At 39.0% G+C, this 72,089-nt stretch overlaps 1 protein-coding gene across 1 annotated transcript; it reads right to left on the bottom strand.

Moving 5' to 3' along the window:
• Nucleotides 1-22,738: 22,738 nt before the first annotated feature.
• lrrc4cb (leucine rich repeat containing 4C, genome duplicate b) lies at nt 22,739-64,858 on the bottom strand. The gene is made up of 2 exons (XM_029428467.1): nt 63,966-64,858; nt 22,739-29,526 (listed from the first exon to the last, which is right to left on the bottom strand). The coding sequence occupies exon 2, from the start codon at nt 29,497-29,499 to the stop codon at nt 27,604-27,606; it is 1,896 nt and encodes a 631-aa protein (XP_029284327.1). The 5' UTR covers nt 29,500-29,526; nt 63,966-64,858; the 3' UTR covers nt 22,739-27,603.
• Nucleotides 64,859-72,089: the final 7,231 nt, after the last annotated feature.

Genomic DNA, 72,089 nt, shown 5'->3' with positions numbered 1-72,089 from the left:
AGCATGACGTTCACTGACAACCATGAGTGATGGGTATATCAGGCGCCAAGAGATGGTATATATCTCCAGATTTTAAAGGTGCATTTAATATAAAAAGTGTTCATTGTAGAATGTACCTAAACAACAATGAATATACAAATATTCAAAAATCTGGGTCCAGCCTTACACTACACTTTGAAAATATTAAAACATATAAGAAACTTGTTAATAAACTATTACAACACATTTTTAAAGAGTAACACAGTTTTACTGTGCTGTTCTCAAGATGCAAGGAATCAGGCAAGCATTTGTTTTTAAAATAATGCTATATTTTATTCGTCCTTATGTTCCTGCGATGATTCCTGTAATATTATAATACTTCTTATACAGAAAAAAAGGAATTCAAAACAAAAAGCACTATTTAAACCTAATTAAAATAGCCATTCCCATACTGGATTTTTGAGGCTGATACTAATATCGATAATTGGAAGTTAAACAAATGTGATAACAGTATATGGGCCACATATACTATATATAGTATAGCAATCTTTAATAGACAAAACACTTATATCCACAATATTATGACCTGGCCAATTTAACGATCAGCTGTACTAATTGAATATCATCATTATGTATTATTTGAAACTAAATCCATATAAAGTATGTTTCATTATATGCTTGGTTGTAGACACATTTTTACATTTCTGCATGTTCAGGTGACTTGCTGTTTACTTGCTAAAAGACTAATTTGAATTAGTTTTTTGTACCAATTGAAAATCATCTCTATTTCTCTAAAACAATTGACAAATAACTTTTTTCCCCCACGAAACTTCTTGAAAATAATTAGGTAATTATGCTTTATGAGCATCATAAGTGTACACTCATAAACCTCAATACCTATTTGGTACAAGCTGTAGTGAAGTGAATGTTGGTATTAAATGTGATCAGATTCCTTGTCTTGTTAACTTATTCTTTGATCAGATAATTATGCCAATTTCACATTTATTTAAATACATTTAAACACAATTAAATTCTAGTGTGATTCCCTTGTCAAGACAACACCTAACATTTGAGAACGTTGTCTTCTCCTGTAAAATAAAACAAGATAGGAAAGGCATGAAGGCAGTAATGCATGAATTAAAACTAAAATGTCACAATGGCAACAGTATTATCAAATCATTTCAAACTATATCCAGCCCTTCTCATTATGATATTAACTGTCATCTGTCAAGTACAAGCTGGCATTGTCATACAGTTTGTCCCCCTCATAGCTGCATCTCTACTGGCTCTGCAGCTATGAGTCAGCATGCTCAAACGGCTGCTAGGCAGGCAGTCATATGGTGATTTGGTTTGCTTGCTCTTATTGCAGATTTAGAAGAGCAGCTGTGTGTTAGACACTGCAGTTGACTCACTCTTTCCCAGGGGTGTAGGTGGACATAGATGGCAAGTTTTGGTTGGTTCCAAAGATTTCAGACCCAAACCCAAATGTACTGATGTGGATTCTGTTTAGACTGAGTCTAGTATTTACCTGTTTATGTGAGTCAGATCTGGATGTAGATTTTTCACACATTTTACTGTCATACCTCAGCAATACCGTAAGCAGGATTTTGCACTGTCACCGTTTAACAAAAGCAATAGATATTTTGTCACTGCTGATAACGTTGAATGTGTCATACATACCTCAAGGCACTATCACACATATCCGTATGACAGAAACGTATGCCGGCGCATACGAAATATCGGCAATAGGTTGATATAAATTAAGGGTAAGTTGTGATCGTTTGAAGGACGCAGACGTTACGCCGAACACGCCAGACATACGGCCCTGTCACACTGTTGCGTATGGCGGTGTTGTAGCTGACGTATACATAACGAATAAATAACAAATTATTATACGTATGTCAAACATTGATAGCGTATCACCTATTTAAAACGTTTCAGAACGTCTGGCCAACGGAGCTGGAAAAGTGCCACCTGGTTCACGTCATGCTGATGCTGGAGAACGGCTAGAGTGCTGAACGCTAGCCATACTGTAGAAACACGTTTAATAAGTTACTCCGTCGTCAGGCGTAATCTTAACATAGGGTAGGAATAGGGTATCCACTTGTTATCAATACATTGGCTGTAGGATTCACCGTCAGCTGACGTAGCCTATATCTGACGTACTATATTTATGTAGGTAAGTATTTACGTACGTATTCCGTATTCACGTATCTTATGAAGCACACGTCGGGTACATCCGATCATTTTGAACATGCTCAAAACATCAGCGTTCAACAACGCACCCCAGCGTAACACAGTGAGCTCTTAACGAATACTTCTTATACCTTACCTTATATCAACGTATACCAGCGTGTTGACGATATTTCGTATACGCCATATTTTTGTGTAAGTTATGCATTTGTTGGGCATTCGTCTGATACACTGATATGTTATATAAGTAAGTGATGCGCTATCAATAGGTTAGACATATGTATCTGTATATGTTCACTTTTCCGATCTGATGAAAAGTTGGACGTATTTGGACTCTGACAAATGTTCGTATGCGTCGGCATACGTTTCTGTCATACGGATATGTGTGACAGGGCCTTAAGATCTTCTTGTCCGTGAGGACAAAGTAAATTCTTCCTGGTGCTAATTTTAGCTTCACTTTGTCTGTTTTCCAGTGCTCATAACCAAGTGTCTGAGAAGCACCTAAATGTCACAGAACATGGTTGGAGGGCTGGTGGTTGGAGGACAGTTGTGTTCATCACCTTGTTTCACACTCAATGATTTAATAAAAAAACATGTAATCAATGCTGAGAAAAACTCAGAGCGCCTGACCTGGCATGAACCCGCCGGGTCAGGTCGTGTGCAGCAGAAAGGCTGAAAAACCTTTTGAAGGGATTCAAAAGAAAAACACAAACTGTTGGAGGGAAGCAGCTCACTGGTCAGAGGAAAAGGCTTTGCCTGTGCTGGCGCAACTCGGTTTAGACTCAGCATGTCTTCCTTGTATATAAAAAATGCTCCAAATGTCCCTGTACACAGAGATTGTGCGTACAGAGAAACGGCAAATATTTTATAAAAGAAGAAATCTGCCTCTTCTTTTATAAAAGATGTTTTCAATCTGTCAAAGGTGTTTCAAGTATTAAACATGTAGGTGTCCACTATTTCATGTTTACTCTTTTGAACAATTTCAAGCCTGAATGTGATTAAATCTGATCTTTTAGAGTCTTTGACGGTAACTTCAGCGGGTGGCCACCACTTTAATGTTTGCATACACATTATAAAAATATCCTGACAGTTTTAAAGCGGCATGTTGGCAACTCAAGTAATTTTTGCCTAATTTCTGATTGTTTATATCTTTCCTATTAAGTAAAATGCATGTTGTTTATACAGTCAATTCATTTGTTAGTCATTTGCTGGGTTTCTTACCTCCTGGCTGTCCTTGACATCTTTCAAAAGGACATTATCTACATGTAAAACCCTACTGGCAGTTTGCGCGCTGTGTGCTTTGGTAATTGCTCATTGCAAAACTCTGGGTTCAACATTTTAACCAAGAAAATGTTGTGCATGACAGAGAGCTGAGGTTGCCAGCAGTTAAATCCTACTGTGTTAAGTCTTGCAGTTTGGCAGCTCCTCTCGTTGTGGCATGTAACTCTTCAGTAGTTTCTGCCTACAATTTCTAGAAAATCTTCCTCTGTCACTCAAGGGATCATGGTGATCTTTTTTATATGTACATTAATGCTACTGAGGCCACAGACATCCTCTGCAATGCACCAAACCTACATGCCAACATGTGCATGGTGTATGTATTTTTCCAATGTTGGCATGACACATTATATTAGTTCTAATTCATGAAACACATAACATGACAAGAACATTTCCTTCTATGGTTGTTCCCAAGCTTCCAAAACATTTTAAGAGATAAAATGAGAGTGAATATTGTACTTAAATTCATCCAATGATTTGGAACATGACTGTAAATAAATCTTTATGTTGCTCTTTGTCCGCTGAATGTGTAAATAAATCATTGTTTGCTTTAAAGTTCGCCCTATCAACTATCAGGTGAAAGATAATATGTCCATGTATCTTTACAGCTTGTTTTTGCTGCCCCCAAGTGGCGAATAAATCATTTTATTGGAGATTTCAGAAATACCTTTTTTGACAAAATCTAACTGCTATGGGAATGATCAGATTGAAGCTGAAAGAGATGATTCAAATGTGTTTATTAATCATCGGGCTCCTCAATCAATTCAGGAATACTACTTATGTATGGTGACAAAGATAACAGTTTAACAGCTTTGTCTGGCCACAATTCTTTATTTTCTAGTTTTGTGTTTGATTTAACAATTCAGAACTGTTTTTACTTAAAATTCAAACCACAATCAAATAAATATTTGCTAGTGTGCCACAATTTCCATGTGAAATAGAACTGTCTTATACAATTAATTATTTTCAAAAATGATAATGTTACTTGAATCTCTCATGGTTTGCAATTAGGTGAAAAAATGTAAATAAATCAAAAACATTACCAGTGTTGTTTGTTGAAGAATTATGTGAAGAGGAAACCTCTGTACATACAGTTAAACAGCCCTAATGAGGTTATAGAACAACTGAGGAAACAGAGGGCAACCTATCTTGGTGATATGAAACATAAACCAATTAACAGCTGTGTCTGCAATTTCCACAAAATCTCTAAGACAATTAAGAATTAGCGATAACATTGCCAAAGGCAACACTTCTGGTGGGACTTTAACACATACTCACCAGACTCCTCTTCTAAAAGGTCATTTCTGACTAAATGAAAATCAAAAATTGAATACTGTTCTTCTACACACACTCTAGAGTTTAGAGTGTGTGTAGAAGAACAGTATTCAGAAGAATTAGGAGCTGTCATTTGTTGTTCAAGGACTAGTACCTGGCAGTAAATGAGCCTGGCATTGATACTTCTTGTCGGATGTATCGAGTGTACTGTTCAGCATTTCATTCAAATAGCTTGTTTTTTTTATTTAATTTAGCTTTAGGAGGGACTTGATATTATAGACTGTAAAAGAAGTGGACGTAGTCAGCGTGAAGTAACCAGTTGGTTTGTGGACTACGGTTTCGATGCCTCGAGTTTGCTGTTTGACACGAGAGCGTAGAGCAAAGTATAGCAGGATGACCAACATGTTCCGATTATCTTTCATGATCTGGAAACACACTGTGAAAGGGTTAAAGTTGTAAGACAATGTAAAACACAAAGAGCACCCAGATCGGACAACGCCGTGGTAGTGACCTGTCAATCACGAGGTAGACACACCCTAAAGAATACCCTTTATTGTTTATTGTATTTTAAATTTACAGAATGAACATTATGCTCTATTTGAGAAGACTTGAAAATACCAAATATACTCATATTTACAATTTTAACTGATGTAATAAATCAAGTTAGAAGTACGGCCATTTTCTCATAGACTTCTATACAGTCAGACTTCTTTTTGCAACCAGTAGAGTCGCCCCCTGCTGGATATTAGAGGGAATGAAAGTTTAAGGCACTTCTGCATTGACCCCGAGGTTTCCGTCTGCTTCATATTCATAAATCTGTACGGCTTTGTCCAAGACCGTAATAGTTTGTGAAATCTGCTGTTCATTTTCTCTTTGAAACGGCCGCTCTGCTGAGTATTCTTATGAAAATAATTCCATGTATTATGCAACAATTCAATGTGTCTGACACAGAAATAACTGTTTGTCCCATAACGTCCTAGTTGAACTGCAGCACATCCAGTAAAACTGACGTTGAAATGTTGTATAGCCATTTGCTAAATGTGTGTATGCAAATGATACTGCCGGTTTGAGTTTATTAAGAATTGTGCACAATTTGTTTAACCAGTAGCTGGGTATATGGTCCTTTCTGATCCACAAGAAACATAAACATGCTGCCTGCAGTGAAAATATTTCCCTCAAGCTCCAGGATGCCACAGCTAGAAATCATACAGAATATCATGTAATCATCCGCCCAAATTAGGTGTCAGTATAAATACATATAGGCCCCATTTCAATCAGAAGCGCATTAATCTACACAAGCTCAAAGAGATGAAACCTGAACAGTGCATGACTGCATGAGAATGAATCATGATGACAGTAAATACTGAAATGACTAACAACACTGCGGACACATTCATCATGACATGTCACATCGTGCACTATGTTGCATCTTTATTACTTCTTTCCTATTTAAATGCATATGTACAATGTGTGTGCAGTGAGTGAGTGAGAGAGAGACAGAGAGAGAGAAAGCAGTATAGAGAAAATAGGGTATCCCCAGGGACAGTGCTTACTCCCGGTGGAGCGACCTGTCTTAAATAAATCATTCCATTTCCATGCCCAACTTCCCTATCTTCCTTTTAATCCAGTGTGGGAGAGAGTGGAGAAAAGATAGGGGAGTAAGCTGTATGCCTTCCTCCTCTGCCTGTGTGTCGCTTTAAGCCTTTGGTAACTTGAGTTCCCAAACTTTTTTCATTTTTTTTGTTGACCCACTTAAATGTAACTGTAAACCAACAAACTGGGTTGTACAGTAGGGGGGGGGGAACAATTTTGAATTCATTTTCTGTCAGTAAACAAGGTTGTTTTCATTGCTGCATGTATTCCAGCTGCATAAACTGAGCGGGTTGACCACACATACTCTAGTAATGAGATTAATTTCTATGCACTTTGAAACACAAGACTGAATTTCAACCAAGGTTCATTTCTAAAATACTAAATTAAAGTTTAAAAACAGATTAAATGTCAAGTATTAACATGGCAGTAAGTACTGCCCCTGAAATGTCCTTGTCAGTAATCTGCTGCTTGATGAATGACTGTAATATTATTGTTTTTCATCCAAAAACAACTTGTTTTTGCTGACTTTAGGTACAAACTAAACGCCCACCTAGCTGTGTGTACTGTATTTATAATATATATTGAGTCCTATAGGTACACCAAATGAGATTTGGAGGTCATTGGTAGTCCTGCGAACAGCAGTGCTCTTCCTAAGCTACACTTGGCACATCCCGTGGGTCTGCCTGCAAAGTGCACATACTGCATAACAGATCAGTTGACCCTGTCAGCTGTGCCTCACAATGATTGACACCGCTCTCTTGAAGAAGCTGCAGACTTTCACCAGTGCTGACAAGACAAGGTTTTCCCCTCACACAAGTCTCTCTACCTCGCTGAGCCCAGAGAGCCTTCAGTCATTCATGTTGTGATCAAGTGCAGGAGATATTCGTGAACCCTGATGGATAAGCCCTTCATTCCTCTGTGAGCACCGGGCCGGGAAACTGAGGCACTCGCAGGAAACAAAGCAAACACGAACCATGAAATAAACAACCATTTTGATTTGTAGATAATAGAAACTTGACGTGCATTTCACCGCCCACATTTAAAAACCCTGTGGCCTTGTAGCAGCCACTTTAAAGACTCAATTTGAGGCGAGCACTGAAACAATAGATAATATTAGGCTTCTTCTTTACAGTGCAGATACAAAAAGTCTAATGCACACTCTGTTGAACAGAAGCAAATTGTCATGTTGGTATTGACAATTGATTGCTGAAGTTTCTTTCACAGCCCATGTAAATGAACTAAATTCTTATAGAAAATGAAATCTAATATCTGCTCCCTACTATGTGTTTACAGGAGAAGATTTTGGTGGAGTGGCATGTCTGTGCGTGGTGATGATGATTACTATTAATCAGCACAAGTGACTCTTCTGCTTAATTTAAAGCCACCTGCTTGCGATCCCTTTTCCATCTGACAATCCTGACAAGTGCGCAGAGCAAAGCTTTGGCGAGCAAATTGCTCGCCAAAGCTTTGCTCTGCGCTTCAATGTCCACAGCATCACGTTTCAGCTCAGTCATGGCTGCCGTTCACCGGTGCGTGTTGACAGCTCCATTTTATTTGTCACAGACTTTGTCTTTGTATTAGCATACATAATCAACTAAATAATAGTTTTACCTGTGGCCGAGAGATGGAGGGAGACAGTCTCCTTTGAAACCCCCTTAGCTATTGTAATATAATCATTTATATATTGTTCTGTTTCTGTTGTCAAACAAATAAAGAAGCATTTAAGTTGAAGTTGAAGTTGAAAACCCCCTGATACAGAATTCAGGGTTTGTATGGGTTCTGGAAACCCTTGATTTTAAATGTGATTTTTTTTAAGGTTTGAAAAGTGTTTGGTTTTATAAATTGAAATTGTAATCGATTACTTTCATAATAAATCTAGCAATGTCTACTTTACAAACAGGTGTCACATTTTGAAACATGAAACTTTGTTGTGTTTTCCTTGTGATTTGTCCCTCTACTGTGGAATGCTGTCTCAAAACATAAATGTGTTCGTGTTTGTTGTTTAAAGCACAATAACATCTGACTTAATGTGATGAAGAAGCGAAATAATAAGTATATGTGTGTACTGTATGCTATTTACCAGAGCTGGAAGGTGCTGGAAGATCTTGGAAAATGCACCTTGAAAATGCTTAAAAGCTGCTTGAATCCTGAAACCCTGAAAATATACAAATGATACATACAACATTTCCCAAACCTAATACAGCCACAGCATGTTAGGCTAATTTAGTATGATTTACTGTGTTTTGGGGATTCATACCTATGAGCCTCTTTGTCTCTCCAGTCCTTTGTAATATTTCCGCAACATAGCTTTACAAAAAAAACACTGCTCGCGGCTAAATATCTAATTATGACAATGCCCAAAGTTTCGCAGCATCAAGACACAAAATGGAACATGATACATGAACAGCTTTGTACAGCAACATGCAGCTGCTTTGCCAAAATCAAATCTGTTTTCCCCCAAAACTTTTAATGCCATGCAAATGGTCAAAGTGCATCTGCACCCCATTGCATGACAAAAAACATTATTTCCAGTTTCCCTTGCTGTTCTCTGAGTGCAACAGTATGAGGCAGCCTTGTGAGTAAGTGACTCCCCGAGTTTCACACTTACCCGTTAAATCACATCTTCTGGCTTAGAGCTTACTCCACTTATCTCTTGGAAGTTTGCCATTTTAAACATTATATCCTTATCTTAGTTAGTGGAGGCCACCAGGACAAGCTAGAACATCTTTTAGCTCTAAAAAGTTTTAGCATTTTATTTTATTTGGCAACGCTTTACAAAATACTTTTTTTTTCTTTCAATTTAGGCCTCATGTCTCTTCTGCTCTTTGTTTCCTCAGCTCTTATAAGTTCAGTAATAAGCTGCTCCACTATGTTGTCAGCATGTCTCCCTGCAGTGGATGAAAGGCACAAAAATACTGAATTTGACTGACAAAATGACTTTGAGTAGAGAGTCTCAATTCAGGGAAGTTACAGACTTTATATCATTAATAAATGGCAATGTCATAATTGTTTCACTTGCAGCAGCCTTTGCTTTATCCCTGATGGAACGTCACATGGAAGATTCTCTGTGTTGTCATCACAAATATTACAATAATTGTCCTCTAACCATTGTGGATGGTGCTGCAAGTGCAGTGTGTTGGTGGGACAGACATTAATATCTTCATAAATGGACTCAAAGACCACACAAAATCCAAATGTTACATTTCTACCTACCATGCAGCAGTGAGATGTATCTTCAAAGGTATTTTTGTTATCCCACATCATGTCTATTGTCTGCCCTGGAAGATAAGATGTTTGCCTGGGAAAGAACCATCATTCAAATTCAATTTTTCCACAGACTGGGCCAGTCACTGCTGTGGCCTGCGTAGAAACTTTATCATATATAAGAAGGATGGCACACCGGACGAGTGCAGTCTGTGGAGATTTTGCATTTAAACATTGGTTTCACTGAATAAGTAACTATTTTAATGTTTGCATACAACGAGAAAGTATACAAAGCTTAACATAAAGGTGAAGCTGCTGTTTTTATATTTCAGACCCATAAGACCAGCTGAGAATATGAGAGAATTAGATTTTGGAAACATTAAGTTTATCCTAGATGATTAATCATTCTGTAAATCCATTCTAAACAGATGTTTGTCAGATGACCTCTGGAGGCTTTTAATGGCGAAGCATTAAGAAAGGAACATAGGAAAACTGGCACAGAAATGACACAGTGTTTGTAGAGAAGAGATTCTGATGGCAGTAATGCCAGCATTACTGTAATTAGTCTGCCGCAGCACAGCAGGTATGTCTACCTATTCAAACCACAGCTGTCCCCTCTGCTGGCCTTACATAACACAGCTACCGTGTCTCCTCTACTTGTGGGGCATTTGGAACTGTTAACAACAGATAAATGTGTTTTCTTTTTCTAAACCTGAAAGGACTCTTAACCACACTTAGTCTTTATTGTGTTATCTCCAACAGGTTTAATTAAAGAACAGATGGATGTTTCAGCAATTCATTTATAATTATATATAACATTACTTTAATCAGGTAATCTCATTGAGATCAAAGTCTCCTTTGCAAGAGAGTACACTAGAGGAAACACGTACAAAGAGAAGACAATCATACAAACAGTCACACACAAGCACATACAATCACAATTGCACAGACATAAGTCAACAGTTAAGTTCAGTATTTACCCAGTGTGTATTTCGAGTTAACCAGTCTTGACGGCTACTCTGGCGAATAGTAGCTTTAAAAGATATGGCTGGCAATGCTCTGTGTTTTTCTTATAGCCAACAAATCACAGAATACAGTATCGCCTATTCCTCTGTGCCATAGACCTCCATTTACTACAGAACCATAAATGAGCCACACCGTTGCACTGGATGACATTTTTCTTCATTACGAACTGTAGTTTTTTTTGGGTCAATGCTACAGTGCCATCCTGTTGCTCTAAATACAACAAATGCAGTAGTTTACCCGTACACAGTATGAGTTACATTTGCTAAAAGCTTAAGTGCCCAGCTGTTATTTACATCTTAAGTAGGAAAGAGTGGGCGTAAGGCTATGCTCGGCACAGAGAGCAGAAAGGTCTGTTAGCATTGTGAGATGGAATAACACATAGTTGGTTTTAGACTTTATGGTTTCTTTGTTGACAAAGAGAGAAATATCCCCAGCCTCATTCTTTAAATATGAGAGGAGATGTAGAACAAGCAGGCATCTTCACGAGGAGACCTTAAAAATGATAGTATGCACTGTAGTTCTCTTTTTGTTACTTGAGAGGACCACCTTACCTTCTCTTATATAATACAGTAATGATTATAATAAGTATCTCCACTAGTACTTAGACTTAGTAGTAGACTGAGCATTATGTAAGTACAAGAAAACCAATGTGAAGTTGGTCATCACTTCTGAGAGAGAAACATACTTTATTACAACGGTAGAAACAAATATATATCTAGTATTTTGGTTTGATGTCATCTTTTCACTATCAAGTGTTACTTTGATCAGATTATGTTTTTTCTTGTAGAATAACGCATGTTTTTTATATTCAGGATGGCTCCAACAGAAATGTGTATTATAAAACGTTACGGCTAATTCATACTTTCAACATCCACGAGGGTCTATATGATATAAATGTCGTCATCTGCACATGTCCGCGAGGATGCGCACGGACCCCTGTTTGGACGTGGACGTGGACTGTACACATAGGAACCGCGCCTACTTCGCATGCTCCAACTGATCTTCCACACGCCAGTTGGTGGCGTAAGCAGCTCTAGCTGGTTTGTCAAGAAGAATAAAAAGAATGACGAAATGAATGCTTCTTTCGAAGAGAGGTTGTGCAAGGAGATCTTTAAAGGACTACAAAGACAGCTCTGTATTCTCAATTCATTCACAACTCTGTAGGCCACAAGAAAGTAGAGCTTTAAAAAGAAAATACAGGACAAAAGATCCTCAAAAAGCATTTTGAGAGGTCACACTGTTAGGTCCATGGTCATCTGCCCACCCTGCTTCAAACTCTTCTATTATGCTGAATCGCAGAATACCATTTTGCAGATCTCCTGGTTTTACCTTGAAGATCTGAACGTGACAGGGTGTTTCAGTTTAGAGCAACATGTGTGTGTGTGTGAGCGTGTGCGTGTGCGTGTGCGTGTGCGTGTGCGTGTGCGTGTGCGTGTGCGTGTGTGTTTGTGGCTCTGTTCACAGCGGTGTCCTCAATTTAGTTATCACCTTCAGTCTGAGTCTGGCCTTGGGAGGACATTGTTCATCTCTAACAAGTAATACATTATTTTTCATCCTCTCTTCAAGGTGCCCATTAGACATACAGTCGGCACACACTGCTCACTTTTGCATCTTTAATGAACAATCTTCTTTAAAATTCTCCCCATTTCTGACTTATCTTTTTGAAACCATGGGGTGTTTTTTCTTCTGAGCAACCAGCTTATTAATCATTCGAAAACAACTTTTCTCACCCGCACTCCATGTTCTCATCCTCCTACGTAAATGTCAACATCCACAGCCTGCACTTCTGCTCAGTGAATGAGGAACAGAGCAAAGGTGCATTTGCCATCTGTAAATGATGTTTTAGATTGTTCTTTTCATTATAATTTGTGTTGATCTTATGTTTTGTAATTGATTTATAGGCTGCAAAACTATAATAAATTTGATAACAGAAATACACTTGAAAAGATATGAATTATCACTTGTTGGAGGTTTCCAGAGCAAGTTGAAGAGATCAGTGAAGATTTCCTCCATGTGCTCTGAAGTATTGTTTATTTTCAGTGGAGAGAGAAGTCACAGTTTTCCTTCACACTGTGATGCACTGCAGTTTGCTCTCGGGTTTGGCAGGAGCAGTGGGGATACCAGGCAGTTATGAAGGAGGTTGTGATTGATTGTATTATATTGGCTGTGTAAAATTACACCGCTATAATATCCCTGAGGAGGGTGGACCTCAGCTTCTGTACAGTATATCCACTGCAGGATCTCTCTGCTTGTGGAGGTGATGGTAACACTCTGGGAGGCTATTGCAGAGGCCATTAATGTGTATTGTGACTACGTAATCTAAACTGTATCATTGGTAAATAGCAGGTGTGTAACTGAAGGATTTTTAGAAACTCTGTGAGGGAACAGTGTTGCAAGATAAGTTAGATGCCCATGCTGTGGGACCACACAGGCTTTCTCTTCCTTGATTTTTTATATTTTGAGTATAACTCAGGCTGTTAAACAGTGAAAACACTGCTTTCTGAATGTTGCATCATAAAACTGTTGACTCTAAATACCAATATTCAGTGGATCTACTGCAAATTGAGAATATAGTTAAGATAGTTGGTTAGCAAGGCACCCATAACCTAATTTGTTTTATACTGCCTCTGATGACCTTTACTGCACCATCCCACAGCGCAACAACAGTGTGGTTTGGCAAGGCTACTTTATTTGTGTAGCTTATTCATAGAGAGATAATTTGAACACGAGACATGGAGACAAAACAAAAACAGACTCTAAGAAAATACAAAAAAGTCAACAAAATAAAATGTTTATGTCAGTTATCAGTTAATGTTTCATGTGAAAAAATATATTTAATCTGTTTTTCAAATCTAAAATATAGACTGAAGTTTAAAGAAAGCGATGACAAACAGGAGCGTAGAAGGGGTACGACATGCAACAAAGGTCCCAGGCCGAAATAGAACTGATGATGTTGCAGTTACATGTCATGGGTCTGGACCACCAGGAGGATATGGCAATTTGTTTTATGTTCAATGTCTTGAAGTTATAATTGTTGAAGAAAGTTTTGTCTGTTTGTTCAGATCTGCGCAGCATAGCTTAAAGCGGCCGCCGCCTATTTCCATGTAATTGTGCCAACAATCAGCACACCGGTATCATGGTGGCTGAAACTCAAGAACTCATGACTTTCAGCATCCACATTATCTCACTGCACCAAGAAAGATGTGGTGCAGTACGCAGGCCCTTCCAGCTTTAATATAATATACAGTAAATAATACCAAATAGCTATTGATGTATTTTATAAATGGAGAAATCATTTATGACCTTTATGAAATTCAAAGCTGAAGTATTAACTGTAATATTCCACAACCTTTAGGAAGGAGAAACGATTGTCTCTATTCTGAAACTGTTCATTTGAGAAGCTAATATCTTGAGGTATATGTTACCACTTAAAAGACTGCGTGACAGCATACTAATGATCAGCTCAGGTATTGTCTGCACACGTGTTTCAAGTAGACTGTACTTGTTAGTGTCATGCAGGTGTTGCCACTTGAGTATTGCATCCAACAGCAACAGGAGTATCCTTAATATACAAAGTCAGTTTGTGTAATACACTAAATTGTCTTGTATTTTAAAACCAAGCTTGTGGAGGTTCATTGTTGAAGCTTTTATCACACAAGGTATGTTAAACATTGTTGCACCCCTTGTCAGATGTTAATTATGTTCTTGCCTCAGGCACAAATTGTTAGTTGTAGCACTTCCAAGAGAAAACTAGGGTACTAGAGAACCGGAGGTGGTGAAGACCTTTATGGTCACTCGTGGCAGTGTCACAGATGTTGCTCCTGCTACAGTGCAGGCTGCATATTCAGCAGCGTGTCAAGTGAAATGAAGTGCTTGTTAACTGGTTCAAACTGGCTGTATTATTTGCATATGAGCTCTTTGGAAACTGCAACATGACATTTAATTAATTCTATAGAGAAATCTTTCATATCCTGCACTTCAAGCATGTAACTGTCATGTACTCACACACATGAGAGAAAAAAGAGAAAGAATCAGTTATGCTGGGAAACTAAGTAGTGGTCACATACAGTAATAAGGAAATGGAAGAGTTGTCTTGACGGGAAAGCATTATTACTTTTTGATTAAATTTATTACGCAACACTAAACAAACTGCGTCAAAATATGAAAGAAATGCATGACTGCCAGCCAATTAACCGGTCTGGCGGCCAACATTAAAAATGCAAAACATAATAATTATTGTCTGCAGTTAAATCATCTCATTGCTTAGCACATCAGTAGTAAAATCAGCATGTCAGCTTGTTTTAGTTACGCTAACTGTGTGCCCTCTGATGTGTTCACCATGCGATGACAGTCAACAACTGGTGAAAGATAATTATCTCACCAGCAATGGCTCTCAACCCCAGGAAAAATAGACAAAGCACTTAAGAAATAGCTTCAGGAGATAACTAGACTGTCTAATCTGTCTCTGATACAGATATGGATAAGAGCTCCATCAAGAACAGCAGAAACTAACATTTCAAACCATTGAGGAATTATATATGAAGTCAGTTCTTACTGCAGAAACCTGCATGTAACCCATTCTGGTTTCTCACAGGCCGCATTTCTCCCCTCTGCATGTGACACAGATGATGAAAATTGTTTTTCACAAAGATCTGCAGCAGTTGGGGGGGAACTCAAAAATCATACTAGCTGTTTCAGAAAGTGATCGAGCATTCTCCCCCATTTACTATGCTGCACTACAGGCCTGACAAATATTTCCTCCATTTTGCTTTTCTATTAAGATTATCCAGAATCTTTTATATACATAGAGTACTTCCTCAACAGTATAGCGTAGCTTTATTTACACCACAACTCTTACATGATGCCCCTCCAGTGACAATTGCTTTTAATTACAGTATTCTTCCTTTTTTTGTGTTCTTGTTGTAACCCTTTCATCCTATTCATTTGAAATGAACTTAACCTAAAAAAAATGGACTCTGATTATTATCACTTGATCCTGGCCTGATGCATGTGATCCCATCTGCATTGACCCAGTCTCAGCTCTGTTTAATGGTTTAACATTGTCCTAAAATAATTAACTGGTGGACTACCAAGCATCCGTCATGGTCCAGCTCTATCCTTCCAAAATGTAACGAGGAACACGCAAACCCATACAAGTGCACACAAGGACACACACAGGCGCACAGCAAAGGTCCCATAAATTACAATGCTTGTGTGTGTGTGGGGACCAGTGGGGATGAACAAGGCACGCCTTTCAATTATGCTTCCTCCTCCTCCCCCACCCGGCACACAGACACACTTACTCCTCCAGAAGAAGGGCCAACAATGAGGGACTCCCACAGCCAGGAGATGATCTCTGCACGCCACTCACCTGACTTTCCCTCAGTTCTGCCTTATGGTCATATATTTACTGTATATTTGATATGAAAGAAAAGTATTTTTGTCGGTCAATGATTATTTCATTTAGATGTTCTTTTACCTGAATTGGAAAAATGGCCATGGAATCTGGTTACAATACATACTATTGAAATACTTCTACTAATCGGCACAATTGCATTCATTTTGATAGATATAATTGTTGCAATTGCAAAAGTTGCATAAAGCCCAAAAAACAACTCATTAGGAAATGTCATATAAAAAAATAACTCCCATCAATTCCTGTTTCTGGTCTCATTCAAATATATTATGCATCAAATTTCTGGGAGGAATTGTGAAAATGATTTAGAATCCACACAGATGTGTCAGAAGAAATCCCAAATTATTATTATTATTTATTTATTGTTTGGCAGTTTTAACATAATGCAAAGGGCTCTGTTAATAAACACATGCACATGCACACACACACACACACGCACACGCACACACACACACACACACACACACACACACACACACACACACACACACACACACACACACACAGAAACTCCTGTTCTTTAGCCCATAGCCTACCGTTCCACCAAATTTCATTAGGAGTTCAATTGAGTAAAGAACAAATAGACAAACTAGTGGAACTGCATACTTCTTTAGACCAAATATTCCAGCTGTTACTGTCACACACCAGCTAAAAACAGGTGTGGGCCCTTAGTAAGAAGGTACAGGGATGCATTGCAGTACAGCTTTTCTCAAGGTGATCACTGAAGCTCTGTTGTGCATGTGCACTTGGCAGGAAACAAAACCACTAAGAAAGAAAGGGAGATGTAATTTGTATGTATACAAATGTCAAAATGTCAAGGCATGTAATCCTTTCAAGAGGTGACAAGGTCTTTGATTAGAACTTGGCGCCACTCCAGACTTAAACACAAGAAAAGTGCTTACTCCAAGTTCTGTAGGTGAACCACCAGTTCTGATCCCACTCTCCTCTTCTCACACTCCCACTCGGCGGTGCACTCACTTCTCTCCCTGGCTTTAAAGGGATTATTTTGGTATTGGTACCTATGGATTTACAGTAGCAGTGTACAGTACATCCTGAGTGGCATGTTCCATTTTTATTTAAAGCCAGCATACTTTGAATCATGTTTTCCAAGGATGCATGTGGGCTAAGATGGTGCCTGGAAAACTAGTATGTTATTAAACCATTCAGTTAAAGTCATATCACTACAAATCCTCACCCCATTTACCAGATGATGCATTTCCTACTTGATAAGAGCCGCATCATTCACATTGATAGTGTCAAAACATTTTTAAAGCGCTGAGCTGTCAGAGGAAGACACATCTGGATAGATAACCCAGTTAAATACGAGCGAGTGCTTGCAATGTGATCTGAAACAGTGCTTGTACAGAATAAAGTACATGTAACATTTATTCTGAAAACCTAATTAATTAGTAATTATTTGTTCTGAGTTATAATGGAATTATTTTTCCCATTGAAAAACTCACTCATTGAAATAACTCACTCAAGTAGAACAGTTATTAATTAATTGACATGAGTCTAAGGAAACACAAGGAAAAATACTTTGATTTATTAACACTAGCACAAAGGTGGGTGATGTCCATGTATGTGTTTTTATATTAACATGCGTCTAAAAAACATACGATTCTATTCCTTTATATTTTAGGACATGTATTCCGCTATGAAGTCCCTAGTGCCTTTTCCAAAGTTCATATTCATCTCCCTACGCCAAATATTTGTAAAGAAAGTGAAAATGTTCATATCCCATGTCATTTTGGCTTAGTGGTGTTTTCTGGCATTTTCCTTATGACATCCACTCTAATCAGGTCCTTTGCAAAACATTCATAATAAAAACTGCACACTTTATTTGATATTCCACGTATCCCTCCACTACTTTTTAGAAATTCTGTCCGACGTCTGTCCTCCCACCACTCGTCTGTCTTCTTCCACTTACACCAGCTGTTGCTAAGCAACAGCTCATGGCTGCATTAGAATATTACTATTTACATAAAAACAATAGTCATTGAATAGAATATATCAGATAAAACTTATGTAAGTTGCATCACAAGGTAATTCAGTTGGATTTCCATGTTTAGTGCAGGCAAGAACATTTCCACCAGTTCATAACTGTAATGTGATAACAGTAATCTGTTACACTACTATCACTGGGAAATGTAGTGTGATTATAGTGACATATTTGTAGGTACTGTGTTACTCTGTTACTCTGAGTACTGGTCATAGAAAAGCGATTGCTGTGCAAGATTAAGCCCCAGTTATGCTTTCTGCAATAACAGTCGCATGGACGTTTGAACGTTTTATCTTTTATACTTCGTGCGGGTTTCTCCTCGCTGCAAACAAATATTCTCAAAGCTCCTAAAATTTCTCCCATTTTCTCTGCCCATCTGCGTTGTTAGAAAATGTTGGATGTGCACAGAAAAAACCCATCGCACTGGACACTCGCGTCTCTCGAATGACGAATGAGTCAAACAAATCAGGCATTGCAGCACTCATAATGTCATGTCTTCATTATAGAAATACTATACACTGCTGAAGAGTGAGAATACCTCCACATCACAAATGTTCTTCTAAAAATAAATACAAATAATATGAAATAAAACATTTCTCTAGGCCCTTTTATTGCAATACCCAGAGCCTGTGGTTAAATTGAACTTCAGTCAGTGAAGTTTATTATGTAAAGCCAGATTAAACTGTTATTACAAGGCTGATTCAACCATGTTTATTTTAACAACCCAGGAACACTGCAAAGACATTTTTATCTTTGCAATGTTTGACATCCAATGTGCCTTTATGTCACCTTGTCTTAGCCTGTGTAATCCTCTGTTCTCCACCCCACCTGCTGTTGCATAGCAGCAGATTGCGCAGCAAGCACCATCTCATCACTATCCTACGACTGAACACTAGACGGCTGTCAGGTTTTGAATTGATTTTCTTTAGATTGTACAGAAGTTTCGACCAGGTTGGGCCATTTCTCAAATGTTTTAATTAAAAGACATAATGTGTTCTGAGATCGTTCAGCAGGGCCCTCCTGGACATATTTCTTGGCATAAGTCCATTACAGTATATGTGATTGCCATCAGGACCAAAGAGCTCTGGAATGTCCTGCTGGCACTTTCAAATCAGCACTCACACTCATTTATTTTCTTTTTTAACTATCCTGCATTTCTAATTTTAATCTTAATAGTTTTTATGTGGAAATGTATTTTGTCTTACACAATTGTGCAATCTTTCATGTTCTAATGCCATCCACGACCAGTCAAATTTGAGTCATACAAATAATGTCAGTAATATTAATATTAATATATCTTTAACAAGTGCACTCCTGCGTTAAATGCTGAAGCTACTGTAGAGCATGTCTTTGGTTGGGCAGGTCTGTAAGTCAGGTTCTATCATTCTGTTGCTAACCTTGCATGTGACCTATTGGTGGACAGTTTACTGAACCAATAGTCTGACATTTATCAGGTATGTAAGAGCAGGAGTGCTGATCGATAATTCATATTTGACTATGCCACCATAACGACAGTCCGGAGGGATCTGGTGGTCGTTTCTGCTAGATTAGAGCTCTTACATTTGAGGCAGCAGAGCTAAGCAGCAGCCTGTCATTTGAACGGCTGAACAGTCATGAAGTCGGCTGCCAGCTCATCAAAGCACGGAAAAGGGCAGAGAATATTGCTATCACTTCCAACCGTGTCAGCCAACGCAGGTAACTACATGTTTAGCATAAGACACTTCTGGTGCATCTGAGCTCACAGCAGCCCGCCACTGCAGCAGCTTGTCACACTCCCCTAATGAATGTGTAAGACTCTTAAAACCCCAACTATATACAGTCCCAAGCATTTGCCCAAACACACGCCTAAGGCTACAAATAACATGTACAGTTTATGTGTCAATTAATCATTTTAATCTCCAAAAATGACTTAAACTTATAAAACAGACAAAAAGTCCACGATATTTTGACTTTTTTTCTTTTAGTTGATAAAAGGTAACTAACCTACACCTACATAAACAATTGTTATATTTGCTGGGAGCTCTCTTCTGCACTGCAGCTTTTCCGATGTGTCAACCTAAATGCTCAGTGCAGTTTTGTGACTATGTCAGCACTGCTTGAAATGCCAGAGCTGCAATACCGGCGCGACAACACTCACTTCAGTCTTAAATGTATATGTTTCTTGATGTGCTTATGTTTAACCTTCTACTTGACAGTCTGGCTTGCATGCACAGCATGTGAGGTCCTGTTACAGTTTGTCCTCCACTGAATGTGTCAATCTTGTCTTGTGTCGCACGCTTCCAATGTGTCAGCACAAATTAGCCAGGCGGCATTCCTTGTGCTCCCTTGCACTCTGTCAAATAAAGCAATTCTAATTTCGATACAAGGCTGGGAAATAATTGCCATAGTGTGCTCTATAGGCCATTTGTGCATTACTTGTGTTGGTTTGCATATAGATACATCTGAGGAGTAGCTTAGATATGGAGAAAACAAGTGTAGCACAATATGTCTAATATGAAATATTGGAATGCAAGTTTGGACCTACTTTTATCTTTATTTCCCTTCCTTTGGAATTCACTTTGTGCTTATTCTTTAAAAAGCCCTAAATAAATGAAACACTTACTTTATTTATCAGATGATACTCATCATGTCATATTTTGCCTGCTAGTGCTTTTTGTAGTAACAACCGCACAGTCTACTTCAGATTAAGGAAAGCAGATGTCTTCCTCCACCCCAAAGGGCAACATTGGCTGACATCAACATGTTGTTTTTAAGCTCTCTCTTTCAAGGAGAGCGGATTTCTGGAGCTGCAACACGTATTTAAGATTTTCAGCCCACATGAGTCGAACAGGCATGTTGAGCGTGTACCACTATCAGGCAGCAATGCCTCTGCTGCTTCTGCCAGTTTTCTCAAATCTACATTTGGATCATTTGTTGCTGCACCAGATGTCTTGTAGTAGGTGTATCTTGGATTGGCTGCTGCCAAGGAAACATGCAGTCCTTCCTTATGCCTCCTAATTGCACTTTCATACAGACAACCTGTATATGTGCCATTATAGAGCACATACAGTATGTTCCAATATTGAAGTGTCTCCTTTGTTTTTACTCAGAGTGTATCTGATGACAGAAAACACTGTACCTTCTCTTCAGCTGTAACTAAACAAAAGTTTTAAACGTAGCATAAAAGCATCTGGTACCTTACACACCCAAACTACACACCACACACATACACAGAGTGAGCAGTGAGGCCACACCAATGATTTCCTCTTCTCTTCCCCATAAAATCATAATACGCTTGGCTCCTTTGCTTATCCAGTCTGTGCAGACAAATGTCTGTTGCTACTTTGGGCAAAACTGTGAGAGACGCCAAACTATATCGAGAGGAAACTATCAGCGCTTGGAAACACAATTTTAGGCTTTGGCCTACATCCGTTTCACATTGACTCTTACTGATAGAATGGTGGCAACCTATGTTTCTGAAGACAAAACTAGATTTCTGCAGTTTATCAACTTCTTATTTCATTTTCTTTTGTATCTTTTTATTTATTTATAGGATTATATATTAATCCCAGTGAAAGGTCATGTAACTTGTATTTCACCAATAAAACAGGATGCACTTGTCATTGTAATAAATAAACCGAAAAACTGAGCTTTATAAACCATTCAATAAAATATATTACAGGGCCAGCCTCATGACCCGTAATTCCATAGTATTTATTTTCAACACTATTTATTGATGTTTCTATTTCATTGGATCATTTTATTATAAAAAAAAGGATGCAACCAAGCTTCCAATCCTTATTACAACCAAAATGATGTTGCATGGTTTGTGCCTTGAGTAATCTCTATGTACAGATTATGTGAATGTATGCAACAGGAAGCATTCTGCAGGCTGTACGCAGGCAACTTCAATTCCAATCTAATTCCAGTCTCAAGTTTCTAATTGGACTGTAAACAATGAGCACATGAGAACACAACATAAAAGGAAGTCTTCCGCTACCAATATACGCTGGCGACCCTGGAAGCCGCTTGCCCCCACCGGCTTATCATTGTCAGTCCGATTGCTGATGGGTTCTGAGATTGTGCCTTAAACAACTGAATCACGTGCACAGTCCAGACTCAGACTTTACCATTTCTTCTCTAGCACTGACCCAACGCTATGTCTATGACTGCTACTGGTTGGCAAGCTCACCTTCTCTCTCTCTCTGTCTGACTGTCTTATGTGTAACAGGTTTTATTAGAGTGTTGATTATAGATTACATCAGTCAAGAGGGACACCATCTGTTTCAAAGCGTGCTGGTGGTCCATTTAACCTGATGCTTTTCTCTTAGAACTAGACTCCCTCAACACATATTTTCTTAAAGGGGGCATTTGCACTAAACAGGCCTGAAGATCAGAGTATCTGGTTTGGATATCATGTCTGTTTTAATCACAATAGAGCATGTGGCATGTGGCTGGTGTTGAGAACGCCTGCCTACAGAATGACACATTCTCCCTTTCTTCTAAATGGAACCTTTGAAGCAATGTTCAAGCAACGTAACCGTGTTTGCTGCTTTAAGGGGCTTAACAACCTGACACGGTACTGTATGTGGAAATTTGTATTTAATACTCTTTACTATATAGCAACACGGCCACAATAATGCAGCGGTTGTTCTGTTGACAGCAGTCTGTTTGACAGTGACCTTACGACAAATTCCCTTAAGCATCGTGGTCAGGAATAACGCAGTGAAGTGCTTTGCACAATGCTGTGTTCACACCACACTCAGAGTTACTTGTTACTTGCAGAGTTTGACCCCGGGATCATTTGTGTTTATTTGTGTGGCTTAATAAATCTAGTTTACTACAGTGGCATGAACACAGGCATTACACAGGAATAAATGCAATACAGAAAATAATGAATAAATATATCAAACTACCACAACTAAAAGATAAACATTAGATATTGTATGGACCCAGTTTAGAGAGGAAATTCTGCTCGCTATTTCTTTGGAGCAGGTGGCTCGGAATTACGCATTGAACTTTTTACGATGTTTTATTATTGATGACAGTTGCCCACAGACGGCTACAATGATTTTGTCCTCAATTTCTTATTCAACGACGTCAGGACGTCAGCAGAATCTCAGCGCTTTCACAAATCTCTCACTCGAATTTCTTGCTTCAAGTATTCATTCATATTTCAAATTTGCGCCTTTTGGCGTGGACGTACATTTGCATTTGGTGTGAACACACCATAACACTGATGCAAATTGTAAGGAAGTATAAACTGGCCTTAGTCATGATGAAAATACCCTATTACCCTAAACACGTTGAGTATTAACCATTAGTAAATAGTAAAATAAGTCATTAACAATGTGCACACAAGGTAAGACAGCATGCACACTGACTCTGCAGCAGAAAAGGTGCCTGCCTTTTCTGCTGCAGAGTCAGGGAGCCTTCCCTTTCAATGAGAAATGCTGGTAATGTTGCTGATGGCTCTTTTTTTCCCAGGCTCAGTGTAAACCACCATGCAGTATCTTGGTATTTAATAAGCCTTAAGTGGACTTGCTTTCTCGTATTTCAGATTAGTTTGTTTACCTGTTCCCCGTAGCAAGACGGTCACACTAACGCAACCTCTTTTGTTGTTTTGTCTTTGTCTGAATGCCTTTTTTTTGTATCTGGTTAAAAAAGGTCACTGCAGGCTTTTCTAAATACAGAGCTGGATCTGTGTATGACATCTTAACACTGAAATAAATACTGACAAATAAAGGAAAGTGAAAAAACGTTAACATCCAATACTAAAGCAAACATCTGATTCACTGCATGTAAAAATACTTCCATCTCCCACATACACTGACATACTATAACTGCCTGGAAATAAATGAGATCACTGTTCAGTTTCTGAATTGGATCCGGCATCATTTCATTGAGGCTGAGTGTGTCATCTCTTGAATAAATTGTCATCGGTTAGCGAATTAATTAATGATCCCTTTGTTGGAATAGACATCCTAGCATTCGACACTGACCATACATATCATTAAGTGTCTGAATGAAGCCTGCACCAACTGCCACAGCATTTCGCTGGGCAGCCATCGAGTACTTTGTGAATGAAATGGAGCAAACCCAAAGGCAATTGTGACTGTGTGCCATTTTGTGCTATTTGGGTAGTGGAGATAATGAAAAGCAGTCTCTTCACTGAAGTGTTGCCATTTTTTTACACAAATCATGATTGTTTCAAGCAGATATTCATTTTAATTGAAGGGATATTAAATTAATTTGAAATGCCAGTGTACGCTGACTGACAACGTTCTCCAAGGTTCTGTGAGCTTCTTTGTTCTTTGAGTCAGCGGAGAGAGCAGGAATAGCCTATTGTGCTATTGGTAATGAAATTCTCAGATTTGCCAGCATGAATCAAATAATTCTGTCAGACAGATGGAGTGATTCAAATTAGATAAAAGAATCCGACTTTCCATGCATAATATGGAAAGATCGCTTCCTTTTCCTCTCAGAGAGATCCACTTCCCTCCTCTGACCTCATAAAATAAGCTACAGTTCATTTTCTTAACAGCAAATTCTTCTCAGTTCAGCATTCTGGGAGCTGCTTAGTAATCCTTTTTGTTTGAATATTTCTATACAAGTCTTCATGTGCAAATGGAACAAAGGCGGCAAAATGGCGACAACGTCTCTGAATAATACATTCTATGAAATCTATTGAAAAAAAAGAATTGCAATTTTTATTTGTATTCATGTACAGTATGAACTACAATCTCAGGTATCAATAATTGAACATCATCCTCAGAGAAATTAGTTGGACTCCTTACAAGCACAGTCTCTTGTTTTTTTTTTCTTGTTTTTGTTTTGCTTTTTTGTCTTTTTTTTAACAATTGAAGCACATGTAAAATTATGATCTGAAGATCTTTTTTTTTTTTGCATTATGTTTTTGAAAATATTTTTTTTTTGTAGAAATTTAACCTTTTGATGATTATTCTCTCCAAAAATGAGAGAGAATATTCGCACATACAGTAACCCTCCCTATACATAGACAGTAGGCAGAATAACACACAAGAATCGGATCACCTTGGCTTGGGGTTTTGCACAAAAATCAAGCTCACTCTGCTGGTATTTCAAGTCCAACATTCTGTAAGTCAGTCCTAATTTCATTCTGGCATTCAAATATCTCTCCACATAAAGCCATCCTGCTCAAGCAAATACCAATACAGAGATATTCCATTCACTCAGAATAACTCACAACCCTCTTCCCCAAATATATATATAAAAAATCTCAACCTTTTTTTTCACTGTAGCCAGCGTCAACATTGAATCATTAAGCCACCAAAAGCATTGAAAAGGTATTGAGCATTGAAAAAGAAAACAGTTTAAAGGGAAAGAATGGTTCACTCTATGACGTTGCCATTGACTGTACTATTCTCGTCATTCATAACACTCAATGAAAGGCTGACGATGAATAGGTTTCTGTTTCAATTGTTCTTCTTCCACTTACAGCCTTTCTCTACTTTACTCGACATCAACAGTAATTAAATCTATATTTTGCTTTTGCTTTTGATTAAAATGAGACAATACATTTAGGGGACTGACTGACGCATATGATGTCATGTAAGTGACAGTGCTTTATTATGCTCATACTATGAGCTATTGCAGGTTTTTTTATTCAGATGAAAATCAATAAGACGAGTAGAGCTGCCGGACAGTTATGTTACATTTTCCACATAATGCGGTGATATTTCATTTAATAAACTGAAACTCGTTGCAAATCTCATCGAAACCATTTGTAAATGCACATTTCATTATGTTAGTTCTGTTGATAATTTGTGAAATCATCAGTAGGAAATTAAAATATGCTTGTTGCACAGAGACCAAAGAAAAAGGCAAATATACCTCTTCTCTCTTTCTGCACAAGGTCATTGTTTCCATGGCGACAGTCTGATGGCTAGTTTTGCCTCCTTGTTCCTTATCTTTTTTCACTCCTCTCGCTTCATATCTGCAATATATCTGTTTGAAGACCCCTCATGACCGTTGTGGGTCTGGCTCCCCCCCTCCCGACACACTGTTCTTCACTTTGCATCCCTACCGCCCTCTTCCTTAAGCCTTCCTCTTTGAAAGACTAAATGAAAAAGCAAAGCGCAAACAGGCTACAGGAGAGACGATGTTTTGATGGTCTATAAATGATGCAACATTAAAGTGTGTGTTTTTCTCTGACAAAAATGAGACTGCGCAGAGGTTGCTTCAATATCAAAGGCCTCTACCCCATGTTAGATGTTGGATGCAGGGAGAGTGGAAAAGTCTCATGCTGTTTTGTTATCAGCTTTCCTCTGTTAGTCTGCAAATGAACTGCTGATACAGATTAATGAGCTACAACCCATCTCCCCTTATTTTGTTGCAGGTTCCTAGCTGCTTCACTGACTATGTTAGCCCCGTCTGCGTTAGTCTGACAGGGTCACACTACATTACAAAGCAGCCTCATTTGCCTCTTTATCTGTAGAACAGATGGACTATCAGCGCCCAAGCTCGTGTGACCCTGGGGTGATGGCAAGGTAACGCGACACTGAGTGGACGTAGATCATTACTGGGTTAACAGGGAGGCTACAGACTGCAGCCTTATGCTCCCCTTAATTTTTCCCAAGCAATATTCTGCCGTCGTGTGGCACATGCCGGTGGATAAAGCGAGACAAATGAGACATGGTGAGGGGTGAGGAACGTGCCTGAGCTAAATGACAGAGAGACAATCAAAGAAGCAAGAGGACATGGAGGAACGGAGAGTGGGAAGAGAGCAGAGACAGAGGGTAGACAGGGAAGATGGAGAACACAAAATAAGAAGATGAGAGGAGGAGTAGAAGGAGATAAATTGTTAAGGTTGAAGTATAAAGAAAAGGTAGAAGGGAGAGTGGAGCAAGAACTTAATCTTAATTAAAGTGAAGGATGTATGGTTGTTTAGGAGCCACAGGGGAAATGCACAGTTACTAATTTGGCTGCCTTGCTCTTCAGGCATGCTGGCTTCACTGTGATATCATCCAGAGCTGTGTCATTAAAATATCTCGTTTTGTGTTGAGTGACAGTTAGCTAGAATATGATAGCAATGGAAATAAACCCATTTTATGTTTTGTTTCTCGTACACTTTCACTGAGTTGGACACCATATGCTGAACAAATGACTGCTTTATGAAATACTTATAAATACTAAAGCAATGCCCTACTAATTAATAATAACTAATAATTAAACTAATTATATTATTCAGGTAATCAGGTAAAATCAAAGTTTTGCAATTAATGGCATTGCATAACTTTTAGTTTAAGGCCAATTTATTCACATTTCATATACACTCTTTGTAAACCATTCTTTCCCTTGTGCAGTATTACACACAGAGAGAGATAGAGAGAGAGAGAGAGAGAGAGAGAGAGAGAGAGAAATAAAATGAGCTAAAAAGCTATCACAAATTGTTTTTCTTCATTTAGCCACTAGACATACTTTAATAAATTATTTTTGTTTTTGTAAAGACACTTGTTAAAGCATCACATGTCGTCCCTTTGCCAAATGCTGATTTATCGCCATTATTGACATCAACTCTGTCAAGTCAATGTCATTTTGACTTCTTTTATCTTCACGTTTGGTCCATTGTACTCCAGGTATGAAACTGCTGATACTGGATGTTTAGTCAAATTCAAGATCAGATTTGGGTCTCTTGTACATTGTCTTTTGAGCAGGATTGAATCAGTAAAGGTTCATGTGTGGCTGAGCTGTGTATGGTACTCAGCATAGGAGCATGGTGGTAAGTGTTCTTGTAGGTATTGTAGTGGTTGTAGTGCTCCAGAGGGGGCAGCGATAGGTGTCTCTCCATGGCAGCCACACCTGCAAGCTCTTCTTCAACTGTGATGACCTCCATGGAAGAGGCAGGGCCATCAGGATCCTGTTGGTTATGCTGCTTCCTCATCTTGTAGAAAATAACCAGCAGAACAGCAGCCATAAGCGTGATGGCCACGAAGCAGCCAATGATGATCTTGGTGGTTTTCATCACCTCATCCAGGCCGTTTAGGGCTCCCTCTCCATCCAGATCAAGAACTGGAATTGTGTAAGTCCGGTCTGTGGTCCTTGTTGAAACAGGAGTACCTTTTGTTGTAGAGGATGACACCCAGCCAAATGGGGGAAGTGGCGTTTGGCTATCATCCCCCGGGGTCTCAATGGTCTCCACAGTGACTGTGGTAAAATAGGTCACCCCGCTGTTTTCCACAGAAGTGACATTAAGCACAGCAGAGGCAGAAATGTTTCCTGCCGTGTTGCTTACCATACAGGTGTAAGTCCCAGTGTCCTGCATTGTGACGGTAGTAAAGTTCAGTGTCCCATCATTGAGTACTGACAAACGTACCTTATAAGCCCCATGTGTCACCAGCGAACCATTTGGTGTAAGCCAGCTGATGGATGTCAGCGAGCTTGTACGACATTTAAGCTCTGCAGCCATGCCTTCTGTCACATTCAAATCACTGGGTGGCTCCACAATGACAGGAACATCACACTGGAAGTAGCTGTGGTCCAATTCCCCAATGTAGCGACCTTTAAAGACTGCAGGAGAATGACAACGGGCGCAGCAGCTGGTATTGGCAGGTACTGTCTCTTTCAGCCACCAGCTGAGCCACAAGATATCACAGTTGCAGTTCCAAGGGTTATGATGGAGGTGGACACGCTCCAGGCGATGCAACGGTGTGAAGAGGTCATGTGGTAGAAAGGTAAGGTTGTTGTGAGCCAGGTTGAGCTCCACCAGGGACTGAAGGTCATCAAAGGAATTCCTCTCTATAGTTTGGATCTGGGCATGCATCATCCACAGCTTCTGGAGGTTCACTAATCCTAAAAATGCACTGGGCTTGACAACAGCGAGCTGGTTTCCTGACATTTCTAGCTCTTCAAGCCTGATCAAAGGTAATATGTTGGGGATCTCCTTGAGGTTGCACATTCCTAGATTCAGGTAGCGCAGGTTGCTCAAGTCCTTGAAGGCTCCTTCAGAAATGTAGGAGAGACGTTTGAGCTCGCCTAGATCCAGCCTTCGAAGCGAGGGGACCCGGTTGAAGGCATAAGATGGTATACTTTCGATGGGGTTGTTCCGTAGCCACAATTCCTTCAGCTTGGACAAGTACTCGAATGCTCCATTGGGGATTGTCGTGAGCCGATTATCAAAGAGCTCCAAAGTGTTGAGACTGGCCAGTCCATTAAAGGCGCCAATTTCAATGCTGCGGATGTGGTTTTTGCTTAGCTGCAGGATCTCCAGATGGCGGAGATGTTTGAAACTGTCCACCTTGATGACTTGGATGAGATTGTCCTGGAGGTTCAGGTAGCGAGTGTTTGTGGAAATGCCATCTGGGACGTCCCGTAGACTGCGGCGAGTGCATATTACTTTGCTGAACTGGTTGCTGCATGAGCAGACAGAAGGACAGGTCTGAGCGCGAACCAGCCCAGCCACCACCAGGATCTGAAGAGCCAAAAGCAGCACAAAGAGGGGGTTGGACAGCGCCCCCTTCAGCCTACGACCTCTCATTGTCTGCCGCTGGAGGGAGGAGATCATTGTGTTCAGCATTCATAGTTCATCTGCTGTTTGTGTTCTCTGCAACAAGAAGAAGAAAAAAAAAGAGAGAAACATATTTAGTAACCACATCAAGTAGCGAGGAGTACATTGTTTACAGTGAATTATAGCAATGGCTCAATAAAATATATTTTCTTTAGTGCTGCAACTCGGAGCTCTGGGAAATTATAATATGATATGTTATGATAGTCAGAATGATTCATAAAGAAAATCTTAAACATATTAATAGATAATGGAAAAAATCGTTACTTGCAGCCCTAATGTACTTATACAGTACAGTGTGTTTAAAATGTTGAAAGAATGAGAGCAAGATTAATTAACAGCTTCAGTTAATTGTCACATACAGCCTATACATGGAATATAACAAGCTTTTTGTTAGCTCTCTAAACATGCATTGTCCCAGATTTCCAGACTGGAGACAAAACATAAAAAACGAGATCTCTTCAGACTGTCCAACTCTTTCTAATACTGATATTACTTGTAAGGCACTGTCACAAACAAAGAGAATTTTAGTGTCAATGAGAAATATGTACAGAATGTGTCCAAGCTAAAAGCAATGTAACCTTTGAAATGCATGCTTACACTGGCAAAAAAAATAGGAAGTTCCTCTTTTATTGCTTGAAATTGTGCTATGGATCATATTGTGATATAAAACACAGTAATATATTAAAATAATTGATAAATGTTTTCAAGTGACAAAATGATGAAGCTTATGTGTTACTATCTATATTTTTTATTTTATTATTTTTTATCGCCTTTGAAATGTTTCTGTGATTTCCTGGGTTTTCATAAATAGCCTTTTCATTGATTCATGATTAATGTTGTTTTAATAGATTTTTGTATTCCTCATTCACACGAAAATCCCTCACAAAGAGTGTGAATAGGACTGATATTGCCCTTGTATAACTATAGCATCATTTATTATCTCCCTTAAATCAAGTGACTAACAAGAAACTCGTTACTCCGTTATCTTGGATTAGATTGAATTAAATTAGATTAGTCCATTGAGCCAAAGTGTCTAAGTATATGCCTGAGTGTGCTCAAGATAAAAATAGACCAAGACATTTATACACATACGTACAGCGCAGTCTGTAGCTCCCACTTCCACGCAGCAGTGTTAATGTCTTGCTATCACACCTTATTATCTCATGCCCACAAAGATGGTAACCTACATATAAATCAATACATGTATTCTTAACATATCATATATGCTGTGAAATTATAAAAAATGACAGCATTGTGTCAAGCTGTGTTATTAAGTGATCCAGGCACCATTCTTCAGTACTGTTAGTGTCTTTGCCAAGAACAAAGCACTCTTGACTGCAAGAAACATAAACCTTGCCTACTGAGTCCTTACGTTTAAGTATTCTCTTTGTCTCTTTCCAACTCTTCCAACTCTGTTAATCATCTCTTTTCATCAACCCACTCGCAGGAAGAAACGAGTATATTATGACAGGTGTTTTCTAAACTGTAAAAATTGTTAACTGAGACGGAAATGTTCTCCAGTGAAGATGAGTGGCTGGCTTAATCAGTAGAAATGAGCCTGGCTTGGTTTTGCACAGGCCAGTCTGCTACGCCAGCCGTGGTGTAGGGAGACTGTGGAGAGACGAGCCTCTACTGGGGAATCGTATCGAATGAGGCCTCCCACTGGCAGGAGCTCATTTTGTCTGGCTGGAATTACAACAACCCTGCGTTACCACCTAAGAGAAGCAAATGTCAGACATAGCTAACACACTGATGGAGGATATTGGCTGTCAAAAAAAGCATGATGATCTACCACTCATAGAGTAATTATAGCTCTGGCCACATGCCTTCTTCATAATACATATCATTTGAATGCATTTTATCAGCACAGAATGCCTCTTTAAATAAAAGGATTGCAGAAGAAAATAAAATGCTTCAAACATACTTTCTCTCTTTGTTGGTGCAACACTGAGTGGATTAATTCAATCTATGCACGCTCAACATGTATTCATAGCCACTGAAAGCAGTAGCTGCTTATATCTAAAAATCCTGCCAGCAACATAAAACCTTACGTGTCTGCTCCTGCACCAGCAGCCACTGGCATTATGTCTGACACAACTGTGATTTGCCAAATTTGTTTGTTCTAATGATTTTGTTGGAAAAGTGCAGGGCTAACTTATGTCTCAATCAGAACGTGCATAGCAAAGATACTATTATATAAAGTAAGTATTTTAGAGCACTTAGACCACAATGTCCGATGATTACAGTCTTGTCAGTGCTGTGCACTGCAAGCAACAACATTTAACTCAAACTAGCCAACTGTGTTCACTTGGTCATTCTCAAACACCAGGGAAGCAAGCTTGGCAGTCTATGATGAAAATAACTACACAACAATTAAGGGTAACGCCACCAAAAACAAGAAACTCTGTGTCATAGTCTCATGGTATGAATACGAGAAGAAATGTGTTAACACTGCTCCACACAATTCAGGAAGATAATACATCTATGAGGATGAATCGTAACAAGAAATGTTGCATTATTGAACATTTGCTTTGCAGTCACATTTTGATTTTGATGTTTGTCTTAGCTTGTTGGCATATTAAACATTTCCCCTCGGAGTTCATAGAGGGGATTTGGACTGTTTTGTCAACAATAAGATTATTCTAACAAACAGACAAAGTGACAAACATCTCAATTTGCACTTTTACAATCAGATAATTAAAGTCACATGTTAGCATGCAGTAAGCATGCTTATCTCATGTATGGCACATCATTATAATACTGATATTATCACAGTTAATGCCCAATGCCATTGACACTTCACATCCTGGAAAAATTGCTTTTAACACTCTGGCTTAATATTCCCTCAGGAATCACAAATCCTTTTCACCTCCTACATCTCAGAAAATAAATAGTTCTTCATATTCCTATAATACATGTAACAATATATTATAATGACTCAGTCACTAGAAAGAGTGTGGACATGATAGAGTGGGTAAAATATGAAGGTATATGAAAGCAATTCTCTCATCAGGATGGAGAAAGAAGCCTGTGGCCACTTGGAGGGCTGTCTGTTGAACTGAATGTCGTCTTGCTAATTCATTCAGCAGACTACTGATTCATCACATTTGCATACGTTTGTTGCGTGTCTTGTTTTAACCTTGTGCTGATGTTGTAACCTCACAAGCCATCTGGGTTTTTACAAGACCTGTCTACAGACATTTTCTGGTTTCTGCTTCTGCTTCTCAAAAGTTAGGATTTTCTTTTTTTGGTTGAATGACTGTTGGTCAGATAAAAGACACAATACACGTCACCCATGGCTCTATAATGACATGTTATAGACTTTGCTTCAGGTCTGACTTTTTGAGGTTGGCGGTTTGAAAATCTTGCACTACGGCCCACCATTACAAGCTGCTGTCTCATCCTGACATTCAGAGTGAGAGTGCTTCACTCCCCGGCTCGTCCACCTGGAAAAAAAGGCAATTCCCCTCCCCCATCTCTGCCTCAGCACGCAGAGTGCTGATGTTAAGGCCCTGGCACACCAATGTCTGGTGGGTGCCACAAGATATCAGTTTGGTGTGTCTGGGCATTTAGGGAAATACATCTAGCAGGCTGTTGGGTGCTGCTGACTTATCAGCCAAACTTTTTTATTTTAACAGGAACAATCATGATGGCCCTTTCATTGTCAGGCCAAGTTTAGAACGGCAGAAATTGTGTATTTTCTTGAACATTTCTTATTCTTTTGGGAAGGTGTTATGCAACATATATTGTTTTAGCAATCTTCACTGGCTTTCTTGCTGCAGCCATTTCTAAAGTATACTTGTAACTAGGGTACGTTGAGGCTATTTAGACCAGGGGTTCTAAACCTTTTGTAACTTAAGACCCCCTTCTGATTGTTAAAAAATGTCAACTTCCCAAATACATGGAGAAAAAAACAAACATAACATGAGAAAAAATGATCTGGGCTGTAAATATGTGTTATGCCTCTGTCAGCTGTAATGACCAAAATAAATATTCTGCTTATTAAGACCCATTAAGAATCCACATTTTATGTACTCAGGTTTTACTGGCTCTCTCCCAAATCACTTTTCCTTTTGAAAAACAATCAATTTTGTGTCACAGCATCGGAGGGAACGTTTGCGGCAAAACACATTTTTCTCTACCTAATGATGTGATGTAATTAGCGAGGTGATATTTTAATTATGCATTCACATTTGACGTTTTTCCTTTATGTGAATTCTTGAGCAGATTTAGACATACAATGAACTAGCTTTGTATATTACCACAAAATATATTTCTTTATTTAATCTACCCATTTGGCAGTACCACTGCGGCCATCTAGATGGTGATCTCATGCCCACCAGTGGTCCACGATTTAGGCTACAGGCCCTACTGCAGCTGTCATTTGCATCATAAGGCTTGGTATAACGTCATGTTAGTGGTTATGGTATGATTATATCTGTAATTTCCTCCAGCTGTTACTATATGGATATGCCGGATATATATTTTTTAATTGGCCTTTTCTTTATCATCTGCTTTGGTTCGCAGTTGTAGGATTGATGCTTTGAAACAAAAGATTTTTGATGTCACATGTCACAAAATATGTCACATTTAGTGGCAATGCATCTTTCTTTGCTCTGGTGAAAAGATATAAAGGGCCTACGAAATGATAAACATGAATTTCTACTGATGATAATAAATGCTATTTGTGGTGTAAGATGATGTGTTATTTATGACACAATGATCGCAGTATTTAATAAATCACGATTTAGTATGTCGACCACCGATGTTTACATTGCCGCTACCGGAAACACCTGACGCCGTGTTCTGACGTCACAAGTAGAACACAGTCCACCAGTTGAAGACACAGACAGCACGGAAGAAGTGTCAGACTCTGACTCGGATATTTCCACAGAATCGAGTGACAGTGAGTCGTCAATAGACTCGTTGCACCTTCAAGAAGAGTAGTTTATTATACATATATATATATATATATATATATATATACATATATATATATACATATATACATACATATACATATACATATATATATACATATATATATATACATATATATACATATATATACATATATATATATACATATATATACATATACATATACATATATATACATATACATATATATATATATATACATATACATACATATACATATATATATATATATATATATATATATATATATATATACATATATATACATACATACATACATACATACATACATACATACATACATATATATATATATATATATATATATATATATATATATATATACATATATGTATATATATATATATATATATATATATATATATATATATATGTATACATATATGTATATACATATATGTATATAGACGTCACTATAGCCTATAGTAGCCGGAACACTTCATGGATGTTCATGGAAGTTACGATGTCGTAACTTTACGAGAATTACGTGAAACGGATAAAAAGTTGCTACTAGATAGATCCGACCTCCGTACGACCATAACAGGTTTAAGAGCTGCTTATGAGCCTGTCGTCAAACATATATGAATAGATATGAAATTAAGATGACGTTAATATTGGTCTTTATTCTGGATATTGCATATTGTGTACATGTCCTTACCACTCTTCTTTTGTACATTTAGGTGTACATGTGAAAACTGTACAATTATTGAAGCAATTGAAGAGCTGCTGCCAAGAAAAGGATGTCATGGAGGAACTCAATGAATATGAGGGACATGGTGCAAACATAACCTGCATAACAGATCGCCCAGGATTCAAATCAAAGTGTCTGGATGTTTGGGTGTTGCAGACAGCCTACCAAAGGTATTCGAATAGGGACAGACAACAAGCAGGTGATCAGCCACGTAATGAGGAAGTTACTTGTGTAATGTGTAGAGCTCAGAAACGTTGATGTATTTTTGGGAAGTTGAATGATCACTCTGGCAAAGTTACAGAATACATAGATAAATAAGCAAATAAGGTTGAAGTGATTACCATTGACATGTATTATCTTGTATTTTACAGAATGTATCACTATATGGCATACCGCCAGCTGGTGAGATTCTGCTGGGGAATACTTGGTAAGAACCACAGACTGCCATCATGTGCCATTCAAAAGATCTGTGCTACGTTTCCATCTGACAACTACACGTCGTTCAAGTATCAGCACTTTATTAGAGTCAATAACAAAACACAATGTCAGTTTAATGATCGAATCTACTTCTATACAGCACAACAGCATCCCTCTTGTTTGGTTCTTCCACCGACTGCTGAGTGGAGCTGGGACTTCGAAAGGTTCCTCATCAACATTGTCTTGGCACAAAGCGTAGAGTCTCGGTCAAGAGTTCAGTAACATACTCTGCAAAAAATATGTTTTACAATCAAGCATTATATATAATATATATGTATGCATGTATGTATATATATATATATATATATATATATATATATATATATATATATTATGATGCTGACCTTTGGAACAAACAACATGGATTAGAACTTGCAGTCCAGCTGACCTGACACGTGGTCGCGCCTGCATGGACTTGTGGTGTGTTCGTGGAGGGGGATCCGTCTGCACAGCAATTTCATTTTGACATGTCTGAAATGTACAAAACACAACTTTACTAATACATCCATCAAACCAGCTTGATATTGTATTGCATGTTTATACATGTCTGCGTAAGGAAAATATCTAATAACATTCATAATAAAAGATGTGGTTGAATTGATTGAGAGAGCAATGAATTCAACAAATTAAACAAATATATGAATTATGTACATGCATGTGGTGATGCTATACATTGTATTTTTAACACGTCATGTGCAGGTCTACTGGTACTACAACTGTAATGTGCAGATGACGTACAGTCTGTATACTTACTGCTGTACACACAGCTTCCTCCACAGTGTGGATGTCCAATAGATGGTCGCTGATCATACAGGTATCCTCAGTTCTGTCAGTGGCTTCATTCACCAATGTTTCAACACCTCTGTAATAATAGTGTGATAATTAAAAGTTAAATAGACTCAAGCTTTTGCTCAAACTACAGAATAAAATGGGGAAGCCTGTTGAAACATTGAATATATACTTAATTAAGCTAATGAAGTGTAATTAGCTAAAGTTATTAATACTACAAACAATAATACACATCGGCTAGGGCCTGGTGTAAACTCGTTACATACAGTAGGCCTAGACCGATAATGGCTTTATGCTTGAAACAATAAATACATTAAACAATACCTTTGCTCTCTCCCTTTTGGCAAATGCATTTCGTCGTCTCTTTGGTGGAGGACTCTGCACCGGCGGACGTGTTTGAGTCGGCGTGCTGGCTTGTGCTGGCTGGGGTCTCGGCAGTATTGTAGGCACAGCATCTGCGTTCAGTTTTAAATTCTGTTTGAATCTCATTTCCTTGGCGAGCATAGTTTGTTCGAAACACGATCTCTCAAAGTGCTGCCCACAAATCGTCGGTTTCATTGACGCACTTGTCTTGTCCATAAACACGACATTTTATCATCTTTTGGCGACAGAAAGCTAGATTTGGAGACGGCCCCACATCCCCATACAACACATCGCTTCACAATTATCCTTGACGAGCGATTGTTGTCCGTTCTTTCTCGTAATAATTGACAGCAGTCTTTGCTGGACGCTTCAACGCAGACAAACACTGGTGGCAGCTGTGTTCTACTTGTGACATCATCGCCCGAACATTGCCGAAGTGCATGCTCTCGGCGCAGCGATCGATTGTTGTTAGCGGAAGTCATTTTTATGCTGTTATGATCGTGATTTATTAAGAATACATCAATATTAAAAAAATATATATGACACATTTCACAATAGAAATGCAACCTCTATCATATACCAAGGCCAATAACACTGACACAATATAATTTCGTAGGCCCTTTAAAGGCCACTGCTGCAGTGCACTTTATTATAGGTCACAAAAAAGGACGTTGCCAACCACATTTTGGTGTTTTTTAGCTACACCCTGTGTGGAATATTACTTTACTGAGTGGGATGAGTCAATTATTTCAGCTCTGAATAGAACCAAATTGAAACCATTTCTGTGGCTTCAATCTGATCATTCAAAGTACAACTGACAGCAGCCACAACATTTCATCTTTCAAGGTAATGAAAGTAACTCGAACATCCTTACAAAATTACTGAAGTACAACTGTCTGGAGACACAATGTTTTATTTTCAGTGGATTCCAGGTATCATCATCCTGATTGCACGGGGAATGCATCCTATAACTTCTTGTTGAAAGACGGCTGCAGACATGAAGTGGAAAATAACCCAACATATAAGGAAGGTCATACTAGTAGGATAAGCTGAATTGTGTTTTTTCTCATGTGTGTGGAAATAAAGTGCTTCATGAATGGATGGCTGCCAACGGGGTCAGGCAAAGGTGGAATGGGACTCTAAGCTATAGGGAACAGGATGCTATGATGACTGCAGGGACACTCCAGATTTAATAAAGCTGACCAAACCAAAAGTGTTTAATGAGTTGCTCTCACTTGATCCCAGAGCCAGAATGGGTTTGAATTCCAAATACCTTTTTAAACAATTCTTAGTACTTTTGGAGGGTTCAATAAAACATTGTAAAAGAACAACAGAATACCGCACAATGCAATTCTGTCTTCTGAATGCTTTCGCATACAAGCTCTATTGGCTCCTTTCATTTTAAACCTGCATTAATCGATTTTTGGGGGAACAAAAACATGAATACAAGCTGACTGATACATTGACTCAACCTGGCAACACATACTGTATGCAGGCCATAAAATAATAAACAATGAGCCAAAAGAGACTTAAAAAGCTTTACACAACTTGCAGGGTTGGCTTACACTACACAGTGATATCTGCACTATTTCATTTTACATCATTTTACTTAATATTACTTTAAATAGAAAGTATTAATTAAGCTTTAGGATGACATGTGGGTTTATGCTCAGAAAGTTCAAAGCCCAATAAAGGTAGTGGATCAGTAATAAACAGTAGTGTGTATATATAGAAAACCCATCCAGCCATCAATTCTTCACACCCACTTATCCTTTGAAGGTTTATAGGGGTCCACCCAGTTCACTGAAAGTACTCCTGCTGATTCATTACCTAAATTGTTGCCATTGCTGAACTGATGTGAGATAAAAATATATCTAGCAATAAAAAATTATTTTCCCTGACCAACAAAAGAGAGCAGCCCAAAATCTAGGTCTCTTCATCATGAACTATGAGAAAAAAGGTGGTGCAGTCGACCTTTGGACCTGAGCTTAACCTCCTACGTCCTCTCAGGGCAGCAGCGCTTCCAGATGGCCCGATCGTATTATAAAAAATCGTCACAATTTTTGATGACCAGGCTCATTTTGTCCCGTCTGTGATGGAACGAGTTTAAATGAAAAGAAAAGGCGAAATGGAGAGCAATCAAACTGCCATCTGGAATTATGTTCAGACAGACAAGCACCATGAGAACAAAAACCTATAGACACATTTTAATTTCCTATCAGACATAACTTTGAAGAAGAAGGAGAAAAGCTAAGTAGTCAGTGGAAAACTTTGCAGAATTTTTACAGAATGTTAAAATAATTTCTGATATCAAACTACTGTGTAAAAGGTTCTGTAATGATTCAAATAAAATACATGACTAACTCAAAACTAAATAAAAAACAATGCAACTTTAAATCGTGACAAGGGTAAGAGAAAGGGAAGACATTACACATCTGTCAATTCTAGAAGTAACCTTAAACCATGTTGAGTTGGTAGAGAGCTGCATAAAGTGCACTTGTATTACGTTTTGTCTAATGGTGTTAAACAGTTTCACATTGTAGAACGTTTTGAGTTCTTGTATTTTCTTTCATGTGCTCTAAAGTGAGGCAAGTATAGGAAGGTTGCTTAGCTTGTGTCAATACTGGAAAGAGGGAGAGCGAGAGAGTAAAGAGACACCTTTCAAGTGATAATTCAATTTCTATTCATGTATTACCGTATGCTGCCTCCATTATGATAATTGCATGGGCTAAATAATCTGCAGGGACCTCCATGTTCAAATACACTCTGCCAAGGCTCTGTCTGGTCTCTGCAAAGGGATTAAGACAGGGTGGCAGACTGACTGAATGCGAGGGCGCTCTTAGTATTCGTGTCACTTGTCTAGCCCACCAATCTGCTTCCCATGACTGCGTTCCTAAAAAAGAGATCTGCAAGATCGGCCGATAGGTGGAAGGGCATCGTCGCAGAATTGAGGGTGACTGATACCAAATGAAAAGATGGCACAGTGAAGTATGTTAGCTTGAGTCATGGCACAGGGGACAACGTTGGTGATTGGTTGCACAGATATAAACTAATGTTCTCACTGCATAGCGTTTTGGCTTTCATGATCAGAAAACTGTGGAGACACATGCAGTGCAAAAAAAGCAGATGGCAGCCCAGGTTTAGGTAGGTGAGTACACACACCCAGCAGCAGTAGCAGAATAATGAGCTGCACAGACCCCATGAGCTGCCTTCTTACAGTAGTTAAACAAATCACTGCTCTAGCAGAGGATGTGTGTGATTGGGGAAGTGAGTGAGCTGTATGCCGCTGAGAACCAATGTTGTACTGCCTGCAAAATAAATCTGAATGAACTTGTGGCACTCATTTTGTTCTAAAGATGAATTATTAAATATTTAACTAAAAAGGTTCCACATCACAGTGATGCCCTTGATTCATTTTATGCTTCATCAGTCCGGCATTTGTTAATTTGTTCATTTGACTGGCAGTGGCTCAGTCAGTAGGGGCTTGGACTGTGAGCCGTAGGGTTGATGGTTCAAGTCACCGACCTGTTATAAACAAAATGGAGTGTGACTGCTTCTTGGAGAGGTCCCAGTTTATCTCTGGCCCTGTCGGGGTGCCCTTGAGCAAGGCACTGGACATCCCCCTTCCACCCTCACTCACATTGCTCCCCAGGTGCTGTCCTATGAGCTGCCCACCTTTTTAAACTAGTACTAGTACTAGTACTAGACTCCTGGTACTAGGATGGGTTAAAAGCAGGGAACAAATTTCACTGTGTGTGCTGTGTGATCATTAAAAAGAGGGTTTCAAATCTCAATTAGTTAAATCAGTAAAACCTCTCAAAATGTATTAATAACATATTGAATTTCTTTAGGGTTCACAAGATGCAAATGTGGCCACGGATTTGTGTTTTCTTCACATAAAACGTCCATTTCACATTTTCATGGCCATAGATATTAACTATTTTAGTTCACAATTAGTAGGAGCTATTTAGATTCCTCCCATCCTGTGGCCTACCACTGGTGCAGTGGAAATACCTCCAAAAGGCCAAAATGCTGTCCGTCATTGTTAGTGTTGAGAAAGACAACAGTGTTGCATTAAAAATGACACAATAGCAATGTAGCTTCAATGGCCATCTTGGCAAGTTGCCGCTCTCTGCAAAAATGCAGAGTGCTCGAAGGGATTAGCTCACTGGAGTGTCCCCTGTTCAGTCACAGCTATTTGCCAATGAATTCCGGCCATTCTAGTTTGCAAATTGACTGAATAGGAGAAGTTGGAGGCAGTTCTCTCTGGAGCTTTTGTGTTCACATCGTGGGGTGACAGGATACTGACAACGGATGGCACCATACGTGGTGCAGTCTTTTGTTCTTTTGTTTAAGATTGCTGCCCACCAATATGCCACTGTCTCATTGGAAATCCTTTCTCTGGATTTTGCCCTGTAGATATGAGTGTGTGAGAAGTCATTCACACGTCACTAATACGTGCAATGCTGAGACTATGTATGCAGTCACACAGTTAGAATGTAGATTGGTGTTGACAAAGTCTCACACAATATCAGAAACACAGAATAGATGTGTGAATCTGAATAATATTCAGGCTATACACCTAATGGATAATTATAGTAACATAAATTGAGAGTGTCTGGTAAAAAGGTAGGTGATGGTAAAACAGCTTTAGCTTATATAGCATTAGGGTACTGTAAGATTTGTAAAGTTATTATTGTGGCTTTAAAATAGATTACATTATAGCAGTAGTTACTGTTACTAAAACAGAGGGCTTTATTTCAGTCTTTATGGTTGGTAAAATAAAAACAGAAGTATGTGCACACACACACACACACACACACACACACACACACACACACACACACACACACACACACACACACACACACACAAATCAATACATCCAAACATGTAGCAAGACCAAAGAGATGAAGGCTGAAGATATTCGATATTTTGCCTACTTTTCTCCTAATCCAAAATGAAAAAAAAACAAATCATGTGAAAGCTACAAATGCCAATTTTAAGCCAACCTTGCTATAAGCTTCTTGGCTTGACTGGGTTTTTACTTAACTTGACCAAATGTCACAGCGAGTCAACTAATAATATCTTTATTTTGGAGAGACAATCGTAAAAAGCACAGAAACAGAAATAGGATGCTCTTCCTGACTTGCCTTAGCTGACACGGTACTCCTGATTGAAAGCATTAATATGTTATGGTGAGCAAAATTAATTTAAATAAGTAAAAAAAAAAGTAAAACATTTTCTGTTCTGATGCAACAGTGAGGGATTACTAGGGCTGAGACGTCTAGTTGGGTTCAGATCTGTATCCACTCTGAGGCCAGACTCCAGCACTCATAATCACTTTTGGAGTCTTACAAAAATGAAATCCAATAATGAAAGCTGTGAGGAAACATAGCTTCTGTAGAGTTAATGGGCTTCACCATATAAATTGGCCTGTCTCGTCTAACAAGCACACAGTGTGCACCTGTGAGACTATAAGTAGGCTGTTTACACATAATTACCTTAATGCAAACGTAAAAAAAACATTAAATATTGCCCTGAAAATGTAAATGCAGTGAGAAAAGTCGATATGCCATTATGCTTTGTCATAGAACATAAGGAGGTGGATTCTTTAATATGCCGCAATTCCAAAAACACAAGTAATATGACAAAGATGGAACTAATAATTACCAACTGTTACTGTTAACCTTACGATCACATTTCATCCTGCAGGAGCTCCACACACAGCGTAAGAATTGCACACATATAGAAGCCTTCATATCTTGGTCAAAGAATAAATGCATGCTAAAGTCTTCTCTCCCAAATTGCTTGAATGATGTGATAAGGGTGTGATACTTCTATTGATCCCCGCAGTGAAACTCTCTTTCCACTTGGGTCCCTCCAGGGACAGGTCAGAGTGCCGGGTCATCTTCACATAGAGTTCCCCTGGAGCTGGTGGTGAGTCAGTGGGGAATCACTGACATGCTCAAGGGCAGGACACAAATTGCATGTACATTACAAGCTCTTTCCTGTGGGGCTACATTGGAAGGATCTTAAACAACTCCTACTTTGATATCTTCAAAAGAACTTCCAAACATAAGACACAAAGCTTCTAGAAGTAGTATCTTATTTGAAGTGAATATTAAGAGAGCGCCATTAGATTGTCTTACTTCGAAGGCAATCTATTCACTTAATCCTCTATGAAGAACAAAAAGAACAATGCGTACTTCTCAATGCCTCTTAAAGTATATCCCTGCCATGTGGTTTAATATGGGTATCTGGTGCCACTAGTGCTAATACGTTTCTTTAAATTGCGATAAAGTGGATCCTGAGCAATGTTCCATGTTGCATATAGGCAGTCATCTAACTGTCAGAATTGTAGGACAGGACACTATAAATTCATTTTTATAAAGCAATAGCCCATCCCACTGCAATGATTCACAGCTTGGAAATTAAATTCCCTTCTACCAGATTACTATAATTATCTACCTCACGGTAAAGGGTGAGCAGAGGATTAAGGTCTGTTTAAAAATATCCACCATCAAATACATTTGGACTCAATAAATGAAAAGCTGTAGAGCAGACATTTTCTCAGTGGTGTGATTTTTATTTCTCCCTCTCCTCGTTTCTTTTCTCTCTCTGTTAATCTGCTTTGATAATTCAGCAGTGAATGCATGACGCTTGGTGGGACACCGTCTTAAAGTCAGTCAGAAATCAAAGCAGGGGAATTGCAATTATTCAAGTGGCAGTCAACAATTTTGCATGAGATGGATGTGCACTGTAACAAACAGTCTCTCATAAAGCCTCAGATCTACCAAGAGGATCACAAATCACCATGAGTCGCATTATTGTTATTGTGCTCGTGCAAGGTCATTTGGTGGGCCTGGGATTTGTTGTTTTGTTGCAACACAAACATTATGTGCCTTTTTAACTTTGGAGTGTACACTGATGATGATGATCATTACCTCGCTTTATTATGTTTTATTATCTACCAAACCGGCTGCCGAACAGACTAGCTGAGATTGTGCTATAAGGGATTGTGTTGGTTTTCTCACTGCTGATGGCTGATTGATTGTGTGTAGCCAGTGTTGACAGCATACAGTAGGTAGTCCATCTTGTTTTTCCTTCATTATTTGTTCATGGGGAAAACTCTCAGCTGGCATGCTAATAAGCTATAAAAGATTGGTGTTGTGCCAAAAATGGTATCCCCCTAACACATGTATTTCCTTGTTGGCTTGCCCTTGTTTGTCCTTGGTGTTTGCTGTTTCTTTTGTGTGTGGACTTCTTTTTTTTTTCAAAAGCACATTATTTTACATGACAACGAGGCCTACATTAGTGTGTTGTATACCATACAAGTCTTACTATAGTGTGCTCTTTGTCCAGTCTTTGGAATCCTAATAAATGTTCATTTCTGTTCATTAGTGACCATTTCAAAAGATTGTAAAAGATGTAAAACAAAATGATGATGCAATTATTGCACAATACACTACTTTTATGGGGTAAACTATTTTTACCACAACTCCTGCAACAGTAAGATGCTCTAAAATGCTATTGTGATGCTTTTAACTTTAGTCATAATGTAAAGTTAACATACATTGCTCTGGGCATGTTACTTGGCATGGTGACGATAATTAAGACACTCATTTTATCTTTGACATTAATCTAACCTTTGTGAATCACGCTGCAGTTCTTAATCGGCATAAATCAAATGCTACGGTCTGCACATCATGTTGCAGTACACATACATGTCTTTTAACCTGTAAAGCTTGGGCTATAATCCCAAATTAACATTACCTTGGGTTATCTTTACCCGTTTGATACTGTTTATATTTATCCTGGTTAACCTGAGGCAAAGCTATCCAGCTGATGTAGTGCTGATTATGTGCATCTGGTGTAGCTTGCTTTTCTCCCTTTCATGTATAGTTGTTCGAGTCAAGCATGTAACTTAATCCCTAGCCATTTATTTGTATTTGTACACACATTTGCACTTTGTACTGTGAATTATACATTATTATATACATATAATGCAGGAGAAATTCTATATATGGATTATGCTATTTTAAACCGATACTATACTATATAAAGGGCACACGTAATCTTTAAATCTATCTGAAAATCAGCACATTGGTTAAATAAAAAACCTACCTAAAACATACGTAACCCAGCTGAAACAGAAGCTATGAAAACAACTCCAATATAATATCACCTTTTAAGTTGCGATGTTATTAGAATACAGCTGTTTATTTATACATCCAGCAGATTTGGAGAAACTTTGCATTTAATGGAGTTGTTTTTCTTGACAGCTGATACATTTAATTCCAATATTAACTCTCCGCTCTTTTTGGTCCCCACCAACACCTGATAATAATATCTGGCTCTTTAGCTGCTAAATGCTCCACAACGTTCACCAGCTAATCGCTAACTGCTGTGTCGTGCTGGGAAGCTAGTGTACAGTTGTTTTTTGCCGACCACCATCTGCAAGTATTAAACTGACTATGGATAAGTACCTCATACAACCCTACTTAAACACATCTGAACTATCCCTTTAAAGAGGGTGGTTAAAATTAACAGTAGAGTAAAGCAGTGGGCTGGAAAATGAAAACAATGAGCTGAAACGGTCCGTAGAGCGGATAGGAACTGCAGAGTTGAGTAATAATTATCTGACAGACTCTGACACATTAGATGTTGTCATTTGGGTAATTGTTCTGATAAAAATATAGATTATGGCAACTATAAATAATTAAAAATATAAAAAAATGCATCAATTACAGTCCATCCATCCATCCATGTTCTATATCACTTCACTGCCTCGGGCCTGCAGCCTCTACCATCATGCACTGGGTGAGAACCCCCCTGGACAGGTCGCCAGTCTATCACAGTGCTAACACATAGGCTATAGACACACACATTAACACCTACAGGCACTTTAGAGTCTCCATTTCTTCTAACCTGCCTGTCTCCGAACTGTGGGAGGAGACTGGAGAAACAAAGTGATGCAGACATGGGGATAACGTGCAAAAGAATCCACTCAGAATGTGTCGGGAGCATCAGAAAGTTCTCCCTATCTGCATGCAATACATGTATTTTCCTATATATCTAGTTCCATCCATCCATCGTCTACCGCTTATCCGGGGTCGGGTTGCAGGGGCAGCAGCTCAAGTAAGGAACCGCAAACTTCCCTGCTCTCTAGTTGTAGACCTATATTTGTTTTTGTTATATCTCAACTATGGAATTTGAAGGTATACACGCTGAACACATAGAGTTCTCTCTCCCTTTCTCCCTCTCCCTCTCCCTCTCTCTCCCTCTCTCCCTCTCCCTCCATGTCTGGAGCTCCACTAGTCCTTAATCCTCCAGCTTTTTCACTCTCTTTCCTCGAAGCACCTATATCTCCTTCTCCCCTCACTCCCCAGAGAGCCACTATCTGTCTCGCTCTATCCTGGAGCCTTTCTCTAACTCGGTCTCATTCTCTACTCACATCTCTAAATAATTTCTTACAGAGGGAAATCTAATCAAATCGGAGTGAGAGCGAGAAAAGCAGAGGTGGGAAGAGATTGTGTGTTAATCAGACTTGGAGAGGGCCCTAAAAAAGACAGAATCAGAAAGCAACATTGGCAGTGTGTGAGAGGGTAGAAGAGTGAGAGAATTGCAAGTGCATTAGCAGTCAGAGCACTTAGTGTGAGGAATCCATTCATTATTCATTAGCTAATTCACCATGTATAGTAATTAAAATCAGGGCCTGCTCCAAAATGGAAAGAGCTATGATGGACTGGTTTTCTATGTACAATATTTAAGAGGACTGTTTTTCAATACTTTAGTAGGGCTACTCATGCTCCAGGCTTTTATTAATCATGTTTACCTGTTTAAAGTGTGCAACTTGCGGTCAGGACACTTCTAGTGCACTAAGTATGTCATAGGGTGACATCATTCTGACACGAGAATGAATCCAAAATAGAAATATGGAAATGCGCGACATGACCTATGAATAACAAACAAACCTGTTTATGATACAGTATATGTGAGGAAATCGCTAATTAAAAACCAAAAAGTCAAGATAAACATTTAATAATCACATCACACGTAACCCTTGCATATTTACCTATTTTTGAGGAACACATTTCGGTATGTGCAAACAAACTTTACAGTGCACAAATATTTATGTCATGCCCCATTAAAAAATCAAACAGGCGTGCTTATTTGATCCTGAAAACGCTATGAGACCAAAATAATGTCATGTCAATTAATAGCAAACTAAAATAGGGTGTGCTGATCATCCCTCTGCTTAGTCTGTGGGGAAAATAGAGGTGCTTGTTTGAGCTATATTTGAACAACAAAGTTGCTTGTTTTGGCGTTGTTCTGACAGCAGTGCTAAAGGTTGGAGTCAAAATAATCCTACAGTATGTGTGTGTCTGTGATGTGCCTGCTGATTCCAACCAACAGACTAATTGTCTCTCTGGCAGGTTGTTCAGATCAATGGATATAACCTCCAGCTTCTCATTTTTTAATTATTATCTGTTGACTACAGTTAAAAATCCTCCTCTGGGTAGCTTGAGTGTGTGTGTGTGTGTGTGTGTGTGTGTGTGTGTGTGTGTGTGTGTGTGTGTGTGTGTGTGTCTGTGTGTGTGTGTGGCAGTTATTATTCAGGCTCCTCATTTATGAAACAAGACAGGTAGTGTATGAGAATCAATCCACAATCCCACCAGAATACAGATGCACAACCAGACCCATAAAGATACTTAAACTATGTAAACCCTGCGCACACATGCATGTTAATCTATAAATGAATTGCCTTTTAACTCAAAGCAGTCTACTATAATGTCAATAACAGCCTCTGATTACCAATGTAGAACACATTGAAACTAAAAAGAAACATCTACTGTTCTCTATCAAACATGTATACCATAGAAGAGTGATTCAACATATATCCAGGTCATGAAAACTTTAACATTTGCTGTGCAAGCACTCAGTGTCGTACTGTAGGTCTTCTGGAAACGAAAACTCTTGTTCAGCACAGAAAATGATGCTTCTGCTTTTCTTGGAGCAGCAACAGCAGCTTTTTTTGGAATAGACAGAGAAAGACCTGGGCAGTTAGCATAAGCAGCGGCAGCAACGTCACTGAACAAAGACCACTAAGAATGCCACCTACAGACAATCAGATTACACAAAAAATGTAAGGAACAGATAAATACATTGAAATAACTTTTCTGAAAGCCAAAAAGCAGAGTGAAGATTGGTATTGCCCGCCAAAGATGAAAAACACTTTAGGATAAAGGGGACGCTGATGAACTAAAAAGACTTGTCCATTTCTTTTGGACAAAGGAATGATCATTTATCACCAAAGCTGCCACCGACATAAAATGAAGAATAAAATGCAGCAAGTGTCTCCTAAACTGCAGCAAGTGACTGCTGTGTCACCAGAAAGATGTATTTCACAGCATTACTTTGTCTGGGTCTTTGGCCCATTTAGCTTTTGTAACAGGCATACAAACACTCCTTCATATAGGAACAAGTAACAGCAATTTGTGCATGGCAGCAGCATCTGCATTATGGACCTTTTACTATCACAGTGATGTCAGGTGTCACATCTTTCCCTACTCCTGAACAGTGTAAGACCTTTTTCGCTCCTGCCCCTCGACCCAAAGAGCAGCAGAGAAACAGCAGAGTTGTATTTGCTTGTCGTGGAGGTCTCGGTGTGTATGTACATGGACCAAAATGAGCAATTCTGTTATAAGAGATGGCTAAGTCACCGGCTTTCTTACCGTAAACATTTGGAATATGTTTTTGTAGGGACCCTGGTTTACTGTATGGACTGATTAACTGATAAATGCTAATTCAGGAGTCCTTGCTTCGTGGGAGGATCTTGCTGGATTTTCTCAACAGATTTGTACCAATTTGAACTATTTGATATGTTTTTAGCCCAAAACAGTTGGGAAAATCCACAACTTATAACAAAATAGTCTGAACAAGGGTTGCCACTAACGATTATTTCCATTTCCAGTTAAGGTATACTCCCAAACGGACATGTACACATACAGCTCCAGCTTTAGATTCAACACAGAGAGAGAGCTGACTCCATAAATGAGAAGGAACAAGAGAGGGTTTTATATCAAAAGCCAATCATTGTTCAGTTTTGTAGCAATTAATGTTACATATTCACAAACGCTTTTATCCTTCATTTTCATTTTATTCGGAGTGAATTGTTACTCCAATTAACATATCCGGTCTTGTGTCACGATTTTAAGTGGATGAAAGCGACAAGCGGATGACTGAATGGAAGATAGAGGGAAAGCGACAGATATTGGCTGAAGTCACTGTTGCTCCTCTCTCTCTGCCCTGATGTAAAAGTGGGTGTTCATCCCCTGAATACAGATAGCATTACACAAGCAATCCTCTAAACGGCTGAGACACGCTAACATGCTGATGTCTGGAATGGCTTGCGTCTATCTCCATCGCTTTTGCAAAGCTAAACACCTTTGTTAATCTCACAGCCAAGAGCCTCAGTTTAGGATGCGGATCAGAAGACATTTCATATTACCTTTTACTTACACATAGTTCTCCAGCAAATGTCTATTACTACTTTCTGTGATGTCAGGGAGAAGAGGGGACAAGCAGTAGAACATTAGAGCAACTCCTTAAAGCAGCCTGACGGTAGTCTCCTCTGAAGAATCAATGCGTAATGGAAAATATTGCTTGAATGCACAATCATCCTAATAAAATTGAATTTTCGTGTGCCGTCTCTCCTCTAGTCCCCTCCCTTGTGCTTTAGTGGGAGATTGGCTTGAATTTATGACAATTAACCTTGAACACCGTGGGGGACAATAATGGAAGGAGCCCATAAGATTTTCAATAATTAAATTATCCCTCCTGTTGCACATCTTCGAAGTCCACTGCTACATTCTCTGCCTCCCCAGTCACTGATAGATCGGGTCTTTGTTGTGCAAATCCCTACTCATTGTATCTTACCTCACCATTCAGACAGCGTTACTCCAGTGAGCTGCACATGAGTATGCTACTACTTACTAATTTATTTCATTCAACATGCTAAGTGAGGTGTTATCCATGCTTCCACTATGTAAGCAAAGGCAACTGTACAGGCAGCGTCTGTGTTTCTATGATTACATCCGTGTCACTTGACACTTGGTGCAAATTGGTGTGAGACTTTAGATCAGTTGCAAAGAGGGGTGGAAACTGGAAACAACACATGTATTGCACACACCAGTAGGGAGCAGAGTAACCTGTGGCTCATGAGTGAAAGGCACATAGAGAAGACTAGTTGATGGTCGGAGTGAGTTCCCGGCGCTGCTTGTACCGGCAGTTTGTATCTTCGCTTTGTCTTGCCGGTGAAATAATACAAGTGAAACGTTTTTCTGCATTTCTATTCCGTCACACTCTGAATGGTGTGAAAACTGCAATAGAGGTGTGAAAGAAAATCAATTTAGCCTTAGTTGCATTTGCAACATATATTTATGAATTGGAATTTATTTTTAAATACTCGTTATTGAGAACAACATAGCCAGTGTCTGGATCTCGCTGTGCAAAACCAGATTACATCTTGCAGTCACGCTTTTTGCTGCAAGATTTAGGTCTGAAAAACACTTATTGAGACCAAACCAAAAACAAGACGGACAATCAGATGAGGGAAAAGACTGGAATCTTAAATAAGGTCCTTTCTATCAAAATGTGTCAAAATACACCAAGGCCGTGAGCAATGTCATTCTACTCTGCTAGATTGGGGGGACACTGTGACACCATTGTATGGCAACAAGTGCATTTTGTGTTTTTGTAGTTCAACCAGATCAACAGAGTGGTGACTCTTCTCTAGCCTCTTATCGTGTGGACTGATTGCCAAAGGTCAAAACGATCATTTTGCGGTAAAAAAATGTATTGATCGCCAACATCGTCACGTCCATAAAAGCCCATAAACAGCTGTTGCAATCTTTGAAATCAGCTGATCGATGTGTGAGATATTTTGATTATACTAGGTAAAAATGTTACTCTCCGCTGCCTGCAGCGCCGAGCGCCTGCTTCCCAAAAAGCAGCGGACTCTAAGCGTTCGATTGACACCTCATTTGAGCCAATCGGAGCTTCCATGCGTTATCTACAGCCATCAATATCCAATCAGTGTCAACTTGATAAGGAAGTGCCAGCCCCTCTTCTTTTGTTTACAGACCGAGCCTATAGCAACCGAGTCTCCCGATGACTGGCGTATCATGTAGCCAATAAAACGCTGAAAGATTTGATAGGCTACTTCGATGGTTTATTTTTTACAAATGTGCAAAACTGTATTTATTATATTCAAGTTCATAAAAAAATACAAAAAAACCACAAAAATATTGCAAGAAATGTGTTTATACTTCACATACTCTGTGTCATTACTACTAACAGGGAAATATGGGTATACAATAGTTATTTGTGAGCAATACAAATAATATTGTATTAATAAATATTATAATATCTTCAAATTGCACAGTTTGGTGATACTCTTAGAAAAACCTGCCTAATATGTTGTGTTTTTGTTCTGAAATTTAAACCTGAACTTGGTAATACTTGATACTATGTTCCTGTTGTGTTTTCCAGCTCATACCTACCAGCTATAGTCATCTTCAGGCATCTTTTTAACAAAATAATTCAGATTTATTTTCTTCACATTCAATGTATTCAGACCACTATTACTCAGTGCCAGAAGAGTCATTCTGACTGTTTTGCAAGAACAATAAGAGAGTTATCTTTTGAATGAGACCAAAATCATGCAGCTGGTGCAAATGGTTGAAGGGCAGCTTTTAATTTACTTTGATTATGTCGTTTGTAGATATTTTCGGGTAAATAAAGAGGAGAGCTAGAGAAGCTATTTGACTGCTTGTGTCAATTTCTAGAGAATCTCCAATTTACAAATTTCTGAACATAACATCAATATTTTATACTTATTATGTTTTGCTATAAATCAGGACTTTCAGAACAATAAAGTAAGTTTGTTGTATCAACATGTCAAATGCATATGTAATAAACATGTAATGCGTTCTGCTGCAGCATCTTATTTGCAGGTTGTCGCCACGAGATGTGGATTCAGATTCAATAAAATGTATCAAACTCTACTCTTGAAGGTCCCAAACTCCAGTTGACAAATATTTTACAGTAAAGTTAAACTTTACAAATCTCAGTGGTGAGATTTCTTCTTTTAATTATCTTAACTATATAAGAGCAGTGGCCAGTAAAGAACCAGTTTTATGAGGCAACCTGCAGTTCAGAGTTAGTGCCTTTGGTTTGATCCCAGAACCGTGTTGCTGTGAGGTGACAGAGGGGCCTTTTATCCACCTCAGACTGATCCAGAAACAGATTTTGATGGATCATATCAGAGCTCCAGAACAGCTGCAATGTTTTTGTTTTATGTTTTCATTTGAAAATCATAAGCACAGAGCAATGAGAGCCTAGTGAGTGGCATGGTTTCATTCATTTTGAGAAGTGCGTTTTCTCAGTCAGGTGTAGGAAGTTTTAATGTCCACGTCTGAGTGGAGCCGAGAGCTGCCAATCATTCAGTGAAACAACCCACTTGACAAAACACTTGTCTCCAGCTAATGCCTATCGATCACCATGAGTAAGGCACAATTGTGGGCCATGCTGGCATGGATCCACTCTGAGGTAAACAAACCACTTCAGTGGAACAACACAAAACACACAAGCAGCGGAGGCGGCTGACTGAAGTCTGCATCAAGCTGACAATCCTGTTAATAATTGCATTGGTGCAATTACTTCCTGCATGGTTTGTTAGAGAAGGAGATTCTTGAAGAATTGAAAAGATGGATGATTCATTTTGTGAGAAGTAAAATTAGTACTTGAAGTATGAATTTATATTAAGTACCTTCATCGCATCATTTCCAAAGGCCATTACCAAATATTAAGTTACGACACTTACCAGGAATAGTCAGTAACCATACCTGAACTATTTAATTTGCAGTCAATTTAAGACAAAGCCTTTGTTGAAATAGATTTCAGGTTCACAAAGTCATTGAATTGTGATTGTGACCTTCAGTTTATGGATCAACTCTAGAATACATAAGACCCACTGTGCTGTAAAGCACTCTGATCACCTAATGTGCTATAAATCCACACCATTACAGTAATTGACCGACCACATTGTAATCACAAAAAAATAAATTTATTCCCATTTGGGTAATGTAAATGAAGTGCTTTTAAATTAAATTTGACAGTGACAGTATTCTGTTGGTAGTCTGTTTAGTGTGTGTGTGGGTGTTTTTTCTTCTCTCCATTGACCTGATATATATGTCTTCAGCTGTGCATACACAGTACATCTAATATGGTTGTGATTGTTATCGCCCTGAAAAAAACAAAATCATGGCAGGTTTGAAGGTTAACAAGGTTTTCTTACAATGTTTACACACACACACACACACACACACACACACACACACACACACACACACACACACACACACACACACACACACACTCTCTCTCTCGCATACACAGTCAGTTACACATGTACAGGTGTCTCATGGGGCCTCCTTGCAGTGCTTCACTTTCCCTGGATATGCTCAAACAAAATAATATGAGCTTGAGGGCTTGGAAGAGAGCCAGGCTTGTCTCCACAATTTTGGGTCATAAATGCAGCCTCTGCCCAAGGACTGCAGGGCCTTTTAAAACAGGGCTCAGCTTGATTGGACACACTTCTGTTGCTCCGTCCTGACTGCTAGCAAGCCAGCTGATCAGAGAGGCAGAACAAAGCCGGTCTCTTACAAGCCGGTCGCCTCTCAACCTCTCATACAGTAAACAGAATGGAATCCTTTTTTTTTAATCCAAGTCTGTCCTTCGCTTCACCACTGCTTGTAGATGGTGAAAACTGCTGTAAGTACAGCATCACAGAATTGTGTACCAAAGTATATTAAGCTTCCGTAGCTGTTTTCAACAGGGACCCCGGCGTCAGCATCAGAGATGGAAAGAAACAAGATTTGTGTGCATCGGTCCAGGAAAAGTGTTGAAAGTCAGGTTTATGAGTCCCTATGCATTCTGTATACCGCCTTGCTCACACTGGTGTTTTGAACGTCTAATTTGTTCATGAATAATACAACATGAACCATTTGGCTCATGAATATGAAATAGATGGAACCACAGGCTCTCCCGATAATCAACAGTCGACACACACACAGTCCGTTGTTGGCTCTCTAGCTCTGCGGCAGCATTTCTTCTAGTGCATTTAGCCAACCACAGCCGATCATAGCCTTAGCAGAGTGTCAGTGTTGGTGCAAACTGTCCGTGAATAATGTGTGAATACAGCGTCTTTCGTCGCCAAGGACATTTTAGTACATCACAAGCGTTCTCCTTCTGCTTCTCTTTTTCAGTCTCTCTCATCTTCATGCACAGACAAACGGTATTTACAATGTGACAGCCCTAATTCCCTAGAACACCAACTTTGTCTCGCATGGAGAAAAGAAATGTTGTGTAATGTTTTATTTACCGCTGTTGGATAAACAGTGTGCTCACTGTAGAAGCAACAGTGAAGCACGATGCGGAGCCGAACAGCTAATGCACCAACAATCTCTGCCCATCAGTTTACCCCGCCTTAAGCCGCATGGCTCTGCTCCAGCATGGCCATATGCCCCTTAGCCTAGCTGCTCTACACTTTGGTAAATGACTCATGATACAGAGTCCATGTATCATCACTACCAAAGAATGATAGAACACGACCGGGGCATGCTGGTGGACACACAAGTGAACAGATATGTTGGTGCTTGTCCGGTTCAAGTAGTTTTAGTGAATTGAGACATCTGTTGACTGTTTTTGTGATAAACTGATCAATGATTCAGTTTAAAAAAAAATCAGAGAATCGTGACCCAAATATTCTGTGTACAATATGTATGACGATGAAAATGATAAAATACTGACAGTTAACAAGCAGAAACCAGAGCACGCTTAGCATTAGAGCTGGGTTGTACATTCTCTGTTGGTCGATGATTGAATCATTGTTTCGATTACAGGTGAAACAATTACTCAACTGACAGGAAATTTACAGACAACTTTTGATTATTAATAAAAAAATAAAAATGAAGCAAAAACACTTTCAGCTTCTTAAATTTGAGAAATGTTATGGTTGACTTGTCTCATATGACTGAATATCTTAGGATTTTAGACTGTGAGTTAGACAAATCAAACAATTTGAAGACATCACTCTGGGCAAAGAATTTGACCAATTGTATCTAATGATCAACAAAGTCGTTGATAATAAAGATAATTGTTAGTTACAGCCCTGGTTGTGCTATGCTCTAATGAGAATGTATTATGAGAACATCATGTTAAATATTGAGGATGTTTTATTTCATTTGAGAAGGTACATGCTCCACTTTGGGTTGGTAAAAACTCTTTCCCTTACAAAAGCATTTAGTCAAACCCAGTATATTAAAATAACAATACATGGCCGTCAAGCTGAAAACTAAGCTCTTTTCTCTTCAGTGCATTAAACGTTTGAGGCAATGCTCTTCAAAGGGCTTGCTTTCACCAACACTAGGTTTAAACTTGACACATCAAATGGCAGAATACTCATATGGCTCTCTCTGGTGTAGGTTGGACTCTGCTGTGTATTTGTGTTTGGAAGCAACATAAGCAGGTGCTGTGCAAATTGTTGGTGGGTGGCTTACAATCTAGATTCATCGTGTTGCACATATAAACTGGGTCCCTAATTAGCACTATGCATCAAACCACAAAAAGCTAAAGGGAAGTGAACAATGTTTACAAGATCGGCATTTGTGGTTTTGAGTGAAATGTCTAGACAACTATTAGACAACCATGTTCGTCCCACGATGAATTATAATGACTGCTTTTTCCATCTAGCGATACGCCTAAGAAGTACTTTGTGTTTAGTGCTAATTAGCAAAAGTTAGCATGTTAACACGGTAAAATAAAAAGTTTAGCATAGCATCAACGTCAGCAATATGCTGAGCATTAAACACAAAGCACCACTGTGCCTCTACGTACAGCCTCACAGAGCTGCTAGCACGGCTGTGGACTCTTATTCTAGTGATCAAATCATCAAAATCACTACAATGTATCCATGGAGGCTCTTTGGGTTGAGATAAACTCTTTCAAACCCATTATATGAACGCAACAATAGATGGACATCATGCTAAAAACTAGGTTATTTTCTTTTCAGTGCCTGAAAAGTTGACATTTAAAAATGTTCACCAAAAAGCAAGGTCAGGTTTTATTCTTAGTGTCAGGCATAATGACACCGTACTTTGTCTGACGTGCCTTGCACTCTTGTTCATTCCCTGTCAGTGAGGAAAGAAAAGTGAATAAAAGGCTGATTCTGTAGCCTGACTGGACACACAAACATATTTCTGTATCCAGCACAGGTGTGCGTGTTTATCCAATCAGATGTCAGGGCCTGCTAATTAAAAACCCTGCACCACAAGTGGTAGGTAGGTTAGTCAAGCAGTGCTACTGTCTCTCATATTATTAACTGGCCCATATTGTTAGTCATTTCATTACCAAGGTGTGAATGAGATAAAGACTTGGGACTCCCCCTCAGTTTGTGTCCGTATTCCCTGCCTGGATAATTAAAGTCCAAGCAGCAGGTGCTAGTTAGACAAGCTTGCAAAATGTAGCTTCAGCTGTGTATTCTCAAAGACATTACAATGGAAAGCAAAATGCTTATTTAGCTTCAAGTGAGACAGATAATTTAGTGAGAGCGACTTTTGATGATAGAAGAGCTTAAAAACGACTGTGTCCAATGATTACTTTCATTATTGATTAAACTCCTGATTAATGTCTTGATGAATTAATTAATTGTTCTGTTTAATTACATAATAAATATAGGGATAATGGTTATGTCTTAAACATATGTGCATATTTAAAATGATATAAACACATTGGAGAAGCAGGTACGAGTGAACCTTTGGTACTTCAGACTTAAAAAATATAAAACAATTGTAATCATTGATATGTCTTTTCCGCTTAACCCAAATGTAATTGAGCCATGAACATGATTTTAGACAACCATTATGTGCTGAGGTTCGGAGATGTCTGTGTGATTTCTGCAGCCACCCAATAAAATGGAGATTAATGGAATTTTCTTTGAAGTTAGAAAATAAAAAACCTCAATATCAACGTGTCTTTCCAGAAACAATTTTCCCCTTAGTCTGGATAACCTACAGATGTATCATCCTGTATTTCCATTGTGCTACTAATAATATATTATTTTCTAATGTATGGCATATGTTTAACCTGCAATGTGTATGTCTTAGTTAGTATTGAGACAGAATTTGGATTTAAAATGTTTTAATGGCAAACATATTGAATAGTTGTTTTTGTGCATAGTTAGGTCCTTTATGATCCTGATCCAGAAGATCAGCTGATCCATACACTGTTTTAAAGGTTTGATAACTGATGGATAAAACATGGTATGGGCAGAGACTCTGATTGGAACTGAAAATCTGTGACAATGACACTCCTATCTCCGGTGGTATAAAACAGTTATCCTCCAAGATGCAGGGAATGAGCAAAACATGAAATTGTGTTGCAAGTGTCCTTAAGTACTCCAGCTGCATTGGATACTTAGCCCAGGCTTAATGCATTTCACAACAAATGAAATGGACTTAGTGTTATTGAGGATACAAGACGGAGAGAATAGCATCGTAAGAGCTTCTCCCATTTATTTCCTTTGAATTTGAAGTACAAAATGCTCATGTGGCAAACAATGAGGTTCAACAATAATGTATAATACATGGCAACAAGGGAACAAGATGTTCGAACAGCCTTGTTCAAGCCCAGAATACACTGGTTGAAGAAAAGTGTTGTCATAAAAGGGGAAAAATTGTAGCAGAGGCGACTCTGAGCCACACACTAAAGAGGCAATCTTGTCAGCCTTACAAGATTCCCTTCTCGGTTTAGTAGTGTTTGACTTGGCGCCAGTAACTGGGGTTTCATCTTTGCCAATTAAGCCAATCTAATGTATTCCAGCAACTAGAATCTATGCTGTTTGCCAAAGCATTAATGCACTACATATTTTTATTTTCATTCTCACACTGATTTGGTAACTGCCTTTATTGTATCATCACTCTTCTGTTCCTAGTGAGTTGCAACATGAATTTCTATGCATGCGTGGCTCTAAGTAATGTTAAGATATCCTCATCAAAGACATCTGAGCCAAATGAACTGGCAGGAGATAAAATGTATATTAATATGTGGGGAAATGGATAAATAGGGTAAAGTTAGAGAGAGGGAGACAGAAAGAGGGGGCATTGAACATGAGAGAGATAGAGACTCATCACGACAGTCATCACTTCAGCTATTATCCCTAATTCTCTAAGGGAATATCTCAGTAAGGCGGAGTAAATGTGAGGCCGATAAGCAGACAATGAGATTTGCTAGGGCTTTGAGGCAAAGCTCTTCCAAGGGCTTGCTTTCACCTACACTAGGTTTGAACTTGACGCATCAAATGGCAGAGTACTCATATGGCTCTCTCTGGTGTGGGTTGGACTCTGCTGTGTAGTTGTATTTTCAAGCATAAGCAGTTGATGTGCAAACTTGTTGGTGGGTGGCTTACAACATAGATTCATCGTTGCACATATGAGATGGCTGCAGTCTTTGCAGTGTAAAGATTTGAGTCTCTTTCCTCTGCCCTCTGTGTGTCTCTCATTAGCACGATGAGTTGAATTGTGCATATTCTTTTTATAGTTGTATAATTATAACTGTGGACCTTTGCACATTCCTCTGACCTTTCTATTGTCCTACCTCTTCTAAAAACTGGACACCTCTTTCATTTTAATTGTACATATTTTCTCAATATGTTTTGTAATTTCCTTCTATAATTGTGTTTCTTGATTTTCGCAATACTTGCTGTAATTGTAAATGTAATGTTCTCTTAACATATTTATGTTGTGCACCAATACAATGCAAATTGCTTGAAAACCTACTTGGCTATAAACAGGATTCTGATTCCGGTAACCATGCTAACGCATTAAAAACGAACATGGTGAGCAGTGTACCTGCTGAACATCAGCATGTGCGTTGTCATCGTGACCACGTTAGCTTGAGAATACACATACATTTTCTATCACAGTAAGTGAAGGAATACTTCCCTAATAGTTAAATATTTATTTACTAAATGGACGGCATTTATACGACTCACTCGCTCCAGTTTTGAAATGAAGCTGCAGTCCTCCACGAAGGAACAAGAACAACATGTCCAGCCTACACTGGAAGATATTCAAAAACATAAGTTTAAGATTTCACTGTCAGTTTCTTATTTGTCTCAGCTAGTAACTGGCCTCAGACGAGACATACATAAACATTTCAGTCTAATTAACATTTCCTTTAACCATTGCATGTCAGGCACTTAGCTGAACAAGGCTTAGTTAACTGTACATTCCTCAAGTTGGGATTCAAAAGAATTTTTGAAATCAGAATCCTTTTCAAACCCTTTTTAGGTTTATTGTGAGTAAGTTTTAGTAACCAAAGTGTCTAATATATATTAAAAAATATAAATATCAAAAGGATACAAATAAAACTCAAGTTTTCCCATAGATTTCATCCAAGTGTTGTTTCGCAGATCAAAAGACGTCTAGACATTAAACTCTTAGATGACGGGGTCACACGGCCATTGTTTCTACTGCATTCCAGTCAATATATTTGAACTGGTGGTAAGAACCTGCTTTACTCTGAAATATAAAATTTGTAGCCCACCTTTAACCTGAATGATCTGTTGACCTTCAAATCAATACCATGGCTACTGAGATATTTCTCTATTTAGCTAAAGGGTAAGCTGAATTGATGATTACCTTTCCTGGATATTTCCACAGTTTTTGCTAATAAAATAGAGAGGACATAAAAGATTAAATGAGAGATTAGTTTGACTCTGAACATAACTAATAAGATTGTTTTATCAAGTAGGAATCAGATCCCAAATTAAACACAGCCCTACGTATTCCCAGGAATAATTCCCATGAAGCACAGCCTTCTGTGCTTCCCTGTAAGCGGTATCAGCTGTAGTGATGTGATTTTATTTTATTTATACTACACATTTTTTATTTAAGTAACACTAAAGAGCAGTATAACTATTGTATAAAAGCCAAAATTGCCTTTAGGACATTGTTTACTGTGATTATGCATTCTTGAGAGCAATAACATAGGCTGTACTCAGCTGTGCCTCACATCACAGCATCACCATACCTATAATCACAGAAAGAAGTGTGTAGCAAACTCTAAAGGGTATTATGGCATTTGCAGAAAGTGGCTGGTTGCTGAAGAGGCAGAAACATGGTAGCGTGAGCATACTCTTTCTTTCAGAGGCTCTCACTGGAGTTGATGGCTGGTTGCTGCTGCAGGCCACAACAGACACATAGTACACAGCACAGATGGTGAAATAAGGCACCAACGGCTGCAGTCAAAACAGTGAACGTGTCATAATGACATTTGCGCCATAAGTTGTGATATTTTGCAGGCATCAACACTGTCACTCTTCATAAGACACACTTAGCGGTGATCAACTGTAGTGGGTCCATAAGGGCACACAGATACAGCCTCTTCATACATCACCACATCAATATGCTTTGATTTAGAAATGCAGACTGGTGAATGACACAGAGCAGGATTCTCTGAATAATCCCCTTTCTGGTGCACAAAGGCATAACTTAAGCTGCTACAGTGAATACTAAGTCTCTCCAGCCTGGCATGCATTGGACTCTTTCACACCCGAGCAGTTCAACACGGTCAGATCGGCCTGTCTCTTGACTCGACACAAACACATGTTTTTGTGGTGGTACCACTGGAAAGATACAGAACACTATCTATCAAAATGGAGCCGGCTGGAAGTCAGTGGAAGTCAGTCTTATCTCTAGCTGCATCCCACTCCCTTATGTATGTCATGCAGAGAAATACAGTACTGTACATAAACATACAGAAATAATCATTATGTATTAGTTAAGATAACAAGCACAGACCTGGAGGGACGGTGCTCTTTTTCACTTTATCCAGACAGAACCTCAGTCATAATTTATCGCCTCTCCCAACACCAATCCTCATATCACACAGAGAAGTATGCAGGAGGCCCAGACGACAATATAAATTGAAGAAACAACACAGCAGTGGCCCCGGATAATAAAGCATATCCCTCAAAAACACTGACTGCCCCTATCAATTGGCAAAATTATAAGTGCAATGGAGAGGATAGTCATTTGAAAATGAATCAGCATTTTTGCTGTTGACATATCAAACCCCAAGGCTTACAAAAATGGGCATTAATCTTCCCCAGTTCCTCGAAGAAAGGGTATAGTATATTAACAGACACCATAATTATACCAAGAGGGGTTCAGGCCGGTCATTCACTAGACAAAAGACAAATATTTTAATCCTCACAATTCAGATGTTGGAACCAGATAATATTTGGGATTGTTTTGTCCATTAATCATTTATCAACTAATTGTAATTGTAATGAATCGTAATGAGTTTTGGAAATTAATTATAAATCCTAATTTGACTGACAGGTCATTTGGCATCTAAAATATGCCGTTTATTCCACGCAGGTGTGTGATTGGTCCTCAAAATTACTCAGTGATTAACATCCCATCAGGCTTATGGTTGTTTGTAAAAACCCTAGGCAGACCCAGATGCTCATTATTTTTGGGCTCTTGTGGCTCAAAGAAAAAATCTGTGGCTTTTATAGAGGGCTGATTGTTGAAGTATATTTTGCTGGAGCTTCTGTGAAGTGCATTGTTTGACTTAATGATGTTTCACAATTGGAAAATGTGGCTTAGGTGATGATGGCATGAAATATGTTGAAACGACATAACCACCTGGGAAGAACAGGCGCACATAGTCCTCGCCTGTGATGTTTGTGCATTATTTTTAGATGCAAAAAAAACAAAAACAGACACTATAAATCAACTCCCTACAAATATCGGTCTGAGGTGTAAGAAGGCAGCTTGTCACAAGACATTTAGGGAGCAATATTACAGTGGAACTGCATAGCTTAAAGCCCTTATTATACGTAAATTACCTATTTTGCGCAGCAGGTAGAGCAACAACAAAAGCAATGGTTTACTGAGAAGGAAAGAAATATCCTCGGATTGGGTAGATGAGTCACCGTTCACAATGTTTTGAACCAGTGGTTGACTACATGTGTGTCATGCATGAAAATAAATCTATTCGCCCAAGTGCTTATTTCCCACAGTTAAGGCTTCTGTCAGAGCTGTTCTGGTGAGTGGCCATGGCATGGTTTACATCCATTTGGTAGCAGGCAGGTAAATGCCTGTCAGGCTGATAACATTTATTATGCTTTGCTGTCCTGATGACTGAGGAATATTACAAGGTGACAAACCCAAATCCACAGGCCATGACGAGTCCCTGAGTTGTTTGATGAGCATGGAAATCGTGTTCACCACCCTGGCAGTAATGGTCACCAGTTCTCAACCAAGCAGGGCACCACACTTATTCTACAAACAATATTTCTGACCACCGTTAAAATTCAAAGGGTGGAACTTCTCGTGAAACATTCTTCCAACATGCTTCAGGTTTTTCTTTTAGAATCTCTAAGCTCAGTGTAGCAGCTCAGGTGGCTCATGTTGACCTAATACCCTTTTGGGATACTGATGGGTGGGTGTGGCCTTAATTTTAGCAGTTACCAGCGTATTACGGTGCACAGAAATAATCCAGATCTGGAATTGACTTTAATGGCAATTTACAATGTAACTTTAAATCTAAATTTAGAAGCAGAAAATTAATTGTTAAGAAGCAGTGATTTTTGTATGTATATCACATGTTGGTGCGAACACCACGAATAACATGATTTAAGACATTTATATACCTCAACTTACCAGTTTTCTCAGAGTTTTCAGAATTTAAAGAACTCACAGATACTGTGGAATAAATGTTCTGATGCGTTACTGGCACTAATCTTTTCCTACTCTTTGCTGAAATGCCTCTATTTAAGAGGATTCAATTCACCATTCAATCGTCAAACTCACAACCCAATCAAGCAGGCTATAGGTGAAACATAATGGGTAATATGCTTATATATGCATGAAAATATTGTGGTAACCAACCCTAAATGACACTCTTAAACACTCCAACTGTGTCCTTCATTTTACAGGCAGGTTGTAAAACCTCCAGATGTGCATATGAAAGTGAACGCTTGAGGATGAACCAACTCAGGTTTTAAGTGGAATGCTTTTGGCTCCAGCAGCTCAAGCAATGATGATGATGTATGCTCCATATGCAGCTCCCTCTACCCATTTCAGCCAACACACAAGTATTTTCAGCATCAAGGCATGTTCAGCACCTCCCACTGATGGACAGCTCCTATTCACATGTTCAACACAAAAAGGCTGTATTGCCAAAGCAAAAACTCTTTATAGTTTACATTTTAAAATGCACCCTGTACTTCTGGTTAACCTGCTCAGGCTGTGGTAGGGAGAAATGACAACCTCATTTCTGAGTTTCACCCATGGGTGGCTTCGCTGGGGTTTTGAAGACATACTAGGTCAACATGCAGAACCACAGAAAGAGAGAGAGAGAGAGAGAGAGAGAGAGAGAGAGAGAGAGAGAGAGAGAGAGAGAGAGAGAGAGAGAGAGAGAGAGAGGGGGGGGGGGGGGAAATGTGCACGAGGTGTGTGTATGAGCAGATTCTGTAAAATAAAGCATGACCTGAAGCTTTTGCTTTGCCACATTCCCACTCAAAGCGCCCTTCCAGCCTGCCCACCTGGCCAATCCGGCGCTCTTTTTGCTGCAAACGTGTATGCTGAGAATACCTGAACTGAATTTGAATTACCATATGACGTAGGCCTTTTTCTAGCAGTAATGTCCTGCTGGCAACAGGGACTACCACAGACCCATACAGTCTCAACCAAGCGCTCAAACACACAATTTGTTGCACCAGCTACCCCCCCACACCTCCTCAACCGCCTCTCTGTCACTATCCATCGTTACCTCCATCTATATCTCTGTCTATATATCTCACACACACAGACAGAAACACACACAATCACTCACACACGAAAGAGGATGCGACAGCTATCACAGCCTACCTATAGAAATGAAAAAAGGACATATCAGAAAATTTAAAAAAGTGTCTTTCTATACATTGAAGTCTGTTAGGCAAACACAAATCAGGGGTTAAATGGCGAGGAATCGAGCTACATGATGATATAGAACAGCAGCACATCGCACTAAATAGGCTCAATAGGACTGAATTCGGTAAATAAATACTTACGCATTTTCGCGAATAAATGAAATCGATGCTGAAGAAAAAGCCAGCAGGGCCCCGGTCCCCGTTTTCAAGATTTGCAGTACGAGCGAGGCACAAATCTCCATGTGAAAGGGATCGGAGGCTGCTGCAGTCCGCGTCTCTCTCGATCACAAGTCAAGATGCTCGCCTACGAAAAATGCCAAACATTCAGAAAGAGTTGCGTGGATCTGCGGTGCGGCCACCATTCCCTCGGATGTAATGAGTGCCGATAAAAGCCCCCCAGAGGACCAGCAGCAACCCCCCTGGACTTGAAGATATTCCTCTGGACTGAGTAGGAGGAAATCCTGCAGAGTTTTTGATGGGGGATCAAGTCTGTATAGGCCCTTCTTTCCCTCCAAACCAGTCACAGTCCAAAATTGACTCCCACCGGTGGTTTCCTCTTTGAAAGATCGCTAAATCAAATCCTACCAAAAAACTAAATATATATACAACCAAAGTGGACTAATGCTTTTGGATTTAGCAGTCAAACTGATATTTTTGCGCGGATCATTTACTCAAAAGAAATTTTAAAAATCAGTGGGCAGACATGCCGATTAATTACCTATTTAAAGCATTGTTAAGGTCAGCGCAGAAAGGGGTGCAGAAGCGTCCTACAAAAAACCCTGAGAACGCCTATTGGATCAAATTAAGGATATCCGTCCCACTGCAACCATCACACGCGTCGCATCAGGACAAATGGGTTGCCATGGGCTGCTCTAAAAATCGCAGAGCATATGGCATACAGTATTTCCTATCAACGGGATGCTATGTTCCCCCCAAAGCAATCCGATGCATTGATTACATAAGCGCAGCTATTAGTAATAATTCCGCTTGTCAGGGAGAGTGTGTCCGATCCGGGTGGTGTGGCAGCAGCTTCATCATCCGTGTGTTGCAAAAAAAGCCTTTTTTTTTTTTTTTGCCACCGGCTCCTAATGGTTCCCCCGCTCGCTGCAGTCCATGACTTGAATAGCGAGCACGTTGAAATCACGGTCTCCAGGCACAGATCTTCCGCGCGCGCGTGTATGCGAGAGTCACGTGTGTGTGTGCGTAGCTAAAAGTGTAGGTAGCTGGTGGGCGCGTGTGTAGGCGTGAGCGTGTTCGTGTATTGCCCGGGGACCACTTTAACTTTGACCACTTCCCCTGCGCGTCCATCTGGCCATAGACATCACACAGCGGTCGTTAATCAACAGGGATCAATCGCATTAACTATAAAGTCCAGATATGATGTCTACTAGTGTGTGCGTGTGTGCGTGCGCGTGCATCCACAATTCAATTGTTGATGAGGTATGGTTGCCACCTACAGGCGTGAGTCTCGATCCAGTCATCCAAAACGGACCATTTCCACAGTCTGCATCCACAAATAAATTCACATTCAACACGTAGAAGCCTTTTCAGTGCTCCTCCACATTCGAAGCACAGCTAGAGTATGTGCATGTGTCCATCATGTTAAACGCAACTACAAAATAAAAGTCATGATATATTCTTACTGGAACATTACATTACATTTTCTATCTGCTGTTTTCAATTAGCTACCACTATATTCCTTTTATAAATGCAGACAAAAGTAACCTAGGCAACCCCTGCATGGCTGAAACCTGCCTCCCGATTTTCTGTGATCATATTAGAGGAAAACGTCGATCACAGCTAAGACAAATGTGGAAGACATGCTGCCACTTCTAGGTAAGGAGCTTTAGTGACTTACAGACCTTCAGACAGATAAGTGAGTGTGCATTCATTTCATCTCAGATGAACAGCGTGTCTCATTAGACGACATAATGGACTACAAGTCAGCTACGTGACAGAGTGGCTTCTGGTCATTGAGGCCACTCTGCTTTATGGGATTGAGAAAGACAGAGAGAGAGAACAAAGATGAATTATGTGCATGAGGGGTCACTTAATGCTTTGATTAGTATGAAAATGAGCAATCACTGGATCTTAACGCATTTGGTCACCTATAGATTTTGGAGTTATGTTAGAAAGGGCTTCCCACATTAGTGGAGTGTAACTCAGTACATTTACTCAAGTACTTACGTACTCATTTGTGGTACTTGTACTTATTTGAGTATTTCCTTTTTATGCAACTTTATACTTTTACTTCACTATATCTGCTACTATTACTTGCTACACTACGCTTATCTGACAATATTTCATACCTTTCTTGTCCAGTTTTTTTTAATAGACATTAAACTGTTCCTTTGTGTGTTGAGAAAATTCTGCTACTTCAAATAAGCTATTGAAAACAAGTATAATGAATATATTTTCTAAAAGCATAGACGGTTGTACATGGTAGGATGGAGCTTAAACATGTACAAGCTAGTCTATGTTTTCAGAATTTCACCCTGAAATAGTCATCTGATTAAATGCTTTTTAACTTGTGCCTCAGACCTTTGTTCTTTATTTAATATTTAAAAACCCTCTAGGATCAGCTGGAAAAATGCACCGTTGCTGAAAACAGGGCTCTTTTTCTGAGCTCATAAAAAGTTAACATGTGGTTCTCACAGGACAGCTACGCTACAAGCACATCTGCAGCAATGCATCACAATCTTATAGATTGTGATGCAGATTAAACTACCCAACAGCATATAAAGGAGTTAATTGAGCACAACCTTAGCCAGCTAAAGCTGTAAAATGCAACATACACATTAATGCAGCAGTAATATTAACCCAAAACAACATGTATAATAGTGAAACACTGACAGGGAGCATTTTACTGCATAATGAGTAATTTTATGCTATACGTACATTTTGCTTGATAATATTTGCATACTTTTACTTTTTTACTTTTACTTAAGTAAGGTTTAAAATTAGTAATAAATACTTAATTTGGTACTTCAGTATCTTGAACCGAAAGCATTTCCTATACTCAAAACGTTTTAGTGCTTTTTCCAGATCTGTGAAAGTCAAAACTTTCCTCCTCATGCATAACTAAAAGGGTAGCTTGTCAAAACAAAAGTCAATTTCACATAGATTAAATTAAATTAAAGTCTCAGAAGCTAAATTCATTTAAAAAGAAATTATAATCTAAGAGAGTTTTCAGGTGCACAAAACTGGATTTCTGTGGGTTATTAAGGCATAATTGGAATTATTTTCAATATAATTTTTCGTACTCTCCACTTAACGGTTACATAACTGTAGGAGACTGTTACAGTCTCCACTACAAACACTAGAGATGCATTTGATATATTTTCTGTTATCAGCATTTTATTCACGCTTTGATGAAATATGAATTTTAATTCCTCGAGATCTCCTGAGCAGAAAAATTAAAAATAAAAGCGCACAGATCAAGGGGGAGGGATGCTGTGTTCCTATACATGAAAGCCTCAGCAGATCTGCACAATCAAATCAATGTCAACCACATGCTGCTTCAACAGTGTTCTCCCTCATTACAATGCAAAGACTATAAGAATATAAACTTACTCTATTTCTTATTTAGTCCTATTTGAATCACTACAACAGCAATACTCTGTGTCAATGTCAACAATTTGAAAGCCCACAAATTTCTTCTGGGTGGTAAATTAACACACAGAGTTCGAGGCATGACAGCTTGACAGTTTCTATTTCTTCTATTTTCTATGCAAAAGGCAAAGTTGGAAGTGGTTTGGACCAGACTTGTATTCCTATGCATTTCTCTAAAAGATTCAATCAAATATGCTTGTTGGAAGTTGATTATATATTAATAACATTAGATTAGATTGATGACAATATTAATTCCAGTTTTTGAAGATATAATAGTACATTTAGATTTTTATGTTTTATTCAGATAATGAAATTATAGATGATAATAAAAAGCCAAATTGCTTGTATTGTCTTAACAAGTGCATAATCTGTATGCAGGCAGTATGCACCTTTAAAGTTGGTTTGTGATCTGCCAATAAACATAGAGAAGTAGAAGAAGAAGAAGAAGAAGAAGAAGAAGAAGAAGAAGAAGAAGAAGAAGAAGAAGAAGAAGAAGAAGAAGAAGAAGAAGAAGAAGAAGAAGAAGAGCGAGCAGCTCTTGACTAGAGAGCCAAACATGTGGTTGCTGGTGTGGACGTTTTTCAGTTTCAGGAGACGACAACATGATTGCAATTAGAAATACAAGTTTTTTCATGCACTTCACTGGAAAGAAAATGAACATGAACAAGAGTCAAAACTGTTTTTATTGTGTTAACAATAGTGACATCAGTTAGATCTGATTAGCTCAGAGCTATGGGATATTAAATATTTGCCTTTCTTACCCTCAGGTGTGCATAAACTGCAGGTCATGAACTTAGTTTTAGAGTACAAAAATGTGAAATTATAGGTTAACTTATCGGTATCGGCTATGTGAAGCAGATAATTATCGGTTATTCAAAAATAAATCTGTATCATGCATCCCAGATAGAAAGACAGACAGACGTTTACTTTCAACCTTCTTTCAGTCAGACGAATGAGCCTAGAACAGATTCAATACTTGATCAAAATACTCTAAAATACTCCAAACTCAGTCTACCAATTTGCTTTGGTCTTCTAAATGCAAATGCCGCCAGATGGATTTTTAACAAAAGGCGCTAACATGATTAGCAAAATGCACAATGTGTACCACTTCAACTTCAACTAGTTTTCACATAAGATGTGATAGAAATAAGAAAGAATGTTGAAAAATTAAATTAAAACTGCTTTATGCTTCATCTGGTCTTTTGGGAAGAAAATGGTTCTTTTCGCTGACTTATTTAGACGTCATGACTTTAAAGTCTGTCAAACTAATTGAAAGACACACATGGGAAAGCTATGTAAAAGTGTTTAACAAATTATGGGCAGAGATGCTTCAGTTGATTCTTTTTATCCCTCATTTTGGTCCTTCGCCACTTTTCTGTCAAAATAGATTTGGCCTCTATGTTTCTTTCTTTCTGTGAGACATCTCTTTTCCGTCATCCTTCTCTTCTATCTTCTTCCATCAGCCTATTGGGATAGTTGGATCGGCTGCTGTTGTAGCACATGTCCCAGACTGCTTTCTGGGACAAACTTCAAGAAGCCGGGCTGGAAAAAAAGATGGAAGGGAAAATATGAGAGAGAGAGAGAGAGAGAGAGAGAGAGAGAGAGAGAGAGAGAGAGAGAGAGAGAGAGAGAGAGAGAGAGAGAGAGGAAGGATCCTCTAGCACTACAGAGCCTCTTCAATTATTCAAATGGCCGCTGTCCCTCTGCACTTGTTCTCACTGCTTGGTTTGAATATTAAAATGGCCGCCCCCAAAGAGACGGATATCCAGAAGATGAAGCCCACGCAGAGAGCAAAGGCTGAGTGCGCTTGACTCGTTGAACGGGAGACTTTCAATGCAACTGACTGCATGACTTTGAAGAGGGAAGTATTCCTGTCACGTTTGGCCCCATTAAAGACAGGCTCAGGGACTGCATTATTAGCATCACGTAGAGCATGCTACCTGTATCCCAACAGACAGGAAATGCCCACTCTTCTCAGAAGTGCACAGTGAAGTAGTAAGAAAGGTCCTGATCCCGCCATCACCTTAAGTCAAAGTTGCTAAAGATATTTGAATGAAATCCAAAATTCCTGTCAAGAGATTGAATCAACTGAACCCAGATTATCAGGCTGCAGTTGAGGGTGGTTGTAGTTTAGGTGGTAGAGCATTATTGTTAGTAAAGGGCAGTGATGGAAGAAGTATTCAGATATTTTCCTTTGGTAAACAAACTGATATATTTCTATACAAACAAATATCACAGCCAACACAACATACAGAGCATACAATGTTCATGAATACATTCATGTCCCTTCAAGTATCCAAGATCAAAACAGTGATAGCGAGTTCAGGGCTGCTCTAGCAGCCATACAACAATGTAAAAATACTCATATCTTATAAAAGCCTCAAATGTTTTGTGTGTAAACTATATATGTGTAGTGAAAACCCTTTAAACAATAGTGGAGTAGAAATATATATTAGAACAAAATTGACATACTCAAGTAAAGCACAAGTATCTTAAAATTGTACTTACTGTAAATAAAGGAGAGTTATGTTCCATCACTGGGAAAGTTCGATCTCTGCCTCCTCCTGTCAATGAGTCGAAGCTTTCACTACAAATACAATGCACCCCAGACTTGAAAAACGTGCAGTAATAGAATGGATTACATGAAATGACAGTGACTAATGATAGGAAAAAGTCAACTAGAGAGTGTTTTAGACAGGTGTTGGGCCACCATAGGAAAATAGAAGAGTTTCAGTGCAGCTCGACAGACTCTGCATGTCTCTGACCTCTTCTGGGGGGATGAAAACCCTTCGTCAAAACCCTTTTCCCTCATTTGGTGGTCTGATGAAGTGCTGTCTGAAGCAGGGTGGACGCTGTACGGATTCATTTCTGCCAGATCTGCTGACGTTTGACATGCAGTGTGAGGGGGGTCGCGATGCCTGATGAATTGCCTGAATGATCAATCTCAGATGATCGGTAAGATTTCTGGCATGTCAGAAATTTTGGTAGGAGGTCTTGGCAGTTTAACGGCCCAATTTTCCACATGACTGCTGTCAAAAGGTCTGTTTTAAACTGAAGGGAGCTTGTTTTAATACAACTGGAGTAGTATTTTACATGTTGGGGTTAAAACTGTAGTTTTGAAAGAGACTGCTGTGACATAAAACTGAACAGACCGACCATCATTATCGTCCAGCAATCTGCAGCTTCATGTTCTTCCTCTTTTCTCGTAATCTTTTAGAATAGCACCAGGTAATTCTGCCTTTCACTCTAGAACAGGGGTGTCCAAACTACGGCCAGCGGGCCAACTGCGGCCCGTGGTCGATTTTTAATTGGCCCGCAGCAAATTCTAAAAGTCTAATGGAATATGGCCCAGATAGAAACTTGCACTTGAATGTTTTGTACTTCTTAGTTCTAACACAGAAACACAGTTTATATGTGAGCAAACATTTTCTGTTAACTCTGAACAAAAGCAGATTGAGAACCAAAATGAGCGACAGCATATCTGGGATGTCCTTCATATCTCAAACACCAAACTTACTCCTGACCTGCAGCATCCTTCAGTCCAACGCATCACTGCTCCCACTGAGTGCAACGCTGTTCCCATCATAGGCGAGTTAAAATATATATTACACAGTATTCATGTTAATAAGCTCAATTTTTCAATACATTCAGTCAATTAAAGTTGATAACATTTTCTAACTAACGTTAGTTGATGTGTTAACAAGCCTAATAACTTATTTGTTTAACAAGCTTGAAATATATCCATCCCCATGTCCCCTCATGAGTGGCCCAGCCCTTCGTATATTTTTCAGTATGTGGCCCTCAGTGAAAAAGGTTTGGACACCCCTGCTCTAGAGGACATTGTCATCTTCTTGAATTAACTTTATTGGACTTGCCAATGGACTAACAGGTGTTTCCATGCTTTCATTCAGTGTGAGCACCACGCCGTGTCCGATCAATAGTCCTGTACAGTGAGAGCATAACAATCTCAAGTTCTGGCCATGCAGAAAGACAGAATAAAATGTGTGTGGTGTGAGCTCAGCTTAACACTTAGCATTATCATTGTCATCGGAAGAGCCAGTGTCTCCTCATTCCCTGTATAGACATCTCAACTCATTTATTCATGTCACCTGTATACATATTAAGGCTACTGTGAGACTACAGGAAAGAGGGAAAACAACGCGTAGATACAATTTGTGGACTAAGTCCTATCTATTAGTAAATACAGAACATATATGAAAGTATATTCAAACCTCAGACTCTATAGTTTGATCCTAGACTACCCCTCTCATGTTAGAGGATGTTTAAGTAGGTCAGGTCTTTTTCTGGTCAGGTCTTCTCTCCAAAACCTATAGCTCATCTTTTAGTCTGCAAGATTAAGAGTTAAGATGGTTCAATGTATTCAGACTGGCAAGGTCAAGGAGATGCTATTGCTGTCTCACTTAGAATGTGTTGACTAGGATTTGAGGAGCCATCTAGGTGATCCATCTTTAGGTAACCAATTGATGGAAGGCCTTGTTCAGGATAAATATCGAGGGAGAGCGGCTGGTCGGCAGAATTGATGGTGGCATACGATGTGACTGCATCTCTGTATCCGCTTGTACCGTTTATTATCTGTTCTCCTTGTACAAGAATAAACCTTCAACGTAAGACATCACTTTGGTCTCCATCAAC

The sequence above is a fragment of the Cottoperca gobio genome, chromosome 3 (assembly GCF_900634415.1).
Source record: "Cottoperca gobio chromosome 3, fCotGob3.1, whole genome shotgun sequence".
NCBI lineage: Eukaryota > Metazoa > Chordata > Actinopteri > Perciformes > Bovichtidae > Cottoperca > Cottoperca gobio.
This window is presented reverse-complemented; position numbering and strand designations above follow the sequence as displayed.

Bases quoted from the DNA above. Each gene is read 5' to 3' on its own strand.
- lrrc4cb (XM_029428467.1), bottom strand. From the start codon at position 29,499: ATGCTGAACACAATGATCTCCTCCCTCCAGCGGCAGACAATGAGAGGT.